Here is a 53,563-nt window from a genome sequence, read left to right on the forward strand (position 1 = left end):
GGAAGTTCCCATTGACCAAAACCTCAACTGGACTCACAGCATAAATATAGCAACTACAAAACCAGGTCAGAGGCTGTGCAACTAACTCACTTTCTGACTTCCAAAAACCTGTCTATCCTCTACAAGGCACAAGCCAGAGGTGTGATGGAATACTCCCCACTTGCCTGGATGGGTGCAGCTCCAATAACACTCAAGAAGTTTGACACAATCCAGGACAAAGCAGCCGCTTGATTGGCACCACATCCACAAACATCCACTCCCTCCAGCGCCAACACTCAGTAGCAGAAGTGCGTACCATCTACAAAATGGACTGCAGAAATTCACCAACGATCCTCAGACAGAACCTTCCAAACCTGAAACCACTTTCATTTAGCAGGATAAGGGCAGCCAGTACATGGGAACACCATCCCCTGCAAGTTCCACTCCAAGCCACTCACCATCCTGACTTGGAAACATATTGCCAATCCTGGAATTTTGTCCCTAAGGGCATTGTGGGTCTACCTACAGCACAAGGACTGTAGCGGTTCAAGAAGGCAGCTCACCATCACCTTCTCAAGGGGCAACTAGGGATGGGCAATAAACACTGGCTAGAAACTCCCATGTCCCATGAATGAATATTAAAACAACCTGAATGTCTATTTAGCTTTATTTATTGGATGAAAAAATATATATTCTTGTCCTACTACCTGGCAATAAGTTGGAAAGTTTTACATTCTTATAGTGCCTTTCCTGACATGAGAACTTTACAAAGGCCTTTGCAGCCAATGAGGTACATTTGAAATGTCATCACTGTTGCAATGTAGGAAACCAGGCACAGCAAGCTCCCACAAACTGTCACATCATAATCAGTTCAGCTGCTTCTTATTCACAGAATTATGGTGCAGTAGGAGGCCATTCAGCCCTTTATGTCTGCACTGGCACTAATCTCCTGCCTTTCCTACTCTCCAACACAATCTCTCACTGTACTAGCAGAGACTAGGACCTGAGGGCACAGCCTCAGAGTGAAGGGACCACCCTTTAGAACTGAGATGAGGAGGAATTTCTTCAGCCAGAGGGTGGGGACTCTGCAGAGATAGATAGGGGCTTCTTGATTAGTAAGGGGGTCAAGGAAAACAGGGAGAAGGCAGGAGAATGGGGTTGAGAAACCTAGCAGCCATGATTGAATAGTGGAGCAGTCTTGATGGGCCGAATGGCCCAATCCTGCTCCTATATCTTTTGGTCCTTCCCTATGTTCCTGAACGTAATTTCTGTCCAAAAACCACCCAATGCCTCCCCCCTCTCCCCACCCCACCTTGACTGCCCCAGTTGAACCTGTCCCCACCACACTTCCAGGCAGACTAACTGGATACAGGAGCCATTCCTCCCCTCACCCTTGCTTCATTTGGGCATCCCTTTCAACCTCTGCCCCTTGATATGTGACTTCCTCCCTCCCCACTTTACAAAGTGCCTCCTCATGGGTTCTGTTCACTCTGAGAGCTGACTCTGAGGGAGCTGGATCAGTGTCAGGGACTCTCCATGTGTAAATAAAGGGGGGACTTGGTGACAGGATACCAGCCCCTGTGAAGTTATTTCAGGGTCCACCAGCTCACATATTACAACACATTCACCTGGTCTGACATCTCTAACCTTAATTACTTAGTTCTTTGATTTTTGAAATTACATCCTGGCCCTTTTGTTTTCTTTGCCTGTTAGTATTTTCCCTATTTATGTTCAATCTGAAAGCAACCCATAACAAAAAAGAAAAAAATAATACAAAGTGCCTCCTGCTCCCCTTTCCAGAGAAACACCTCGGAACCTGTTTGGAGGGGGCTGTGCTGTCAGAGGGGCAGACTGGGATAGGGAAGGGGGTAATTTTATGGTGTTTTTGTGGGATGGAGGTTGGGGAGGGAGGCTGCATCTTAATCCCCACCCCCTCGGGCACAGATCCCACGCTTTTACCAGAAGTTCAGCAAAGGATTGAAATCGTTCATCACGTGATAAGCGAAAAGGGAAGTTGCTAAATCTCATTCTTTCCAGACATTTCAAGCTGACTCCATTGAGTTTGTGGTCATTTCAGGCCGGGGCAGTTTTTTTTTTAGTTCCCTGAACAGTGAGCACCATGAGATCCGGACGGAGCAGTCTATAACCTGGTGCTGACATTGAACAGTGCGGAGCTCCCAGTGTGAAGATCGGCGCAGATGTGGTGGTTTCAGATCGGGACCTGCTGCCTGCCTGTCGCCCTGGTCATCTGGTCCTGTGCTGCCTTTGTCATCTCGTTCCTGATCGCGGTACTGAGCCGGCATGTGCCTCCCCTAGTGCCCTTCATCAGGTCAGTGAGCAGCTCCCTCTCACGGGGAACACCCTGGGGATGGGGGCAACAAACCTCCCTCCGAACCCCCTCCAGCTCCCCGAAAGGAGGGGCACAAGTGGATGGTGGCGGGGCGGGGGGCAAGGATCTCATCTGGAAAGTGAAAGTGCTGCAGAAACTCAGCAGCCAGGCAAGCATCTTTGGAGAGGGAGAGGAACTGAGTAAACGTTTCAAGTTCAACAATCCTTCTTTAGAACTCTGCTTTCTCTCTCCACGCCTGCGGAGTTTCTCCAGCAACTTCTGTTCGTTGTTCAAGTCGATCTGAATCAACTTGCTTCAACTCCCAGTTTCCCGGAGCCCAGTTTTATTCTCTCTCTCTCTCTGTCTGTCTGCACTGACTCCACCTCACAGCCCCGTCCAGCAGCCGATTGTCAAAGTTTCACTTTCCCAAACGACCCAGCCCCTCGTCTTCCCTTCCTCCTGCGGATTAACGCCTTCTTTGGAAATATTCTCCAGAGAAATCAACTCGAAAAGTTTCCACTTTTTAAACTTCAATTAAAATAAACTCCATCTGACCAGCCGCTTTGTGGAGCGGGTTTCCTGCTCACAGATTTTCCCCTTCCCTGATCACAAATAATCCTCTAACCTGAGGTTTCGTTTCCGAGTTGAAATTTATACGGGGTTTCAGACAAAGGTGTAACCTGGGTCATGCTGACTGACAGGACTTAGAGTGAGCCACGGACCCTTCAGAACTGAGATGAAGAGGTATTTCTTCAGCCAGAGGGTGGGGACTCTGTGGAACTCATTGCAGAGGGCTGTGGAGGCCAGGTCAGTGAGTGTCTTTGAGACAGAGATAGATAGGTTCATGATTAGTGAGGGGCCCAAGGGTTAAGGGGAGAAGGCAGGAGAATGGGGTTGAGAAACATATCAGCCATAATGGAAAGGCAGAGCACTCAATGGGCTGAATGGCCTGAGTCTAAGGTCTTATTGTGCAGCAACTTCTCTCATTCAATTAAAGAATCAAGCCTCTCCCCCTCAGGTGAATCTCCCCTCCCTCAGTTCTTTACCCAAAGGCAGATCTGACCCAGCACTCAGTGATCTCTAGCAGGGACAGGTCTGGGAGGAAATGAGGACTGCAGAACAATGTGGTGCTAGAAACGCACAGCAGGTCAGGCAGCATCCAAGGGGTAGGAGAGTCAACATTTCGGGCAAGCTGGGAAGATGATAGGTGAATGCAGGTGGGGGGTGATGGTGATAGGTCAGACCAGAGGGTGGAGCGGAGAGGTGGGAAGGAAGATGGACAGAGGTCAGGTCTGACCCAGCACTGACCCTGACCTTGACCAGGGACAGGTCCTGAATCTGCCCCTAGAAGGAATGAGGATTGAATCCCATATTGATTCCAATTTGATTCAGACTGGCCAACTATCCCCCCTCCCCAGGAATGCAATGTGCTTTGACAATATGTAGCTTTATGTACATGTTGGCTGACCAGGTCTCCCTCCTGCTGTTACTGCTTGCTGCATTTGCTGGAAATGTTTGTAAGTTGATTCTCAACCTGTTTCTCCTCCTCACATCAAGTAAACCCAGAAAGGATATTCCTGATGACTGGGGAGTCCAGAACTGGGAGTCGCTGTCTAAGGCTATGGGGTTGGCCATTTAAGATAGAGATGAGGATAATGTCTTCAGCCAGAGAGTGGGGAGCCTGTAGAATTCTCTGCCACAAAAAGCAGATGAGATCAAATACACTGAATGTTTCCAAGAAGCTGTTAGAATCATAGAGTCATAGAGATGTACAGCATGGAAACAGACCCTTCGGTCCAATTTGTCCATGCCAACCAGACATCCCAACCCAATCAAGTCCCACCTGCTGGCTAGGGTTAAAGGGATCAAAGAGTTTGGTGAGAAAGCAGAAACAGGGGCACTGAGTTAGATGATATTGAATGGTGGGGCAGATTCGAAAGGCCGAATGGCCTACTCCAGTTCCTGTTTTCTATGAACATACTCTCCTTCCTGGAATGGGACTCAAGCCTAGAGATCCTGGCTCTCAGGCAGCAGCCCCACCCACTGGGCCACAAAACTCCCACCTAAACCATCCCACTGTCACTGTTCCAACAAGGGCATAATAGTTTCACATTTCTCCTTTCCTTGCATCAACAGTGTTTGGAGATGAGGGTTATCTGGTCAGTTGAAATGGCTGTTTCTCTATACCACAGCAGCATTTGATGTAAAGGGAGACTAAAACCCTTCAGTCAGGGCTTCATAAAGTGGGGGTCAGACTCAAAGTGGGGCCAGGAGTTGAAGTTGTGGGGGTGTTGTGTTTTGAGTCAACAATGGCTCTTTAACAACCTTCTTTCTCCCAGCTGAATAGGATTACTCTTCTCCTATCACCACCTGTGGGGGGTTCATGACTGTTCACAAATCTCCCAGCGAGGGTCACAATGGGAGACAGTTGGTGGAAGCACTGGCTTAATGCTAATATCAGTGGCTGAGGAATCCAGAAACCGCGTTAATTCTCTGGTGAAATGAGTTCAAACCCCCCCACAGCAGCCACTGGAGTTTAAATTCAATTAAAAACAAATCTGGAGTTGAAAATTAATCAGCAGTGGTGACCGTAGATTAGTATAAAAATGAGTACAGTTCCCCAATTGACCTTTCATATTCTTACTTGGTCTGGTCCATATCTGCCTCTTGGGTGGATACATTAGGAACATTAACACCTTTAATGGTATAACAAGTGACTCAAGGAGCATAATCAGACAAAACATTGACTCAGGCAGAGGGTATTAGGACAGAATTTAATCTGATTAAAGCTTTTCATTTTGAGGAAGTGACACTTCAAATGTTGAAATATAGACATCACATTGCAGTGAATTTCCAGAAAATCTGTGCCACATCTTCACATGAGATAGTGTGATTAAAACCAAAACTGATGGGCTTTCAAAGTTCGACTTGTTTTTACTGAAGTAGGGCCAGACTGACCCAAATCTGTCGTTGAGTGGAATTTTTGAGACCGTGTGTTGGAGGCTGCGGTTTGTTCTCAACCCATTATCAGAAACCCCAATGCAACAGTGACCTGATTCAGGAGACACTAGACTCATGAAGGGAGCAGGAGGGGGAAGGCAGTAGTTTGTTTGGAGGAATGACCCCACAGTATGGGTCGCACATCATAGGTGCTAGTTCGTGCTAACAAGTGCAAAGTAAGAAATCAATGGTATGTTGAGACAGTGGATGGTGTGGAAATACATAAAGATTAAATGAAAAGGTATTGGGAGTCAAGGCAGACATTGTCATTGAAAAAGTGATGACAGTTCTTTAATCAGTGCAATCCCACGGTACAGCCCAGCTGTGGCTCAGAATCCTCCACATTAATCCTCTCCAGTTGCCTTCAGTAAGTTCCTATTCTAATTGATTTCACCAACCTCTTAGACATTATGTTCCAGATCTTCACAATAATCCATTTGAAGAAATGTCTCCTCATTCTCCCCATTTTCCCAATTATTTGGAATCTATGAATTTGACAGATATAGAACATTGTGTGAGAATGTTAATAAACTTGTGCAGTTTAACAGGAAGAATAGAAAAGCAGCATATTATTGAAATGGGGAGATACTGTAGCACTGTGATGTACAGAGGGATCTGGTAATCTGCCTGATGGGTTGATCCTCATGGTTCACTGTGCTGATCCATGTGTGGGTTCCCCAAGACACACAGAAGTGATCTCCATTTGTGTCCAGTTCTATGACAGGCTCTGCCCTGCATGGATTTGTCAAATGACTGTGTGTTCTACAGCCAACAGTTCTAAATGAGTGTTCCACATACACTCAGTAAGACCATAAAACAACTGCATATTGAGAGCAATGGCATGTCTGTGTCCAGTTTGGATCCTGCAGCTTATTTATCAACATACCACCCAAAAAAACCATTGACATCTGTATTCTGTCACCATATCATGGCTATCTGCACAACTGGTCTCTGAAATTATGTTCATCAAACTTGTGAACTTACCAACTCCTGCAGTTGAGCTCAGTTTCGATGACACCATCATTGGGACACCCGCACCAATTAACCCCACCGCCCCGTGGCTTAACATTTCAACTCCCCCTCCCACTCTGCCAAGGACATGCAGGTCCTGGGCCTCCTCCATCGCCACTCCCTTACCACCCAATGCCTGGAGGAAGAAAGCCTCATCTTCCACCTCTGAATCCTCCAACCCCATGGCATCAATATGGACTTCACCAATTTCCTCATTTCCCCTCACCCCACCTTCCTGATGAAGGGCTTTTGCCGAAACATTGATTTTCCTGCTTCTCTGATGCTGCCTGACCTGCTGTGCTTTTCCAGCACCTCAATCTTGACCTTGATCTCCAGCATCTGCAGTCCTCACTTATGCATAATGTAGACATTGGAATTACTACGTTCCCACACACTACAAATCATATTGGCCACCATGTGAATAGGGCCCTAGCCCTGTGCTCACTGAGGTATAGCTCGTCAAAGCAATCCTGCCTGATGACAGATAGCTGATTAAATCATCACACATTGTACATTGTGAGTTAGTGAACCTTCTCTGACTGCTGCCAATACAATTACATCCTTATGGCTGATCATCCAACTCAGTCACCTGTTTCTGTTTAAGATGTAAATGGGATTAGAATAATTTGATGTTTGTTGGTTATCGTATTTATGGTGGGCTGAAGGGCTCGTTTCTGTGACTCTATACAGTTGCTTCATAATCATTTTTAAATATTTTCTTGCAGTGATACTGGGACCCAGCCTCCAGAAAGATGCATATTTGGGTTAATGATCAACTTCTCTGCTTTTTTGGGTAAGTACAAGATTGTCACTTTGTTTTTCCAGCATGATCTGATTTCGAATTGTACTGCCCAGCTAAATGTGGGTCTTGTGTTGGATTCCCTCCGTTTTCTGTAAATGTATAGTGTTTGCAATGTGGGAAAGATGTTTACAATTAAACTGCACATCTATAACAGGAAAATCCACAGGGTTTGCTATAAAGGTAAGACAACCACCCAGTCTGCAAACACAACAGAGAGAAATGGGGGACTGTAACCACAGCTTCTGTAACCCACAGTAAACAGAGTCTCGAGCAGAAAAACCAGCTGCCTTCGTACACACAATCTTCCTCCTTTGTCATCTCCCTCCCTCTACTTTCTTTTATCCCTTGTGTGTTTCTGTAACTATCCGTTAAATATATCCATGTTCCGGGTTGAATTCCCGCCTCAGGTGACTCTCTGTATGGAGTTTGCACGTTCTCCCTGTGTCTGCGTGGGTTTCCTCCGGGTGCTCCGGTTTCCTCCCACAGTCTCTGGGTGGGTTGCGCTTCGGCGGGTCGGTGTGGACTTGTTGGCCAAAGGGCCTGTTTCCACACTGTAATCTAATCTAATCTAATAGTGGGTGGCATGGTGGCACAGTGACACAGTGGTTAGCACTGCTACCTCTCAGTGCCAGAGAACTGGGTTCAATTCCCACCTCAGGCAACTGACTGTGTGGAGTTTGCATGTTCTCCCCATGTCTGCGTGGGTTTGCTCCGGTTTCCTCCCACAGTCCAAAGATGTGCAGGTCAGGTGAATTGCCCATAGTGTTAGGTGTAGGGGTGTGGGTGGGTTGCAGGTCGGTGTGGACTTGTTGGGCCGAAGGGCCTGTTTCCACACTGTAAGTAATCTAATCTAATCTAATCCATTTACTGGGAAGCAAAAATAAAGAGTTGAATCTTACCAAATTTTGGAAAAGTTTTCATTGAGTTTGATGGAGCTTTCTCTCCCATGTGCTCTGTGAGCTTTCCTACACTACTGTCTCAAACTCACTTGATGTATCCTGCCCCATGGTGCCTATCACCTGATACTCTGATTCTCCCACTCTCTGTAGCCTCAACTACTTGTCAGTGTGAGGGTACACTGGCATTCCTGAAGCCAATGCCAACTTTAACCCCCAGCCGTGTACCCAGTCAAGTATTGACAGTCTGGATGTTGTGACAGAGCAACGGCAAACCAATGCTGCTCATGGCACAGAGGCGATATGGCTGACACATCCTTGCACATATAGCTGCACATTCCCACAACGATGGCTGTTTAAGTGGCAGATCGCACCATTCAGTGGGCCTTAGCTACATCCCAACTTGCTCACCTCTCTCTCAGTCAGAGCTACACTTCCCTGAATGTAGCCCAGCATCTCATCAGAGCTGAGTTTAGAGTCATCACTTACAGGGAAACTTTCAAAAGATTAACTTGTTCTTACAAACATGAAAAGAAACAGGAATCAATAAGAAGCTCCTTTTGCCTCAGCAGTGTTACAGAATTGAAACCGTGGTGCTGGAAAAGCACAGCCAGCCAGGCAGCATCTGAGGAGCAGGAGAGCCGCCACATTCCTGATGAAGAGCTTATGCCTGAAAGGTCAACTCTCCTGCTCCTTTGATGCTGCCTGATCTACTGTGCTTTTCCAGCAACACACTCTCGATTCTGACTCTCCAGCATTTGCAGTCCTCACTCTCTCATAGTGTTACAGTCAGTGATTGGTCATTGCACACCGCTGTCATCTGCTGGAACTGGGTGCTAGTCAGGTCTGGCCTGGCTTGTAGTGCCCACCATTGCTGCACTCGGTCATGGAGAGGGTGCTGTCCTCCTGCTCAATGTTCTCCTCCTCCTTCTCAGAAGACTGCTGCCACTTCCTCAACATCCATCACATTCCCTCTTTTCTTGCTGCATTGGTGTAGGGCACAGCAAAGGGAGGAGAATGTGGCACACTCCGTCTGGATTGTGTTGTGTGTCCCCTCGCATCCCCTCCCAACCAGACCGGCCTAAACAGGGGAACCTCACTTTCAGGCTGTCTACCACCTGCTGCACCTCGGCCCTGCTGGAGGAATGGGCAGCAGAGTATCTACCATCGGCCTCTGTCAGGAATCTGTGTAACAGAGCTATCAGCCATGGTTACAAATGACAGCCCTTGTCCCCCTGTAACCAGCCTTGTCAGGTATCTGGTCCCTGAAATGCAGCAGGAACATGGGTTTGTAAAACAGTGAACTGTGGATGCTGGAAATTTGAAACAAAAACAGAAATTGTTGGAGAAAATCAGTCTGGCAGCATCTGTGGAGAGAGAAATAGAGTTATCAGAATGCATTCTCCAGGATGTAGGGATCATGGATGCTCCTGGGTACCTGGTGCAGATTTCTAAGCAGCAGCATTGATGATCAGAGATGACTTGCACATTGATAGAATATTTTCCTTGTGATCTGGCCCTCTCAGTGTGTTATGTGTACAGTCTATAGTGCCCTGCACCCAGGACTATGCTTCTGCATTTATTCCACAGACTGCAGTACCCACTGCATCTTGGGGAAATGATGTGGTCTGGCACTGATGACTTTGGTATCAGCCTTGGTACATTTGTAGTTGGATGCCTGAGAGATCCCACATTGCTTCTCCAATGGCTTCCTTGAATGAACCAGTCACATGAAAGTTCAACCTGGCTGTCACCTGATGGCCAGTCTCGGATCTGAACCCGGAAGCTGGCATCGTTGAGTCACAGTGTCCTGGAATATTCCCAGCCTTCAAAGTATCACAGTAACACCTCCTGCTATGGCTGGGTCTGTCCTTCACATTTGTCACAGCCCTGTGTAGGGAGCAGAAGACACATAACAGGACCTGAGTAATGAGAGCAGTCAGCATTCACACCCCTCACAAATGAAAGTTCAATGTAATCCCCCAGACTGTAATGACATTCTGTCAAGGAGGGTCATGTATAAGCTCCTCGTTATTCTGAAGAATGTATCACTGGCCATGAGGCAAATAAATGGCAGCAGAGTGTAAGTGCCACTTGAGCACTGATCCCTTCTCCTCCCAGCTCTATCTCACCCACCAAAGGCTCAATTGTATATAAGGGAGTCTTGCATTAGACTCACAGTTCAGGTGGAGAGGGGATCAGCTCCCCATGAGTGCTAGGAGCTGTGTGTATTATGATCCACTGGTGCCTCTTTGAGGGTGGCCTGTGATAACTTCAACGTGAGTTTTTTTTAATATTTAGATTCCCTACAGTGTGGAAACAGGCCCTTCGGCCCAACAAGTCCACACCAACCCTCTGAAGAGTAACTCACCCAGACCCATTCCCCTGTGTTTACCCTTGAGGTACCTACCCTACACATCCCTGAACACTTTTGGCAATTTAGTCAAAAGTGAGGACTGCAGATGCTGGAGATTAGAGTCGAGAGTGTGGTGCTAGAAAAGCACAGCTGGTCAGGCAGCATTCGAGGAGCAGGAGAATCTTCTGTGTGGTGTGCTTTTCCAGCACCACACTCTCGACTATGAGCAATTTAGTGTGGCCAATTCACATGACCTACACATCTTTGGAATGTGGAAGGAAGCCCACACAGGCATGGGGAGAATGTGTAACTCCACACGGTCAGTCACCCAAGGCTGGAATCAAACCTGGGTCCCTGGCGCTGTGAGGCAGCAGTGCTAACCACTGAGCCACTGTGCCACCCACCATGTCTTTCTGAAATTTGCAAGGTCCAAAAACATAGACAAGGTCACTTAGAACCAGCATTCACACCCCACGCCCTGGTGTATGGCATCCTTTTCACATGATGGCATTGCCAATGTGCTCAGCTTGCCCTCTGTATTGCTTAATTGATGCAAACTGCCCATTGAAAGGACTCTCATTGCACAGAGGTGAGGTCCATATTTTTGGCCATCAGCAGAACATTACCTGGGTCTTGGGATTAATTGTTTAGATCAGAGCAGTGCTGGAAAAGCTCAGCAGGTCAGGCAGCATCTGAGGAGCAGGAAAATCGACGTTTCGGGCAGATTGGGATTAATAGAATGCGACAGTGACATAATGATAGACCATTCACACCCAGAATCTGCTGGTCCGGTTTAAAATTGAAACAAACATCTCGTATCTTTTTGTTAGCAATAGCCACATTCTTTATGACCCCAATTTCCCTCTTTCTCTGTCCGTCTTTATCTGCCTCAGGCCCACCCCGACTAACCCCTTTGCTGAGGTCTAATTATTCCCCATCCTGTATCGCTGCTTCAGACAGGAGAGGGGCAGCTTTCCCAGGGGGCTTTGCGACTTTGGAACTCGCTGGCTCACAAGGCACTGGAGGCGAGATTATTGAATATTTTTACGACTGATCGAGATAGATAAATTCTTGATCGGCAGGGAATTGAGGATTATTGGCAATAGGTGGAAATGTGAAATGTGGAGCAGAAACAGATCAGCCATGACCTTAGTCATAGAGATGTACAGCATGGAAACAGACCCTTCGGTCTAACCCGTCCATGCCGACCAGATATCCCAACCCAATCTAGTCCCATATCCCTCCAACCCCTTCCTATTCATACACCCATCCAAATGCCTCTTAAATGTTGCAATTGTACCAGCCTCCACCACTTCTACTGGCAGCTCATTCCATACACGTACCACTTTGACTTTTTTGAACAGTAGGGCAGACTTGATGGGCTGAATGCCCTGCTCCTGCTCCTCATTTGTGTGAACTCAGATCCTTAAAGTGGCCTTCAGTCCCCAAGTTGCTGGACCACAGATTCAAGATTAGAGTGGTGATGGAAAAGCACAGCAGGTCAGGCAGCAGGAGAATTGACGTTTTGGGCAAAAGCCCTTCATCAGGAATAGAGGCAGGGAGCCTTGGGGGTGGAGAGATAAATGAGAGGAAGGTGGGGCTGGGGAGAAGATAGATAAGAGTGCAATAGGTGGATGGAGATGGGGGTGAAGGTGATAGTCGGGAGAGAAGGGAGGAGTGCAATAGGTGGATGGAGATGGGGGTGAAGGTGATAGGTCGGAGAGAAGGGAGGACAGACTGATGTACTTGAAATCCTGAGCAAGTGCATATTTTGGCGCCAAAATCTCAATTCCCTGTGGTCGTAATTCTTAACTGAAGCATTTCCGTCCAGCGCCCCGTGCTATGAAATATGTGTTTCTGTCTCTTTCTCTCTAAATCTGAAAATCATCCGACTTATCACCACAGTGTCTGCTCATCAGCTGATTAGTGTTTCTTGCATCATTTCCTCAGGTTTGGTGGTTATGTACATTCGATACAAGCTGTTAAAGACCTTGAACGAGAGGACTCAAATCATCAATCTCAGGCTAAACACTGCTGCACTAATATGTGGTGCACTTGGCTGCCTTGGAATGTGCATTGTTGCAAATTTTCAGGTATGTTATAGTCTGCAACATCAGGGTCCGTGGTTGTGTCAGTACCTAATGCAGGGAGGACATTGGGTAGAAGGTCAACTTCTGCCCTCATTCCCAGTGCCAACTCTTCTTGCATCAAGAAAGGAAGGAGGAGCAACAGCAAGGGAGGAAGGAATAAAGGAGAGAAATGTGCAGCCAATTTGTGCATATCAAACTCACTGTGATAGTTGCCAGATGATCTGTTCCAGAGATGATGGTTTAGGGATAAATATTGAAAAGAATATCCTGGGAGAACTTCCGTGCTGTTTTACAAAGTCCAAGTCCACCTGAGAATGCAGGTAGGATTTAATGTCTCACCTCAAAGAAAGGAGAGTGACACAGTGGTTAGCATTACTTGCCTCACAGCGCTAGGAACCTGGGTTCGATTCCACCATTGGGCAACTGTCTGTGTGAAGTTTGCATGTTTTCCCTGTGTCTGTGTGGGTTTCCTCCCACAGCCTGAAGATGTGCAGGTTAGGTGGATTGGCCATGGGAAATGCAGGGTCAGAGGGGAAGATGTTCTTGGTGGTGGGGTCTAGTTAGAGTTGGCAGAAGTGTTTAAGGATAATGTGTTGGATGCAGAGACTGGTGGATGGTACGTGAGGACAAGGGGGACTCTGTCTTTATTGTGTTTGGGGGGTTGCTCTGGGTGTGCCGGTTTCCTCCCACAATCCAAAGATATGCAGATTGGGTGAATTGGCCATTGTTCAGGGATATGTAGGTTTGATGCATTAGTCAGGGGTAAACATAGACCAATAGGTTTGGGGAATGGGTCTGGGTGGGTTACTGTTCGGAGGGTTGGTGTGGACTTGTTGGGCCAAAGGGCCTGTTTCCACACTGTAGGGATTATATGATCTATGATCTAATAGAATCTTGTAGCACAGATAGAGGCCATTTGACCCATTGTTGCTGTGCTAACTCTTTATAAGAGCTAACTAATTATCCAAATCATCATTTCTCTTTCTGTAACCCCGCATGTTTTTCTTTATCAAGTATTGTTCCAATTCCCTTTTGACCATTCCTGTTGAATCTGCTTCCACTGCCCTTTCAGACAGCACCATCCAAATTACAACTATTCACTGTGTAAAAAAAAAACAATCCTCCTCAGCTCACCTTTGGCTCTTTTGTCCATTGCCTTGGGGTTTGTACCATCAAGTTACCAAATCACCTTATCATTCTGATCAAATAATCTGGTTTCATCAATTCAGAACTTTCAATTTCTCGTCAACTCACTTTTTAATCTTTTGTCTTGTGTTTAGGAAACGGCGTTGAGAATCGTTCATGACATTGGGGCGCTGCTGGCGTTTGTCATGGGGACCGTGTACCTTATTCTGCAGAGTTACATTTCCTTCAAAATGATGCCTTGCCATCACACCTTTTTGGTTTGTGGCTTTAGGATAATGCTGTCCACAGTTTCTGCTGTAGCCACTGTCCCGAGTATCCTTTCTGTGGAGTGGGAGTGGGGGGGGGGGGGGGGTCATCATATTGAACTGGTCTTATCAGTGGCATTGAAATACAATGGGAGCCATTCCAATTTTGTGCATTGGTGTAAGAAGAGTAAACATGAATTTAGAGTCAGATTTTCGTGGATGCATGCAACATATGATGCTTTTGGAAAAGATATAAATAAGAAATTCCAACAATCCCTGACTGTTTTTCCCGTGTAACTCAGCATGATGTGGAGGTGCCGGTGTTGAACTGGGGTGGACAAGGTCAGAAATCACACAACACCAGGTTATAGCCCAACAGGTTTATTTTTAATCATAGTCACTTCGAAAGCTTGTGATTTCAAACAAATCTGTTGCACTATAACCTGGTGTCCTATTACTCAGCAATTTTCAATTATTGATTACAATCCCCTTTTACAAGTCACTGTCGAATCTGATTCCACAGTAGCAAGTTGCAAACCGTGGCTATGTTTAAAACTTCTTCTCTGGATTGTTTGTCAGTTATCCCAAACCTGTATTTTTTGTTACTGACTCTCCCTCCAATGAAACAGTTCTCATTATTTACTATTCTTTGACTGGTTCTATTAAATCTGACCTGTCTGGTCATTAACAGTCAGGAGACATGCCAACTCTGCCAGCATGTCTAATATTGCTTCTGCCCTATCACATAAAGTCATAATGACCTGTAGATTGTGCATATTGTTGAGTCTTGTTGCATTAACTTACAGATACTTACTGGGAAATACTTGCAGATTTTTTAACTGGTTTAACTTTTCCTCTTTATTCATGTGAGTGTTACAGATAGGGCTAGCATTTATTGCCCATCCCTAATTACCTTTGACCATATTGTTGAGGGTCTGGAGTTACATATAGGTCAGACCAAGTGAAGATGACAGTTTCCTTCCCTAAAGGTCATTAGTAAACTCTGTTTATTTTGTAATATGCAATGAGTGCTCCAAGATCACCATCACTGAGACTGGATTCATATTCCTGATTTATTAATTGAATTTAAGTTCCATGGTGGCATTTGAACCAAACTCCCAGAGATCCTCCTGGGCCTCCAAATCATTAGTTCAGTGACATTATTACTCCACAGTCATCTCCCAGCAGATTTGTGATATTCATTACAGACGTTACATTAAAGGCAACAAGAATCTCAGATTGTACTGAGAATGGGAAGCTAGTCACAAGAAAGATTAGTATATTTATTCTGAAGTTTGCTGACGGTTAGATTTGGTGTGGCTGTTTGCATCTTGTCCATCTCCTTTGTCTTTCTACTCTTTGGTGTTGGTCAGAGTTCAACTTGCTTATTATTTCCTCTTTGTTATTCACCAATCATGTTGCACAGATGCGTTTTTTTCATAGAATTACAACAGTGTGAAAGCAGGCCATTCAGTCTATCAAGTCCACACCAACCCTCTGAAGAGGATCCCACCCAGATGCATACCCCTCCTCCACTCTATCCCTGTAACTCCACATTTCCCAAGGCTAATCCACCTAGTCTGCACACCCCTGAACACTATGGGTAATTTAGCCAATTCATCTTAACCTGCACAGCTTTGGACTGTGGGAGGAAACCGGAGCACCTGGAGGAAATCCACGCAGATACAGGGAGAATATGCAAACTCCACACAGATAGTCGCCTGAGGGTGGAATTGAAATTGGGTCCCTGAAGCTGCGAGGCAGCAGCGCTAACCACTGAGTCACCCTGCTCTCAACACAGGTAGCATTTTCCAAGCTACCCAACGTGACTCTCAGATTCCATTCCATCCCCTGGGCTCTTGCAATCACTGAATAGAAAGGAATGGTAGTTATCTTTTCCCAAGGATGGGGGATTTAAAGACCAGGGTGAGAAGAGAGAGATTTTAAAAAGACATAAGAGGCAAATTTGTTTTTACAAAGAGCGTGGCTCACACATGGAATGAACTTCCTGAGGAAGTGATAGATATAGGTACAGTTACAACATTTAAAAGACAGTTAGATAAGGACATGAATAGGAAAGACTTGGAGGTATGTGGGTCAGGAGGTGGGACTAGTTTAGTTTAGGATCATGTTCGGCATGGACTGGTTGGACTGAAGGATCTGTTTCCTTGCTGTATGACTCTGTGACTGAGATTTGACAACATTGCTATGTGGTCTGGTGTCACATTTAGACTAGACTGGATAAGGGCAACTGTGATCCTGCCCTAAATGATATTTGTGAATCTCATGATTCAGCTACAGTCAAAGTAATTACATGGGCATCATTAGGGAGTTTACATGGGCATCATTAGGGAGTTTACATGGGCATCGTTAGAGAGCTTACATGGGCATCATTTAGGGAGTTTACATGGGCATCATTAGAGAGCTTACATGGGCATCATTAGGGAGTTTACATGGGCATCATTAGGGAGTTTACATGGGCATCATTAGAGAGCTTACATGGGCATCATTTAGGGAGTTTACATGGGCATCATTAGAGAGTTTACATGGGCATCATTAGGGAGTTTACATGGGCATCATTAGAGAGTTTACATGGGCATCATTAGGGCTAGTTTATGGCCTTTAATTCCAGATTTTTAATTGAATAAAAATTTCACCGTCCGTCATAGTCGGATTCGAATCTATGCCCCCAAGATGCAGGGACACAGAACCTAGATTACAGGCATAGTGATATTATCACTCAACCCTGCAGTGGCTGTACAGGTCAATGGTTAAGCCACTGTTGGACTATTGCGTGCAATTCTGGTCTCCTTCCTATCAGAAAGATATTGTGAAATTTGAAAGGGTTCAGAAAAGATTTACAAGGATATTGCCAGTGTTCGACGATTTGAGCTATAGGGAGAGGCTGAACAGGCTGGGGCTGTTTTCCTTGGAGCGTCGGAGGCTGAGGGGTGACCTCATAGAGGTTTACAAAATTATGAGGGGCATGGATAGGATAAATAGGCGAAGTCTTTTCCCAGGGGTTGGGGAGGGCAGGTGGGACTAGATTGGGTTGGGATATCTGATCAGCATGGACGGGTTGGACCGAAGGGTCTTTTCCATGCTGTACATCTTTATGACTCTAGCTTTGGTTTGGGAATTTACTCAGTGGGTGGCAGGGTGGCTCAGTGGCTAGCACTGCTGCCTCACAGTGTTAGGGTCCTAGGTTTGATCCCACCTTTGGGTGACTGTGTGGAGTTTGCATGTTATCCCTGAATCTGTATGGGTTTCCTCCCACAGTCCAAAGATGTGCAGGTTAGGTGAATTGGCCATGAAAATGCAGGATTGGGATTGGATCAGGGTAGAATGTGCTTCAGAGGGTCGGTGCTGACTTAATGGGCTGAATGGCCTGCTTCCACACTGCAGGGATTCTATGATTCACTGGAAACATTGCATACACCAGGGGCCACATTCTGAGGGTATGAACTCCAGGGAGCAGCATCCTAGGAGACTTATTGGTGAAGACGAATAATTTCTTTTGTAGAAACCAACAGCAGATTCCTGGATTACTTTGGAATATACAGAACAGCAGAAAAACAATGATTAATCTCAGGAAGATAACTGATTAATGGAAATCTACAAATCCACTCCTTGAGTACTACACATTCTGGAGTAGTCAGAGTTTTCTGAACCTTTTGTGCTCTCATAAGTATTGAGAACTGTCTCTGACTTACTTTCACATTAAGTGGAAACACCCCGTGCTACGTGACCAATAATATTTAGCAAAATGTCTTTGAAATACCACAGTCAAAGCTGATGATTCACAATCATTTCCTGTGGGTGAAATGAGACAGTCCAGAGCTTGTCAAAGGATTCAGTTTTCAAACTGAAAGGGAGTGTGTTGCTGTACTGTTAATCATTTAAAGCAGTAAAGTGACAACTCACTAACTTTACGCCAAATAAAAATATTATCAGGGAATGTTCTAGAAGCTAAGAACTGTGGAGGAGGAGATAGATTTAGCGGACTGAATACAAAAATCACGAACATTTGTCAACAGATAAAAAGCATTGTTAGAAAGGTTAATTTTGTTTTCATCTGTGGGATGTGAGTATTGCTAACTGGACCAGTATTTATTGCCTGTCCCTAGTTGCCCCTTGAGAAGGTGGGGGTGAGCTGCCTTCTTGAACCACTGCAGTCCATGTGCTGTAGGTAGACCCACAATGCCCTTAGGGAGGGAATTCCATGATTTTGACCCAATGACACTAAAAAAAATGGCGGTATATATCCGAGTCAGGATGGTGAATGGCTTGGAGGGGAACTTCAGGGAGTGGTGCTGTCATGTATCTGTTGCTCTTTTCCTTCTAGATGAAAGTGGTCATGGGTTTGGAAGGTGCTGTCTGAGGATCCTTGGTGAATTTCTGCAGCGCATCTGATCGATGGTTCACACTGCTGCTACTGAGCATTGGTGGTGGAGCAAGTTGATGTTTGTGAATGTGGTGCCAATCAAGGACTGCTTTGGCCTGGATGGTGTCAAGCTTCTTGAGTGTTGTTGGGGCTGCACTCATCCAGGCAAGTGGGGAATATTCCATCACACTCCTGACATGGGCCATGTAGATGGTGGAGGCTTTGAGGAGTCAGGAGGTGAGTTACTTGCCGCAGTGTTCCTAGCCTCTGACCTGCCCTTGTAGTCACTGTGTTTATGTGGCAAGTGCAATTGAGTTTCTAGTTCACGATAACTCCTACAGTGTTGATAGTAGGGGGATTCAGTGATGGTAACACTGTGGTTAGATTGTATCTTATTGGTGATGGTCACAGCCTGGTATTTGTGTGGTGCGAATGTTACTTGCCACGTGTTGGCCCCAGGAGGAGGAAGTGAGGACTGTAGATGCTGGAGATCAGAGTTGATAGTGTGTTGCTGGAAAAGCACAGCAGGTCAGGCAGCATCTGAGGAGCAGGAGAATTGATGTTTTGGGCATAAGCCCTTCATCAGGAATCTTCCAGCTTTTCCAGCACCATGCACTTAACCCACGTATCGGCCCAAGCCCGGATATTGTCAAAATCTTGTTGCACTTCAACATGGACTGCTTCAGTATCTGAGGAGTCGCGAACAGTACTAAACATTGTGCAAAAATCGGTGAACATCCCCACTTCTGTCCTTATGATGGAGGGAAGGTCATTGATGAAGCAGCTGAAGATAGTTGGGACTAGAACGCTACCCTGAGGAATTCCTGCAGAGATGTCCTGGCTCTGAGATGCCTGACTTCCAACAACCACAACGGTCTTCCTGTGTGTCAGGTATGACTCCAACCAGAACAAAGTGAGGACTGCAGATGCTGGAGATCAGAGTTGAGAGTGTGTTGCTGGAAAAGCACAGCAGGTCAGGTAGCATCCGAGGAGCAGGAGAATCAATGTTTCACAGCATTGGCCTGATGTGCTTTTCCAGCACCAAACTCATGACTCTAACCAGCACAGAGATTGCACCTGATTCCCATTGATTCCAGTCTAGCTAGTGCTCCTTGATGCCGCACTCGGTCGAATACAGCCTTGATGTCAAGGGCTGTCCCCCTCCCCTCCCCTCTGGAATCCAGCTCTTTTGTCCATGTTTGGAATGAGGTCAGGAGCTGAGTGTCCCTGGTGGAACCCAAACTGGGCATCACTGAGCAGGTCATTGCTGAGCAGGTGCTGCTTGATAGCACTGTTGGTGACACCTTCCATCACTTTACTGATGATTGAAAGTTGATCTATGGGGTGGAAATTGCCCAGATTGGATCTGTCCTGCTTTTTATGTAAAGGGCATACCCGGGCAATTTTACACATTGTCGGGTAGATGCCAGTGTTGTAACTGTACTGGAAGAGATTGACTAGGGGAGCAGCAAGATCTGGAGCACATGTCTTCAGTGCTATTGCCAGAATGTTGTCAGGGTCCATAGCCTTTGCAATATCCAGTGCCTCCAACTGATTCTCCATATCAGGTGGAGTGAATTGAATTGGCTGAAGACTGATATCTGTAAAGCTGGGGACTACTGCAGGAGGATCAGTCACTCGGCACTTCTGGCTGAAGATAGTTGCAAATGCTTCTGCTTTATCTCATGCACTGATGTGCTGAGCTCCTCTATGATTGAGGATTGGGATATCTCCTCCTCCAGTGAGTCCTTTACCACCATTCACAAGTAGATGTGGCAGGTCGGCAGAGCTTAGATCTAACCTATTGGCTGTGAGATCGCTTAGCTTTGTCTACCTCTTGCTGCTTATGCTGTTTGGCAAGCATGTAGTCCTGTTCGGTAGCTTCAGCAGATTGACAAGTCATTGTCAGGTATGCCTGGTGCTACTCCTGGCATGCCCTCCTGCACTGTCCATTGAACATAATGGAATGAAGGCCTTTATTTCAAAGGATCTGAACTACAAAGGGGTGGGGTTAGATATTAGTTGACTAGAGGATCTGGTCAAACCCACAATAACTGAATTCAGAATGGAAGGAAATGCATAGTCTGCAAAGTTGGGAGATTCAACCAGATGAACACAGAAACAGGAGTAGGCCATTCAGCCCATTGAGCCTGCCCTGCCATTCAACATGATCATGTTTGATCAAACACTTTGATGTCTTTTACTATCACGATAACCCTATATATCACTGGTGAACAAAAATCAATCAATCTCTACAATAAACTTCTACAGCCCTCTGTAATAGAGAATTCAGAAAGTTCACAACTGTCTAAGTCAGAGAATGAGTAGCCTGTTGAACAGCTGGAGATCTTTAATGAGGCAACTTCTTCAGGCCCTGTCATTGTTTGGTAAGTCCTGTCTTGTCTTGTATCTATGTGTTGGAGAATGCGTGGGCGGCACGGTGGCTCAGTGGTTAGCACTGCTGCCTTACAGCACCAGGGACCCGGGTTTGATTTCCAGCTCGCGCAACTGTCTGTGCGGAGTTTGCACGTTCTCCCCGTGTCTGAGTGGGTTTCCTCCGGGTGCTCCGGTTTCCTCCCACAGTCCAAAGATGTGCAGGTCAGGTGCATCAGCCATGCTAAATTGTCCATAGTGTTAGGTGGATTAATCATGGGTAAATGTAGGGGAATGGCTGGGTTGCTCTTCGGAGGGTCGGTGTGGACTTGTTGGGCCGAAGGGCCTGTTTCCATACTGTAGGGAATCTAATCTAATTGTGGACTCCTGTCCTCTCCTCTGTGATTAACACTATCTGCCAGTCTCAGAAACTTGGAAGCATTCTCATGTGGTGCAGCCCATCGTTATTAGGAGCTCTCTCCAGGGGGTTCTTGGAGAAACAGAGCAGATCAGTAAAGCATTCATTCGGCATCATGAAGATCAAGCAGGGGGAAAGCATTGAGTGGATATTAGGCTATTGAAACTGTGCTTACAATTCTACCATTAGATTTCACAGCCAAAACTTCCTAAATAATCAGGCTCAGTAAAATACTGGAACCGTTGTCAATCTGTTCCTGTGCTGTACTGCTCTATGTTCTATTTCCCAGACCGTGGCTCAGTCTCTTATAGTCTGCTGCAGGAAGTTACAAAACAGAAACCTGAAATGAATACCCTGCATTTGAGCATCTGTCAGTGTCCCAATGTCTTTCACAATCATTTTCACTGCAGTTGTGTTGGCAACACATGAGCTATCTTGCAAGCAGAATTGAATTGAATTTATTGTCACGTGTACCGAGGCACAGTGAAAAGCTTTATCTTGCGAGAAATACAGGCAAATCACAGAGTTAAGTAGCATAGATAGTAAATAATAGGTAAACAGCAGCAAAAACATAAACCGGTACAGGTAAATGGAAGCAGCAAGGAGGTGAGCAGCACAATATTCCTTCTCTTAGTGGTTTTGGTTTTAGAAGCAGTGTTCACCAGGGGCGCTGGGAGGAATGTCTGGTCTTCAAACCTTCACGTCCACTTGAACAGACAGATTGGATCTAGCTTCATGTCTCATTCAAAGAAAGAAGGATTTGCATTTCTCCAGTACTTATCCCAGCCTTGGCACATCCCAGAAGCCAGTCGAGTGATTTTCCTTTGAGGGGCAGCCCCTGTTCTAATGCAGGAAATGTAGCAGCCAAATGCATGCTGCAAACTCCCTCAATAACCACCTCATCATCTCCAGTACAGTTTGGTTGTGGAACAAAGGTAAAACTGCACAACCTTTTAAAGAAATAGTGCCATGGGATTTTTGCATTCATGTTTATTGACTGTCCAAACTGAAAAGTGGGTGTCGCTGCTAGGGTGGCATTCCTTCAGCTCAGTGCGGGAGAGTTTGTCACAATATCTCCTCAAAACGGCTTTTGAACCACAACCTTCTGCTCTCAATATGCAAATGATCCCAATCACGCCAAGTCTGCTTCAGCTCAGAGCTTTCTTCAGTTCTGTGCAGTCGTTCAGACTTGAAGCCTTTTGTCCCGTACATCCAGAAATATTGGAACTTTCTACACATGCAACTGAATGTTTTTTTAACATCAGCAAACCATCTGTGTTTTTTTTCCACATATTAGCCATTGTCAGTAAGCTTGAAGCTTTTGGGTTAAGTCACTGATATATGACAGATATGTCCTTCTGACTGGATGTTTTGAGTAATGGGTGTGAGCAGACACGTTGCTGTCAATTCTCTCAAAATAGCTGACACTGAATCATGACAGATTAATTATTAGACATTGTACATTGTATTAAACATCAAAACTAGCAGCAGGACTCCCTTCAAGCCTGATCCACCATTCAATATGGTCATGGCCAATCCTCTATTTCAATGACATATGCCTACTTTCTCTAGACCCTTCAATCCCTTTCAAATATAGCAATGTATCTCTCCCTTTCTTGAATGTGTTTAGTGACTTGCCCTCCACACATTTCTGTGGGAGTGAATTCCACCGGATCACTATCCTTTGATAGAAGAAATTCCCTTATCTCAGTCCTGAATGGCCTACCCTGTAGCCTGAGATTCTGTCTCTGATTCTCGAATTCCCACCTTGAGGAAACATCTTCCATGCATGTAGTCTATCCAGCCCTGTTAGAATGTTGAACATTTCAATCAGAATCTCCCCTCCCCTGCCAACCCTAACGCTAACCCAGATGTGACCTTGGTGTCGAACTCAGATTGTAAGACAATTCCTGTGGCAATGCAGCCCTCGCTCTGTCCCACATGCTAAGCTTCGGTCAGCTGTCTCCACTTGGGCTGGTATTGGTGCTTCTCCCATTATAGGGAGCATCCAACCCTGGATCCCAAGCCCTCTGCTTCAGAGGCCTTGTTGGGATAGGCTGGAGATTCATCCTCAATCATTGAGTGTGGGAGCCTTTAGTGAAGGCTGGAACTGGGCGGCTTTTAGATCTGAGCTTGTCTTTATCCACTGATGCTCCTGAATCTACAAACAAGTGTCTCAGCAAAGAGTTGTTGAGCCTCTAGCTGCCCCCTTCAATTGTTTGGAACATGAGTCATGTAAGGAATCCAGTCCAGCCAGTTCGGTCAAACCTTCCACTATAGTGTACCTGAGGTATCTTCTTTATTTCCCCTTTCCCTCTTCTCCCCCTCTGCCATTGACGATAGAGCCTCCTCCAAGTCTACTTGGGACGGCAAGGTGGCTCAGTGGTTAGCACGGCTGCCTCACAGCACCAGGGTCCCAGGTTTGATTCTAGTGTCGGGTGACTGTCTGTGTGGAGTTTGCACATTCTCCCTGTGTCTGCGTGGGTTTCCTCTGGGTGCTCTAGTTTTTTCCTACAATCCAAAGATGTGCAGCTGAGGTGGATTGGCCATGCTGGATTGCCCAAAGTGTTCAGAGATGTGTAGGTTAGATGCATTAGTCAGGGATAAATGTAGAGTAATAGGGAAACAGATCTGGTTGGGTTACTCTTCGGAGGGTCAGTGTGGACTTGCTGGGCTGAAGGGCCAGTTTCCATGCCGTAGGAATTCTAATTGTACTACATTTTCCAAACTTCTGCCCTTACACCTCGTTGTCCCTCCCAGAATCATGATCAGTTTCTGCTTACCCTCACCTTCCCACCCACCAGCCTCTCTGTTCAACTGATCATTGTTCACGAGCTCCAACTTGAGGCATCACCAAATCCATCGTCCCCTCCCCTTTCAGCATTCTAAGGGACCATTCCCATAACTTGGTCCGCTCCTCAGTTAACCCTACTACCCCAACCCTTCCCAGGGTACCTTTCCACGAGCACACAGGAGACGTAATTCCTGCCCTTCCACCTTCTCTCTCCTCGCTGTGCAATACACTTTCTCCTGGCATCTTCCTTTCAATCCACTCTGCATTGTTCACTGTCTACAATGTGGTATCCTCGTCATTGGAGAGACAAACACAAGTTGGGTGTCCACTGCTGAACAGCTCCATTCAGTCTGCAAGCATGATCCCAAATTTCTGTTGACCTGTCATTTTAATTCTCCAAAGTGCTGTGGCACTGACATCACTCTCCTCAGCCTAAACACTTGAGGTACAATAGCTCATCTTTCGACACAACAATAAAACTCTGGCAATTTCCGACAATGAACTCCACCTCCATTTTGTTTCCATTTCTTTAGAAATGTTGTGTTTTTTCCTTCCTGTGAGCAGTTCATCTGGTGTAGACACATCTTCGCTTGTACCACCACCATTCTCTTTGGCCTTGGAGGACCAACCTTTCCGTTATTCAGTTTTCCTATCTCCTGTTTTATTACACACTTTTTGTCATTGTCCCTTCCGGCCCTTGTTCAAGACCAATGACATTTCTAACAGTTCTCAGCTCTGGCGTAAGGTCACATACCAGGAAGGTAAACCCTGTTCCTTTCTCTCCAGATGCTGCCAGACTTGCTGAGTATTTCTCACACTTTCTGTTTTATTTCAGATTTCCAGCATCTGCAGTATTGTATTCTGCTTTCTGAGGAGAAGGTTCCGTTTTGAAATTGAGGAATGATCAGGCTTCACTATTGCATATTTTACAGTGTGTCTGCAGGGTCTAACCCATGGTTGCGGGCTTTCAACACTTGACAGAAACCGTGTTGATTTTCCTTGACCTCTTCCTTTTCCAGTGATTGTCTGTTACTTCCTCAGCAACAATTCAACTCTGGATTTGACACCAGAAGACCAGGTAACATCATGGCTGTTTGTCAACCAAAACATCTTTTCACTTCCTTTCCATTGCATTTGATCCCTTTAATTATTTTTGGACAGCCATAGTCTCATAGTAACTTAAAGGGGCTGACCTGCGTGTGGGAATGTGTGAGTAGCTGCGCAGTTCCGGAAGAGGGAGCACAGAGTGAGAGCTTTATACATTTATACAGTACAACCTCGGTTATCCAAACATCGACGATCCAAACTTTGGATTATCCGAACAAGACCCCAAGGTTCCGATGCTAGGGCTACTCCCCGTGCCAGTCAGATCAGTTATCCGAACATTCGATTATCCGAACAAAATAATGCCTGCCCATGTCGTTCAGATAATCAAGGTTGTACTGTACATGGACAGTGACTGAGTAGAGCACATTACGCACCTGTCAGGGTCACTCTCCAATTTTTACCCGACTGATTTTGAGAATCAGACAAATCCAAAGCCAGCACACCCTATCAGATGTTTTTTAGAGTGTATGGGTGATTTGTTTAAAGGTGTGGTACCTCCACGTTTGTTCACACAGTGGCATATGCACTATAACTTAAGGGAAACTGTATTGTATCTGCATGGCTATGGGACAGTCCAGCTTTGAGGGAAAACTATTTAAAACAGACAAATGATCACAGGCTGCACTGTGCTCTAATACTGAATAACCACTTGGTGGGTAAGTTATTAAAAGCAGCCAAACACATGGGCACAATTTTAAACAGAAACTCAGCAGGTCTGGCAGCATCTGAGAAGAGAGTTTCTTTTTTGAGTCCAGTGTGACTTTTTTTTGGAATTTCTCTGAAGAAAGTATATCAGACTCAACACGCTCGATCTGTTTCTCTCTCTGCAGACTTGCTGAGTTTTTGCATGGTTCCCTGTTGTTTGTTTCAGATTTCGGACATCTGCAGTATCTGCAGCTTTTATTTGGGCACAACCTTAAGACTCATCACTTGGACACCCCCTCAGTTTCAGTTGATGTGCTGAATAAGGGCAGTTGACTGAATTCTGCCTGTCGGGAAATTGAAAAAATAAGAGGCAGTGTTGATTTTACCCAACACCACCCCCAAGCCTGTGATTAAACCAATGAGTAAATTGGATGTGTGTAACATTGGCTTCCCACATATGTTACCAGTTGGAGGGTGAGATTAACATTGGACATATCCTGTTTGAGTCAGGGCCATGTGTATAGCGTAAGTAGTTGAATCAGGGTTGTGCATCTTCTCGTTACAAAATCCTACTATCTCAGTCTCCTTTCCCCTACAGAAGGGTTTTAGGGGTTGCAAGACAAAATTTTAGGGTTGTGAACTCTGAAGCAGGAATGGCTACCTGCGGGTACTGATTGAATGCTAACAGCTGTGACGCCCCTTTAAGAAATTGCCATTTTAAAATGGTTGGTGTGGGCTCGCTGGCCAGATTCCTGATTTGAAAACACAGTGAAAATGTCAGTGCTTTTTGTTTTGAAAATCCTGCAGTTTAAATAGACTCCTGTTCTCACACCTCTCTGACTGTCCACACTCTGGGGACAAGCCAAAATAGGGCCATAATAGGATAAAGTTTGGGATGGACTGCTGAATGAACATAAATCACACTGCTAAAGTTACTTACGAGCTTCAAACATGGGTTACTGCTAATTTAGAATTCTGTGCACAATTAGAAACCACAAACATTAATTGCTTATAAAGATTGTGGTCCAATTTGTGCACACAAACATTTCCATTCTGATGTCAAGCCTGGAATATGCACAGAACCCTGAGAGTGCAATAGCAGGCCAATCTGCCCATCCTGTCCATACCGCCCCTCTGAACAGCATCCCACCCCCTTTCACTCTGAATCTCCCATGGCCAACCCACCTAGCCTGCATTTCCCTGGCCACATGAGCCAGAGTTTACTCCAACATGGGCTTCAACTTACTTGAAAATTGTATTCAAAGAAAAAGATTTTGCAAAATCAGAAACTGACTGACTGAAAATTTCTAAATTGGTCTCTGCACGAGGGCCAATAGTTACAGAAAATGTTTCACCTTCACACAACAAAACCTCAACAGGAGACCATGAGTATTGGGACTTGGGGAGGGATGCAGTGGGATCAGGGGAAGCTGGGAAGCATTGGGATTTGGCTGGGGAAAGGACAAGAGGGAGATGAACAAATAGAGAGACTGGAATTTGGGAGGAAGGAGAAGCTACATGAATTGTGCTGACCTTTGCCATTTAGAAAATGTTTAAATCTTAGTATTTGCTGATGAAAAGAATTTATTGGAACACTATTAAAATTATATTTTGCCTGAAAAAAATCTGAGTTAATCAAACTGATACATTACAAAGAAGCACATGTTGGAAAGCAATTATGAACTGAAAGGTAAACTTGGTGTTGGGTATACGACCATAAGGGGCAGACACACTTGAGGTACAGAGGAGCCATTAACTGAGTGACTGCTGGAACCATTTTGAGGGCTGAATGGCCTCCTCCTATTATAATGATAAAAGTACATCACTTTGATAATACCCAGAAGTGATTTGGGTGAGGGGTTCCTCCAACCAGTGAATCTTCAGCATCCTTTTATTAAACTTGGCCATGAGATGTGGCAGTCACTAGTGAGACCAACATTTGTTACACATTGTTCAAAGGAGAGCCTGGGCTGTGGGTCTGGAGTCACATGTAGGCCAGACTTCCTCTGTAAAGGGCATTTAGGGTTCAGATGGGTTTTTACAATTGACATATTCCATTGGGCTAGCTACTTTTTTTAAATCCAAATTTGCCCTGGTGGGATTTGAACCCATGCCCCTAGAACATTAACCTGGCTCTCTGAGTTACTAGTGCAGTGGTACTGCTACTATGCCATCACCACCTCCACTCTGGTTAGAACTTGTACTGGGGGTCACCTACAGCTTTAACCTCAATGACTGAAAATTGTGTTCCTTATTTGCAGCCAGCCTGTTATTTTCTGATCTGAGTTGGAGCTAAAGGGAAAAAACTGAAGACTAAAACATGTCAATGATGTGGAGCAGCCGGTGTTGGGCTGGGACAGACAAAGTTAGAAATTACACAACACCGGGTTTATTTGGAGGTACTAGCTATCAGAGCACTGCTCCTTCATGGTGAAGGAACAGTGCTCTGAAAGCCGGTGCTTCCAAATAAACCTATTGGATTATAACCTGGTGCTGTGTGATTTTAAACTTAATGCATATCAAGCGTGACCTCCTGGCTGCTGTCCCTCAGATCTGTTTGAATTATGTTTTAGTTGCAGATTGTAGTTAAATCATTTTCTTCAATATGTTGCTCTCCCTTTCCTAGGGCTATGGTTATCATGCGGCCAGTGCAGTGTGTGAGTGGCTGGTTGCATTCAGCTTTAATTTCTTCTTCCTAACTTACATCAAGGAGTTTCAGGTAAGAATTAGTTTGAAATATTCACGAATAATGTTGTTTCATGTTGCAGTTAAACTTCCATACACCGGTGTCCACATTTCAAAAGCATCTCATTATCTGTAAAGTGCATTTGGACAATAGTGAAAGGCAAATCTGTTCTTTTAGTGTCTCTCCAACAGCACTCAAAGTTCAACACAATTTGGAGCAAAGCAACCCCTCCTGATGGACACCTGAGACCACTGTGACACAATGCAGAGATCATAAAGCTCTAGTAACAATAATGCATTTGATCCATTGACCCTGTTTACCTGCACATCTCCAATAACCCTCAACTTCCTTACTGATAAAAAGTCCAACCTGGCCTTGAATGTAATCAATGATCCCGCCTCCAGTGCTCTCTGGGGAAGACAGTTCTGAAGGCTAGGTATTCTCAGAGAAGAAAATTTTCCTTATCGCCACATTAAATGAGACTCAATATATAATTCAGACCCCCCCACCAGGAGATCTAGATTTCCTCCAGAGGGGAAACATCTTCTCAGCCTCCAGCCATTCAAGCTCCTGCAAAATCTTAAATATCTCATTAAGTACATCTCTCAAACTTCTAAGCTCCAATGAATAATGACTCAACCTGCTCAACTTTCCCTCATAAGACAACTCCTTCATCCCAGAAATCAATGGAGTGAACCTTCTTTGATTTGCTGACGATGCAAGTCCATCCCTCCTTAAGTCAGTAGACCAGAACTGTATACAGTAATCCAAGTGGAGTCTCACCAATGTCCCGCACAGTCGTATAGCAAAACCTTTGCAAATGATTCCCTTGCAAAAAAAGGGCAACAGGCCATTGCCTTCCTAATTACTTGCTGAATCTGCATGCTAACTTTACATCACTCATGTAACAGAACATGTATCACAGCATATGCAGTCTGTCTTCATTTAAATGATATTCTGCTTTGCTATTCTCCCTACCAAAGTATACAACCTCATATCTTCGTACATTATAATCCACCTGACAAATTTTACCGATTTACTTAACCAATCTTATAACCTTTTGTAGATTCCCTATATCCTTCGTGACAGCTTGCAACATCTGGAAGATGAAGTGCAGCAACTCTCCAGGCTTCCTTTGATAGTACAATAGATCACATTCCCCTCCAAACCACACATTAACGTGACTTGGAACCAGACCTCTGGCGGTCTATCTATGCCTCAGGGACAGCCATGCAGCTCAGCACCACCTCCTCAAGGGCAGTTAGGGATGGGCAATGCCCACATCACATGAACAAATAAGGAGTGGTACTTGACCAGGTCGGTTCCTCCAAGCTGTGCCACTGGATTACCAGAATAAATGTTGCTGGGCATCTCGGACTGGGCTCCCAAGTTTTCATCAATACTTCCCCTCCAAACTTTTCATATAAACACATTCCCTTTATAATAAGTGGAAAGTCTCAGCCCTTCCCCTCTCCCATCCCAATCTCATGGAATTCTCATTACTTCACTCCTTACACCAAAGCCAACTTGTTTGTTTCCTCATTCTTTGCTGTTCAAGCATTCCTGTGCACCCAACTGTTACTGAGCTAGGAAATAATTAGTCCAGAAACTACATTAAAAATTCTTAAATTGAGAGATATAGAAGGGAACATACTCTCCCCACTTATTACCCTGCTGTTCCCCTCTGGAGATAACCGTGGTGGATTTATAGCTTGCTTGTCTTTAGATGTGGCACCCCCATTGTGTTGCCCATCCCTGGCTTAATCTCCAGAATTGATGGTTTCTCTTGGAATCACTGAGAGTGCTTGGATAACAGTCCTAAAGTCTGTTTAGTTTAACAGTTAACATTAACCAGGGCAGAGACCTTTGTGATTGGGTCATGATCAGATTGAGGTTGGGAACAGGAACCTAAGCCATTAGCAGGGGCCTGTGATTTCCATCCCTGGCACAGGCATTAGACAAGTTGGCGTGGGAAACTGAGTCACATAACGGAAAAGAGGCCTGAACTTTTATAATCTCAGCATATCCCAGAGTGTTTCACAGCCGATGAAGTCTTTTGAAATGTAGTTACCACTGCAATGAAGGAAGCATAGTAGCCAATTAATGCATAGCAAGCTCCCACGAAGGAGATAATTACCAGTAAATTTATTTTGGTGATGTTGAGAGAGATCCATTACAATTCTCTTCGTTAAAGGAATGATCCAGTTGGATTTTCACAACAACTTCACAGTCACTTGTAATGGCAAGAGACAAGAATTCTGAAAGATTAAATCCACATTTATAAACTGTCTTGGTGGGATTTGAACTGGATTTATAGTCAAGCATCTCCTGTACCGTTATGACTAACAGATGAATACTGTTGAAGGAAAGATAAGTGAAAAGATGACCAAAAGCTTGGTCAAAGAGTGAGGTTTAAGTTGGGACTTAAAAGAGCTTTGGGGGTTGGGTAGAGGGGTGGAGATATTTAGAAAGGGAATTCCAAAGGTTAGGCTAGGCAGCTGATTGTGAGTCAAAAAGTGTGGTGCTGGAAGAGCACAGCCGGTCAGGCAGTATCCGAGGAGCAGGAGAGTCGACGTTTTGGGCATAAGCCCTTCATCAGGAGTGATGAATGATAGGCAGCTGATTGTGGTGGGGGAGTTAGGAATAGAGATGTGCAAGAAGCTGCAAGTGAGAGATAGAAAAGCAAATAAGTTTGATAGGGCCAAACAGCAGGAGTCTCAAACTCCACCTTAAAGATTAACCTCCATCCACAAATCTGCACCCAGCTGACAGTCCCACCATATTAACATGTATATTGACTAATGATACACCTTTCATGTCACTTGCTATAAAGTACTTTAAGCCAATCAGTTACCTTTAGAAATATAGATGTTGGCCTTATAGGAGACATAGCAATGTGTACACAGCAAGTTCTCCCAAATAGCTAAGAGGCAATGAACAGGAAATCAGCTTTAGAGATATAGCCTGAAGGTTAAACATTGGAGAAATCCTCTGCTGTTGGAATAGTGCTGTGCAATCTTCCACATTTATCTAAGAAAGCAGGCAGGGCTTGCTTTGAGTCTCATCTCAAAGATATCATCTATGGGTGCAGCCCTCATTCAGTACTGCACCCAGAGTGTCAGCCGAGATACAGGCTCAGGCTGCAGGGGCAGGGTGTAAATTCCACTGTCCTCTGCCTCAGAGGCGAGGCTGCTTCTATTAAGTGCAGGGGTGGCCAGGGTGGGGAGGAGGTGGTGGGGGTGGGGAGATGGTGGTAAATGTTCTGCCAGCCTTTTTAAAAAACATTTCTAAGTTGTGATATTGATCAACAGCCTGTGCTGTTAGCTGTGAGCTTGCTGGGTATAGAAGATGCTTGTGTGAACCACTGAGAGTCAATTTCTTTTTTCTTCAACAGACATTCACTGTAAGGGTAAAGGTCGTGTTACTTCAAGACTCTCAGAATGAATGATAAAATATTTCCCAAAAGAGCACTGCTCTCTCATATTCAGGAAACATTTACCGGTCTAGGGAAAGTGAAGGCACCCATCAATATCCTTGCGTTTCCTTTTTAATAGTTTCTATGTTATTCCATTATAAGCCACTCATATGTAATACTTCTTACAACAGTAACTTGCATTTATATTGCGCCTTTTAAAGTAGTGAAACATTGAGAGGTCCTTCACAGGAATGTTATCAGGAACTGAGTGAAAGCAGGAGACCTTGGGGAGGTGACCCCCAGTACACTTAATGCAGAGGTTTATGAATGGAATTCCAGAGTTTGCATCTTAAGATATCTGAGAGGTGAAGGGTATTCCAGCATCACCCAACCCAGTGCAAATATAACTCCGACTGTGAACTTCCTCAAGATGTTTCACTATTTTAAACTTGCTTTGCATATCATTATTCCTTCAAAAGTAATCTAGCTAGCTTCTGAATCATGATCAGTCAATCTGCATCAACCCATTGGTAGAATAACAACCAGAATCCAAAAGACCTAGCCTTAAGATTGTTTAAATACCACAAACAGAAACCGATTGGATCTTAAGTTCACTGAGCATTCGAGCAGCTAATGTAAGATGGTTGTTCTGCAGTTGCAGTCACCTCCTTGACCTTTGTCCTTTTCCTGTCACATTGTGACGTTATAGTACTGACTGGAAAAGTTCAGCACTCAAACTGCAAAGAGCAAGATTCACACTTGTACCTCAAATGTGAAAGCACAGCTGCTGTCCTCAGAGTACTTGAAGCATGACATTTAAGACTCTGTTTACAACAACTTTTCTTGTGCCTTTAACATTGCTAAATATTCCCAAGGTACTTGATCTAACACACACTACAAAAGGATTTGAGTTCAGAAGTAGGACTGCCTTACTGAGTTATACTGTGACCTTGGTGAGATCACATTATTATGTGTGGTTTTAGTGTCGCTACCTAAGAAAGTCAGAAATCACATGACACCAGGTTATAGTCCAAGAGGTTTATTTGAAATCACAAGCTTTTGAAGCAGGGCTCCGAAAGCTTGTGATTTCAAATAAACTTGTTGGACTATAACTTGGTGTCGCGTGACTTTTGACTTTGTCCGTCCAAGTCATGGCTACCGAAGAGAGAATATATTTGCCATTGAGGAAGTGCAGTGGAGGTTCACTAGGCTAATGTTGGGGATAGCAAGACTGCCTTATGAGGAGATTGGTTCAACAGGGCCTGTATACATTTTTAGATTTTAAAGTCATCAGGAATATTGGAAGAAAGTGGGAATACGGCATTGAGGTAGGAGAATCATCCATGATTATATTGAAGGGAGGAGCAGGTTGAAAGACCCTACTCTTGCCTCTGGCACGGTGGCTCAGTGGTTAGCACTGCTGCCTCACAGAGCTAAGGAGCCAGGTTCAATTCCAGCCTTGGGTGACTGTCTGTGTGGAGTTTTAACATTCTCCCTGTGTATGTGTGGGTTTCTACCTGGTGCTCCAATTTCCTCCCACAGACCAACAATGTGCAGGTTAGGGCAGATTGGCCATGCTATAATTGTCCATAATGTGTAGGTTTGGTGCATTAGTCAGGGGTAAATGTAGAGGAATGGGTCTGGGTGGGTTACCCTTCAGAGGGTCAGTGTGAACTTGTTGGGCTGAAGGGCCTGTTTTCACACTGTAGGGATTCTATGAAGATTTTATGTTTTTCACACATTTGAGAAAACGTTAGGGGGAGATCTTCAGATAGTTAAAGGTGTAATTTTTAAGGAACACCCTGGAGGAGGAGAAGGACATGGAGAGGCTTAAGGAAGGAATGCCAGAGCTCAAGTTCTAAACACTGAGCACCTGATTAAAATTAAGCACGTGCAGAAGGCCAGGACTGAAGGAGCACAGAGATTTCAGAGGCTGGGGAAATCTCATTGAAAGGAAAAGGCAAGACCATGGAGGAATGAGAAGTTTATTTTACTTATTCTCTCACGGGATGTTGGTGTTGCTGGCTGGGCCAGCATTTATTGCCCATCCCTAATCGCTCAGAGGGCAGTTATGTCTCAACTACATTGCTGTGGGTCTGGAGTCACATGTAGGCCAAACCAGGTAAGGATGGCAGTTTCTTTCCCGGAAGGGCATTAATGAGTCGGATGGGTTTTTCCCGACAATTAGTAATGGTTTCATGGTCACCATTGGACTCTTAATTCCAGATTTACTTGAATTCAAATTCCACCATCTGCCAAAGCAAGATTTGAACCCAGGTCCAGTTAACATTAGCTAGGAGGGTTATGGGAGCGATTGGAACATAGTGCGAGTTTGAATACAGGTAGCAAGGTTAGGATAAGCTGAGGTTTAAGGAGGGTGAAAAGGGGGGAGGTTGGCCAGTGGAACATTGAGATGGTCAAGTCCAAACAGAATGTGGGTTTCAGCAGCAGTCAGACTCACTTCATTCACAACAGCAAGAACTGCTGAGCTGGAACACTAACCCTGTCGGACAAAGGCATGCTTACACTATGAAAAATGGCAAAGAGAGCTACCTCTCACCCTCAAACTCATTTTCTTGTAGATAAATCACAATTAATTGGATTAGTTTTGATGCTGGGTCATTCTAATAAATTCAAGTCAAAATATATTGTGGGTCAGGTGGTAATGAATGACTGTTTTGGCCAAACATTCCTCCCGATAATTTATGTATTTTGTGTGCAAATTATACACTTTTCAAATTGATGAAGGCATTAAGATACTGTTCATTAATTGAGAGAAGTTAAACAGAGGTCTATTTTTTGTTCTGAACAAAACGTTTTACTACAGTTTTTGATACAATATATTTTAATAATAAAGAATATTTTAACAAATTACGTTAGTTGTTTTGATTCTTTGATCACTCCACTCTCCCTTTTGACTCCCCCCCCTGAACATTTCTTGAAGCATAAATCATTTCTGTGCCCAGGTGTCCCCATGTTTCTTTGACAATGCTTTCAAGTTATACTGTGCCTTTAGTGTTACACACGAACAGTTTAAGACCGAGTGCAATGCTGAACAAAGCCACATCGGGAGTTATTAGGTTAGATGACCAAAGCCTTTGTCAAGAGGTAAGTGTTAAACCATGTCGGAGAAGGAAAGGTGAGTTGAAGGCCCAGGCAGCTGAAGGCACTGCTACCAAATGGAAGAGGTACTAAAATCTGGGCCACACTGAAGCCAGACTAACAGTACAGAGAGCTTGAGGCTAAAGGGGTAGATGCGGAAGGGTGAGGCCATGCAGGGATTTGAAAACAAGATGATGATTTTGAAATAACACTTTTTTTAAAGATGGTAGCAGAGTGAGAGTCCTCAGTCAGAGCCTGTCCGCTCCATTTGATCCTTTTCATGTTTTGTTCCCTTTTTCTTCTTACTTCCCCTCCTTGAGCTTTGAATGAAGTCGTTGTGGACTCCGAGGGTCAAGGTGAAGGTCTGGCTTGGAAGGACTGTTACTCTAAAGTTACTTCATTTTCTAATTTATTCTTATGATTTTGTACTTACATACCTAATACGGTGTGAAATCTGTAATGGCAGACTTCCTTTTTCTATCTTTTTGCCTAAGAATCTGTATCTAAGATGGCGCCTTAAACTTGTAAACTTTACACTGTGCTCATTCGAATACACATGATAGGACAGAGTGAGGACTGCAGATGCTGGAGATCAGAGTCGAGAGTGTGGTGCTGGAAAACAACAGCAGGTCAGCCCCCCAAAATTCCTGATGATGGGCTTATGCTCGAAATGTCGATTCTTCTGCTCCTCAGATGCTGCCTGACCTGCTGTGCTTTTCCAGCACCACACTCTCGCCTCCAGCCTTTGATAGGGTGCCACACAGGAGGATCTTAAATAAGGTAAGGGCCCATGGTTTTGTGGGCAAGGTATTGTCATGGATAAAGGATTGGTTGACTGGGAGAAGGCAGAGAATAGGGATAAAGGGGTCTTTCTCAGGATTGCAGGGAGTTCCAGTGGAGTTCCACAGGGATCCATGTTGGGACCACAACTATTCACATTATTTATTAATGATCTGGATGAAGGAATTGAGAGTATTGTTGCTAAGTTTGCAGATGACAGAAAGATAGATAGACGGACAGGTATTGAGGAAGCAGGGAACCTGCAGAGAGAATTGGACAGGCTAAGAGTGCAGGCAAAGTAGTGGCAGATTGAATTTACAATGTGGGAAAGTGTGAGATTATGCACTTTGGTGGGAAGAATAGAGGCACAGATTTTCTAAAAGTAGAAGGCTTTAAAAATCTGAAGCACAAAGGGCCTTGGGAGTTCAGCTCAGGATTCTCAAGGTTAACATGCAGGTTCAGTTGGCAACTAGGAAGGTAAATGCAATGTGAACATTCATTTCAAGAGGGCGAGAATACAAGCAAAGATGTACTGCTGAGGCTGTATAAGGCTCGAGTCTGACCAAAATTTGGAATATTATGAGCACTTTTTGGACCCATAACTAAGGATGGATGTGCTGGGGTTGCAGAAGACCAAAGGAGAATGATCCCAGAATGTTCCCAGGACTCTGGGTCTGTACTTGATAGAGTTTAGAAGGATGATTGAAACTTCCAAAATACTGAGAGGACTGGATAGTGGACAAGAAAATGTTTCCACTAGTAGGAGAGACTAAGAACCAAGGGCACAGGGTTAGATTGAAGGGACGACCTTTTAGAAGTGAGATGAGGAGGAATTTCTTCAGTCAGTGGGTGGTGTATATGTGGAACTCATTGCCCGAGAGGGCTGTGAAGGCCAAGTCATTTGAGTGTTAAAGACAGAGATAGAGAGGTTCTTGACCAAGGGTTACAGGGAGAAGGCAGGAGAATGGGGTTGAGAAACATATCAGCCATGATCAAATCGTGGAGCAGATTCGATGGGCTGCATGACCTAATTCTGCTCCTAAACCTCATGGTCATTGTATTATAAACAATTCCTTTCTTTGCCTCTCTTTTTAAAATCTCTTTCAGCACTATCTCTGTGTATTTTATTCACTCCTTCCTTGTCATCAGCATAAATACCACTCGTTCTGAGAGGGTGTGGTCACCTCTAAGGGATTGTGCAGATGGTGGTCTTTCCATTCAGCTGCTGGCCTTGTCTTTTTGGGCAGTGGAAGTTTCAGATTGGAAGGTGCTGCTGGTGGACCCTTAGTGAGACACTGCAATGCATGTTGCAGATGGTACACACTACTGTGCCTATACCAGTGATTAAGGAAGTGAATATGGAAGTGGTGGACCTGGTGCCAGTCAAGCAGGCTTGTTCTGGATAGTGGTAAGTTTCTTGAGTGTTGTTGGAGCCATACCCATCCAAGCAAGTGGGAAGTATTCCATCACATTCCTAACTTGTGCCTTGTCAATGGTGGACAGGCTTTGGGGGAATCCAGTGACTTGCTCCTCCTGCAGACTCATTCTCAATGTGTGAAGACACCCCGATCCCTCTGTGCTGCAGAGTTTTGCAATCTCTCACTATTCAAATAACAAGCTCTGCCAGAGCTATGATCTACTGGGTGTCACTGCTTGGCTCAGCATTTACTAGGAGAAAGTGAGGTCTGCAGATGCTGGAGATCAAAGTTGAAACTTTATTGCTGGAACAGCACAGCAGGTCATGCCAGAGCTATGATCTACTGGGTGTCACTGCTTGGCTCAGCATTTACTACCCAACTGCCCTTGAGAAGGTGGGGGTGAGCTGCCTTCTTGAACCACTGCAGTCCATGTGCTGTAGGTTGACCCCCAATGCCCTTAGGGAGGGAATTCCAGGATTTTAACCCAGTGACAATGAAGGAATGGCAATATATTTCCAAGTTAGGATGGTGAGTGGCTTGGAGGGGAACTTTCAGGGGGTGCTGTATCTCCTATCCTTGTTCTTCTAGATGGAAGTGGTCATGGGTTTGGACGGTGTTGTCTCAAGATCTTTGGTGAATTTCTGCAGTGCAAATACTAGGGTTACTTAGCGTTGGTGTTGGAGGGAGTGGATGTTTGTGGATGTGGTGTCAATTAAGTGAGCTGCTTTGTTCAGGATGGTGGTAAGATTCTTGAGTTATTGGAGCTGCACCCACCCAGGTGAGTGGGGAGTATTCCATCACATTCCTGACTTGTGCCTTGTAGACGGTGGAGACAGAAGGTGAATTACTCCCCACAGAATTCCTGAATGTGATTACTAATTTTGTCCTGAATTCTCTACGGAAAGCTGATAGGGGAGGGGAGGGAAATATATCCTTGGTGCTGGGGTCTGTTTGGAGGTGGCGGAAGTGACGGCGGATGATGCGCTGTACATGGAGATTGGTGGGGTGGTAGGTGAGGACCAGTGGGGTCAGCATTTACTACCCATCCCAACTGCCCTTGAGAAGGTGGGGGTGAGCTGCCTTCTTGAACCACTGCAGTCCATGTGCTGCAGGTTGACCCCCAATGCCCTTAGGGAGGGAATTCCAGGATTTTAACCCAGTGACAGTGAAGGAATGGCAATATATTTCCAAGTTAGGATGGTGAGTGGCTTGGAGGGGAACGTTCAGGGGGTGCTGTATCTCCTATCCTTGTTCTTCTAGATGGAAGTGGTCATGGGTTTGGACGGTGTTGTCTCAAGATCTTTGGTGAATTTCTGCAGTGCAATTACTAGGGTTACTTAGCGTTGGTGTTGGAGGGAGTGGATGTTTGTGGATGTGGTGCCAATTAAGTGGGCTGCTTTGTTCAGGATGGTGGTAAGATTCTTGAGTTATTGGAGCTGCACCCACCCAGGTGAGTGGGGAGTATTCCATCACATTCCTGACTTGTGCCTTGTAGACGGTGGAGACAGAAGGTGAATTACTCCCCACAGAATTCCTGAATGTGATTACTAATTTTGTCCTGAATTATAATTTCCTGACCACTGGAGTTAAACTGACTGACCTGGTGGTGCTGGGCTTATCTTTGCACCCTTTAACAAGGGTATTATATTTGCAGTTCTCCAATCCTATGGCACCATCCTAGAGACAAAGCATGGCTGAAAAATATTGCCTCTGCAATTTCCACTCACTTCTCAGTCTTGCAAGATTATCTCTCTGATCCTGATCCTTTATCTACTATAAATACAGGCATCAGTGCCAAACAGTGTGGTGCTGGAAAAGCACAGCAGGTCAGGCAGCATCCAGGGAGCAGGAGAGTCAATGTTTCGAGCATGAACCTTTCATCAGGAATTCCTGATAAAGGGCTTATGCCTGAAACATCGACGTTCCTGCTCCTTGGATGCTGCCTGACCTGCTGTGCTTTTCCAGCATCACACTGTTTGTCAATGATCTCCTGTACCTGCAGTCTGCACTTTCTCCCTGCAAATACTGTACAGACAGCCTGTCCGATACCACTTTCTTATAGATTCTAAACCTTTCAGGCAAAACTGAACGAGCTGTGGATGTTGCAAATTAGAAACACAAACAGAAATTTCTGGAGAAACTCAGCAGGTCTGGCAGCATCTGTGGAGAGAAATCAGAGTTAACCTTTTGGGTTCATAGGCATCACAGAGACTTGGTTACAGGGGGGTCAGGACTGGCAGTTAAACCTCCATGGTTTTTCAACTTATCGAAAAGACAGAGAGGTGTCCTATGTCTTATGGTCTTATGGTCTTATGGGTCTGGTGACCCTTCCTCAGAACTGACTTGCTTAGCTTCTCCAGCAATTTCTGTTGGTGTTTCTAATCCCTCTGGTGTCTGAATTACAATTACTTTCAACATAGCTTTTAAACTACTTTTTCATGAATAAAGACTGATACAAAATAGGAGAAAGTTACGTTTAGTTCTTTGGGGGACTCCAGGAATAATGGTGTGAGCAGGAAGAGCAGCCATCGCAAGCAGTGCTCTGGGAAATGATTAAATGGATAAGAATGGAATGCCATCCCATTTGGTAGACAATGCAGAGGGTTTGGAGGAGGACTGTCTGGTCAACTGTGTAAAAGGCTGCAGGCAACTTCAGGAGGAGAAAAAGGGAAGGTTTACCTTTTTAAGAGTCATGCAGGATGTCACGACTTGGGATATGAATGGACGTAAGTGTTAAAAATCACACAACACCAGGTTACAGTCCAACAGGTACCTGTTGGATTGTAGCCTGGTATTGTGTGATTTTTAACTTTGTACGCCCCAGTCCAACACCGGCATCTCCACATCATGACAAACTGTTAGTTCCCCTCAACAAAGACAGCAGCGCCCTCAATTGGTTTAAAGATTAAATTGCAATGATGTGATGCAAAACCATTTGACTTTTTTTAATATTTACAATTCTCTGTGCCCATTAATGGATGGCAATGCTGTAAACACAAGGAGGTGGGGTGATGAATCTACCTCAAATTCCCAGTGTAAATTTATTCTTGGGAGCAACCAGAGAAAAATCAACCCGTGCATTAAAATCAACACCTCCCAACCCGTGCTGAAATGGAAGGACATGTCAAGGTGCTGCTCCTCCAGAACCAGGTGAATTCTCACCTGTTCTTGTTGCTCAGAGACAGAAGACCATTTTGTGTTCCTGCCTTACAGGCTGAACTGACTCTGGCTTAACACTCTGGCCTGCACTGGAAAATTGCTGAAACATCTTTTTGATGCTAAGAGTTTTGAAATATTTCTGCAAACACTCATTTATTTTGTTGTTATTTTAGTAAATCACAATCACCTCATTTGGTGAATTCTCTTAGACTGAAAGACCCCTGAAACAGTAAACGAGAAATCAGTGTTTTGGAGTTCGACAGCTGAGCTGACAGGACACGATGTTTTAATAGAAAACTGTGTGTGTGTGTGTGTGTGTGTGTGTGTGTGTGTGTGAGAGAGACACCACAGTCAGAATGTATATTCCAAGACCTCAAGTCATCTCAAAATATTTGATAGTCAAAAACTATTCAAGCATAGACAGTGTTATAATGTGGGCAAAGGGCATCAAATTTGCACAGTCTAAGAACACATAAACTGCAATTGGATAAATTATAAGATAATTTGTTTTAAAGGGGCCAGTTAGCTCAGTTAGTTACAGAGTTGGCTTGTGGATCAGATTGACAGCAACTGTAAGGGATTTAATCCGTATCCTGATTAAGGCAGACTTAGGTACTGTTTCCATGCTCTGCTCGGTAACATAAGGATTTTGTTTCGCTGTGGTTTGGAGAATAATCACCCAAGATCTATCCAATCTCCTCTGCACCTCTTCCAATGCTTCCATGTTCCTTCCTATAATGCGGCAACCAGAATTGTATGCAATTGTGTGCAGCCACACTAATGTTTTGTACAGCTTCAACATGACTTCATGGCTCCGAAACTTAATCCCTCTACCAATAAAAGCTAACACACACTGTATGCCTTCTTAATGACCCTATCAACCTGGGTGGCAGCTTTCAGAAATCTATGTATGTGTATACCAAGATCTCTCTGCTCATCCACACGACCAAGAATCTTACCATTAGCCCAGTACTCTATATTCCTGTTACTCCTTCCAAAGTGAATCAACTCATACTTTTCCACATTAAACTCCATTTGCCACCTCTCAGCCCAGCTCTGCAGCATACCTATGTCCCTCTGTAATCTGTAACCTTCCACACTGTCCACAACTCCCCCGACCTTAGTGTCATCTGCAAATTTACTAACCCATCCGTCTACACCCTCATCCAGGTCATTTATAAAAATCACAAACAGTAGTGGTCCCAAAACAGATCCTTGTGGTCCATCATTAGTAACTGAACTCCAGGATAAACATTTCCCATCAACCACCACCCTCTGACCTCTTACAAATAGCCAATTTCTGATCCAAACTGCTAAATCACCTTCAGTTCCATGCCTCTGTATTTTCTGCAATAGCCTACCATAGGGAACCTTATCAAACGCTTCACTAAAATCCATATACACCACATTAACCACTTTACCCTCATCCACCTGTTTCATCACCTTCTCAAAGAACTCAGTAAGGCTTGTGAGGCACGACCTACCCTTCACAAAACCGTGTTGACTATTCTTAATCAAATTATTCCTAGACGATTATAAATCCTATATCTGACATTCCTTTCCAACACTTTACCCACAACCAAAGTAAGGCTCACCAGTCTATAATTATCAGGGTTGCCTCTCCTCCCCTTCTTGAACAAGGGGACAACATTTGCTAATCTCCAGTTTTCTGGCAATATTTCAGAGGACAGGCACTTCTGGTGGTTTTGGCATTAGCTTAATTAATTGGCCACCAGTCCAGTGAATTCTTGTGTATTGCAATCTAGGAAAAATACCATCCCCTAGAAAAAATTGAAGCAAGTAAGCCAGAGTCAATTTAGCCCATAAGGCGGGAGCACAAACTTTCTTAAAGTTAGCACCTAATTAGGCAATCTCACCCACAGTTAAGGATCACAAGACAGGAAGAGGCACTTATCATTCCTGGTATAATGCAGAATCTGGAAGAGATCCCTAACACTTAATATCAGATTATATTCTGATGTCTTAACCTTAAGTGAGTTGCAATTTCTTCTCTATTGGCATCTTGGTCATCCCCAAGCCAAACGTCTGACAACTTATTTCAAACACAAAAAAATCACTACTTCCACAAACAACAAACCCTGCTTTCACTCCTACCTCAGCTCAGTTGTTGCTCAATGTTTCATCAATGCCATCCACTCCTTTGGACTCTATTCTTACAATTCTCTCCTGGCCTGCTTCTTGTCCTTCACACTGAGAACTTCAATGCAGCCAAAACTCAGCTGCCCATATTTTAGAATCCCTACAGTATGGAGACAGGCCATTTGGCCCAACAAGTCCACATGAACTCTCTGAAGAGCATGTCACGCAGACCCATCCCTGTGACTCTGCATTTTCCATGGCTAACTCACCTAACCTACACATCCCTGGACACTATGGGCAATTTAGCATGGCCAATCCACCAAACCTGCACATCTTTGGACTGTTGGAGGAATCTGGAGCTCCTGGCAGAAACCCATGCAGACGCAGGGAGAATGCACAAATTCCACACAGATAGCCACCCAAGGGTGGGATTGCACCCCGGTCCCTGGCATTGTGAGACAGCAGTGCTAACCACTGAGACACTGTGCTGCCCTTAAGTCGCATTAATATAAAACAAAGAGCTATGGATGTTGGAAGTCTGAAACAAACAAAAACAGAAGTTGCTGAAGAAACTCAGAACTGGCCGCATCTATGAAGAAAAATCAGACAATGTTTCAAGTCCAGTGACGTATTTTATTCTGAAGAAGGGTCACTGGACTCAATGGAGGAGAAAGTGAGGACTGCAGATGCTGGAGATCAGAGCTGAAAATGTGTTGCTGGAAAAGCGCAGCAGGTCAGGCAGCATCCAAGGAGCAGGAGAATCGACGTTTCGGGCATAAGCCCTTCTCACTGGACTCAATGCGTGGTCCATTTTCTCTCCAAAGATGCTGCCAGTTCTGCTGAGTTTCTCCAGCTATTTCTATTTGTTTCAGATCTCCAGCATCCGCAGTGTTTTTTGTTTTATATTAATGCCCATCCCACACCCTATTCTAATCAACCTACATTGGCTCCTGGTCTCTCAATGCCTCAAATTTAGTGTTTAAGTCCCTTGCACAATGATAACAGTGAGTAATGACAAAAATTACTATCACGTTTCAAACCCCACAAACAGCACAAAACTGCAGGCAGTCCTGAGGGAGTGCTACATCATGGAATGTTACATGTTTTGGTTGAGGGATTCAACTAAGACCCTGTCTGCTCTCTTAGGGAGATGTCAAAGATCCTATGGTCCTACTTCAGGGAACAGAAGGAGGGAGTATCCTGCCTCATCATGGTCACTTAATATCCCACTTTCAACATCACTAAAATATGAGGGTTGTCCATTATCACAATGCAGTTTGTGGATAAAGTCTGAAGTTACATGACACCAGGTGATAGTCCAACAGGTTTATTTGAGATCACAAGCTTCTAGAGTGCTCTCCCCTCGTCAGGTAAAGTCACCTGACAAATCATGGCTGTCATCGACAGTTTGTGGATGGATGTGCAGACTGCAGTGTCTACACTTCAAAAAGTACTTTGTCAGGTGTAAAAGTGATTTGAAGCTTCTTGAGGTCATGCAAGGTGCTACATAAATGCAAGGCAGCACAGCACCACCTTCGCAAAGACAACAAAGACAGGCAATAAATGCTGCTTCAGCCAGTGACACCAGTGTCCCATGACTGAATAAAAAAGTGCCACATTTACTACTGTCTGGGAAAAGATCTGCCCAATGTCCAACCTAGTCCTGCCTTTATTTAACTTGCAAATGTGAACCAAATCTTCTAGGGTCAGTCTCAGAGAAATTATTTCTCCATGTGAACATAATTTAGTTTGTTGATTATTTTACATATCTTGATCAAAACCCCATAGTCTGCACTTCTCTGATGTACACAGATTCATCTCAGGAAGTCAACTGATTGAGCAATTCTCTCAGTCTCTACCTGCTAGTCAAACAGGCTCATTTTTGTCAGGCAGATCTGGTAAAGGCCACTAGAGAGAGCACTACACTGCAGCTGGACTGTACTGCTCTGAGAAAGGATATTTTGCTGGTCAATTGCTCCCGATCTGTTCATCAGATTTCTAATCTTTAAAGAACAGAAACTGACTCGTTAAGCCTGCCGTAATAAAAGTTCAATTTCCATCTGACTTCTCTGTCGGCTTTCAAGACTTGTTGAGCACAAAATCCCGACAACGTTCACCAGGTGCCCTTCAAGAGACGTGCAGTGAAATGGTTTCATATTCTGAAAAGGAAAAGCTACTGAGATAAGGTTGGAAGGTCAGCTGTGCAATTGGCACAGGCATCAGAATGTCTCTCTGATATCCCAATGCTATCTATCATTCTCCATCATCTGCTCTCATCAATGCCCATGCTCCGATCTGCAACTTGTATTGATAAGCACTTTTTTAACATAATGAAACTTCCCAAATCTTCACAAGTGCAATATCAATTTTGACCAAGTCCTGTAAGAAGTTATAAAGGGCTGATTACCAAAAGGTTTGGCCAAACTGGTAGACTGAAAGGAGATTCCTAAACAAGGAGACAGACACAGAGGTTCAGGGGAGGAACTCTCGTGTTTAGTGTTCTGCTACCTATGGTGGGCAGCAATGCCAGACAAATTACCCTATTTATTCAATCTCGCTTTCACATTGACATTTACAGCAAAGGAGGAGGCCATTTGGTTCATCATGTCTGTGCGGGTCAACAAAAATCTGACTACACTAATCTGGTGTCTGTTTTCCAGCTGTTGGGCCAAAGCACTGGCAGCTACGGGAACACAGTGAACATCTAAACATTACTAAAATGTTTCTGGCTCAGCTATCCTCTTTGGGAAAAGATCTGTCCAATATCTCAACTGTTCCAAACTCTCATCATACTCAGTGAAAACAAATTCTCAACTCTCCTCTTAGCCTTCTCTCTCTTTCCTTAAATCTATGCCCTCGGGTTATTAGCCTTTCTACTGAGGCAAAAGGTGCCTTACAACCACGATACATCCCTCATAATTTTATACACCACTGGAAGACTCCTCTACAAACTTCGCTGCTCAAAGGTAAACAACCCCAGCCTGTCCACTCAACCCTCATTGCTCAGATCCTGCAGCCCAGGCAAATCTCATCTGTACTCGGGATCATGATGACATAAGGAGGGAAGATGTGTTGGGTAGGCTAAAGGATATTAAGGTGAACAAATCCCCAGGACCGGATGGGATTTATCCCGGATTGCTGAGGGAGGCGAGAGAGGAAATAGCTGAGGCCCTGATAGGTATCTTTGTAGCATCCTCAAACACAGGTGAGGTCCGGAGGACTGGAGGGTAGCTCATGTTGTCCCCCTGTACAAGAAGGGTAGCAGGGATATTCCAGGTAACCACAGACCAGTGAGCCTGACGTCAGTGGTGGGAAAGTTGTGGAGAAGGTACTGAGGGATAAAGTCTATTCATATTTGGAAAAGAATGGGCTTATCAATGATAGGCAACATGGTTTTGTGTGGGATAGATCGTGCCGTACTGTTGCCGTACCAACTTAATAGTGTTCTTTGAGGAAATGACCAAGTTGATAGATGAAGGAAGAGCTGTAGATGTCATATACATGAACTTTAGTAAGGCGTTTGACAAGGTTCCCCATGGTAAACTAATAGAGAAAGTGAAGTCACATGGTATGCAGGGTGTTCTAGCTAGGTGGATAAAAAAAACTGATTGATCTACAGGAGACAGACGGTAGTAGTTGAAGGGAGTTTCTTGAAATGGAGAAAGGTGTCCAGTGGTACTCCACAGGGGTCAGTGCTGGGACCACTGTTGTTTGTGATATACATAAATGATCTGGAAAAGGACATTGTTGGTCTGATCAGTAAGTTTGCAGATGACACGAAGATTGGTGGAGTAGCAGAAAGCATAAGGGTCTGTCAGAGAATACAGGAGGATATAGATAGACTGGAGAGTTGGGCAGAAAAGTGGCAGAGTTCAATCCAGACAAATGTGAGGTGATGCATTTTGGGAAGTCTAATTCTAGAGCAAGCTATACTGTAAATGGAACAGCCTTGGGAAAAGTTGATGGGCAGAGAGATCTGAGAGTTCAGGTCCATTGTGCCCTGAAGGTGGCTGCACAGGTGGATAGAGTGGTCAAGCATAGAAGTGGTATGCTTGCCTTCATCGGACGGGGTATTAAGTACAAGAGCTGGCAGGTCATGTTAAAATTGTACAAGACTTTGGTTCGGCCGCATTTAGAATAATGTGTACAGTTCTGGTCGCTACATTACCAAAAGGATGTGGATGCTTTGGAGAGGATGTAGAGAAGGTTCACGAGGATATTGCCTGGTATGGAAGGTGCTAGCTATGAAGAGAGATTGAGTAGGTTAGGATTGTTTTCATTAGAAAAAAAGGAGATTGAGGGGGGACCTGATTGAGGTTTACAAAATCATGAAGGGTATAGACAGGGTGGATAGAGTTAAGTTTTTTTCTCAGGGTGAGGGATTCAATAATGAGAGGTCGCGCATTCAAGGTGAGAGGTTTAAGGGAGATATACGTGGCAAGTACTTCACACAGAGGGTGGTAGGTGCCTGGAACGCGCTGTCAGCAGAGGTAGGCACATTCGATTCAGTTAAGGTGCGTCTGGACAGATGCATTAGTAGGTGGGGAGCAGAGGGACACAGATGCTTCGGAAATGGGCGACAGGTTTAGACAGTAGATTTGTATCGGCTCAGTCTTGGAGGGCCGAAGAGCTTGTTCCTGGGCTGTAAATTTTCTGCTCGTACACTCTTGATGCAATCACATCCTTTCCATAATGTGACCAGAACTGCACGTTCCAGGTGTGGCCTAACCAACACTTTGTACAGATTCAACACAACCTTCTTGCTCTTGTATTCAATGGCTAAGCCAACAAAAGCAAGTACCCCATATGTCGTCTTAACCACTTTCTCCCCTGCACAGTTCTGTGGATGTGCAAACTAAGGTCCTTCTGAACTTAGGTGCTTTCCACGGTCCTACCATCCACAGTGCCATTTTTCTGTTTCTTATGACATTTTTTTGCTGTTGGTGCACAAATCTCAAACCTACTCACCTCAATATCACTCCTGGCTCAAAATGTCATCTCTGGCCTGCATTTATTCCCCATATACCTCATGTGGATAAATTTGTGCACCTTGGAATAAATGGATATTTGATCAGTTGGTTCACAAATAAATTAATCTGCTAGTGTTCCTTCGATGCAAATACTGAAAAGAACAGGGCAAGCTAGGGTAAGCCTCAACCTACAAAAAACATCAACACTGCAGAGAGCAAGTTTATTTAAAAGCAGAGCCAGACGATGGTTTTCCTAAGTAAACAAGAATTAGTAATTTTCTGTATTTAACAGTTTGGTCCCTCACCACACCCCCTATATTTATTCTGGATAAGGAACAGATTTGGCTTGCAGCTCTTGCTTGCTGAAGTCAGGCACCAGGTGACAAACTTCTAATCACTTGTCTCATCCATAATGATTAATTTCTTGCTGCAGCAAAGGTTAAGGGAAATGGGATTCTGTGCAGGACTCACATCAACACTGAGCCTCAGAGAAGCACTGATGAAACCAGAGGGAGCTGTCTCAAGCAAAGTGATTACAAAACAATCAAGGCAATGGGTATGCCACAAAACATTTAAACAGAAAGCATTTGAAAAACATTTTATTTTTATTTTTGAACAAAGGACCCAGGGTATTGATCTTTTGAAAGAAAAGTAGTTAGAAGTTAGGTCTTTATGACAGATTTATGACACAATGAAGAAAACTATAAATTTTGTATACTTAACTTCGAGAAATAAAGCAAAGAGCATCACAATTCCTAGGAGGTTTGACCCAAAGACAAAATGACAGTTATCAAACCTCCCATATACCTATGATATTTCCATGTGCACGTTTCTTTCCTCATAAATTTTGTAAATAAAGTTTATGGAATGGGTGAGCAACAATACATACAACAGCACAGCAACACAGCAAATACTGAAGATCAACATAGGCAGGCTGAATGTGTTAAAGGAATCAGGTATCGAACTGCAAGACTATGTAACCTCCTGACACCTTTGGCACACAACTTCAACTCACTGCACAATGCACATGAACAATAAAGATCAGACGTTTTAGTATCTGAGCTTGACATATTGAGATACAGCGCACATCACGATTATTACTTCATTTTCAGCAGTACAAACAAATACTGAATTATTAATGAAGGAAAAGTTTTGGAGATTACAGACCTGAGCATTGACAAAACAAACATCATTTTTAGGTTTCTTATTCGACTCGAACTGAAGTAATGTGAGATCATATTAAGCTGAAGAGAAACCTAGTTTATCTGCAGGGGTTCCAAAACTGATCTGAACTCGTGGCTGTGGATCACAGACCTGCCTGGTTAAACTGCAGTAGTTTTGCAAGGATATCTGTTGCACAGGGTAGATACTCCAACTAACGCTAGAAAGGCTTGCTCAACATTTCAGCTGTCCCAACATCACAGTTCCTCTCGTAACGTCATCAACGTTAACAATTCCAGTGCAACTTAGATTCTTTTGAGCAACTTCATGCACAAATTAAATGCTGTGCACCAATATAAAAGGTTGCAGGAAAATGCAAGGAGACTGCTTCAAGTGAGCAAGTGTACTTGCATTTATATAGTGCCTTGCATGATCTCAGGTAATTCCAATGCACTTTACAGCCAATGAAGAACTTTCAAAGTGTTGACATTGTTGGAACTTAGGATGTTTGTGCTCTTCAGAAAAACACACATGTATTAGGAAGGTTCCTGGATTACTTAGGAAGTGTATTCGTTGGCTTGCTCAAATCATGTGCTGTTGATGTTCATGCGACAGGTACAAGAGCCTCAGCAAAAAGAAATTCTAGCAACGTTTGAGTCATCTCCTGGGCCAGTCTGGGATCCAGCCTCTCACTCCAAGCTACTGCTGTCACAATCCAACCAATTTTTCACCTACAATTACAACAAACAAACATCCAACTGGTACTTGATTCGGTGAATAAAATAACTCAATACTTGAAATTGCATTGGAAAGATAAATTTACGGAAGGCTAAGATATATAAGCCCTTTACTGGCAGTAAAATGCTTTCAATATCCTGAGGGTGGGAAATGTACTATATAAATGTAAGTTCTTTCTCTTCGTTACTAATATACTTGACAAGAAACGTAGCTCAATTGGTGATGGAACTGGAAAAGGTCCAACACCCCAGCTAAGTGCTATACATTAATAGCATGGGTTTTGAAGGTAGGATTACAAACAATGCAGTATTATCCAACTCTTACTCCCGTCAAGTACAACTTGCTGCCCTATGCTTGCGATGGGTAGATTTACTCCATTATATCGCTGTAGTGCCATCATGGACTAGGTGGTGTGATTACAACATGAAAATTGATGTTGCACTTCCCATTATTAGTGTTGAGGGCAGAATGCCAGCCCCTAAGGTGGGCACTGAATTATTTTTAGACTTTGTCCCACCTTTTCATCTGAAGGTTAAATGGTCTGGACTCAGTATCTGCAATGACGAGGTTCACGAATGTTTCAGTGTTTAAACAAACAAGGAGGCTCCCCTGGGAAATTCAGGGCTGCTCAGGATAGTTTATCTTGGATGGGATGATAAAATACCGAGCTTCTCAATGCTGTTTGTGTCCAAGAACAAAGAAGAACTAAGATTTGAAAATGTTACTGCTCAATAATTATTCAATATTAACAGGTCTATAAATTTTGAAGCAATTGTGAGTTATGATGTTGTCTTAAAATTAGCTTCTCAGTTTCGATGAAGGTTACGCACTCTTCAGCACAAGTCCCTGCAGTAGCAATGTCCATCAGACCTTGCATCAGCTTTAAAGAATGGTACTAACTCCGAATACATGGGGAGGATGGAGTGCTGCAGCTGGAGTAACCTCTCAGGATCAATACCAGGAGGTAAACATCTGACACACCCTGTCAAATTCAGACTCTCAGCCTGAAAATGACAATGACTATCAGGGAGGAACAGAGGTGTGAAGACAAATAATTCTCACCTAACAGCAGATAGCCAAACATCAAGCTCCTAAAACCAGCGGAATAGTTACAATGAAGCACTGTGGGGGAAGTGTTCTTGTTTGTGACTCAGCCAAGTCAACAGTAAACATAATAGGTAATCATTTACAATCTCTTCAGTTCTGTACAAGTCTACTCTTCACAGATCAGGTTTTACTCATTAGGTGACAGCTTCTCTTTATGTGGGAACAGAACAGCACATGAACAATCCGTTCATAATTTTTCCAAGATAAGGCTGAACAAATTCTACACGGTGCCTGGTATATAAAATATGGAAATAACATTATCTCATATTCATTTGCATTTAGCACCTTGATGACAATCCCAATTTGTTCACCCACATCGTTGACAGTACATCTAAATACATAGAAAAGAAATTATAACTTCATGCACAAATAAAAGTGCAGCTTGGCATTCAAATGATCATAAAACTTACAAGCTATCGACAGACCTGTGGCAGAGACTTGGTTTAAGACTGAGTGGTGTGTTCACGTACAGTGATGGAGGCGGCTTCATACTGACACAATCCTTTTGCATTGTTTAACCATCAAAAAAAGATCAATGCCCCTCGATATTACAGACAGTATTCCATAATCTCTAGTTTGAGAATTGAAATATGTCTGTTTGAGAATTGAAGTCTGTTTTCAATCACTGAATGAAGATTCGCTGCCTGAGCTGTCTCCTTCGTCTTCTTTAACTCCATCGGGAACTGGGGCATCTGGAGTCCTGCACAAGGAGAAACAGTAATATGTGGGATAATCAAAGAGCATAATCTTAAAGGAATCAGCACAGTGAAGTTGCAGCACTGATTCATGATGGAAAAAAACAAGCTATTGCAAATAAAAAACAGAAGCTTTGTCAACTGCAATTTAACTTAAACAAATATTCTCATTTAACAGTGATGCATGACCACTGGAATACTTCAGTGAAGGAGCCTATATATTGAAGTAAGAAGTAGGTTTTGCTGGGATAGTCTAGGATGTGGAAAGATGTTGTGAAACTTAAAAGGGTTCAGAAAAGATTTACAAGGATGTTGCCAGGGTTGGAGGATTTGAGCTATAGGGAGAGGCTGAACAGGCTGGGGCTGTTTTCCCTGGAGCGTCGGAGGCTGAGGGGTGACCTTATAGAGGTTTACAAAATTATGAAGGGCATGGATAGGATAAATAGACAAAGTCTTTTCCCTGGGGTGGGAGAGTCCAGAACTAGAGGGCATAGGTTTAGGGTGAGAGGGGAAAGATATAAAAGGAACCTAAGGAGCAACGTTTTCATGCAGAGGGTGGTACGTGTATGGAATGAGCTGCCAGAGGATGTGGTGGAGGCTGGTACAATTGCAACATTTAAAAGGCATCTGGATGGGTATATGAATGGGAAGGGTTTGGAGGGATATGGGCTGGGTGCTGGCAGGTGGGACTATATTGGGTTGGGATATCTGGTCGGCATGGACAGGTTGGACCGAAGGGTCTGTTTCCGTGCCGTACATCTCTATGACACATACAGGGAACTGCAGTAGTTCAGTGGTTAACAATCCTAACTTTGACCGAGCAGGTTTAAGTCCTCCTCGTGGGTAGTTCTGAACATGAGTCACAATGGACTTGAAATGTTAATTCTGTTTCTCTCTCCTCAGACGCTGCCAGACCTGATGAAGTTCTCCAATATTCTCTGTTTTTATTCCATTCCAGGACTTATTGGCTTTGAAAGAATTTTGATACTGCTACAGGAAAGCCAATCAGCAGTTTTAAGAAAGCATCTCATTATCACCATAGTAAGAGATGAAGCTACCTAGGAGTGTAAAAATAGATAGCAAGAGTTTCTTCAGTTATTTAAAAAGGAAAACTGTAAGTAAAGTGAATGCAGGTCCACTAGCGAGCTAAGGCTATTGGGGTGGGTTTAAACTAATCCAGCAGGGGATGGGAACCACAATTGTAGTTCGAGTACAGAAAAGGTCTAACCAAAAAAAAAAGGTTCTGTACGCCAGATTGGTAAGGTAACGAGTTTATTTTTTATTCCTTATTTTTTCAACAGTCTCTTTGGGAATTTAGAATAGTGGGACTGGAAAGGAGGGCAGTGGAATGTTCCTCCTGCAGAATGCTGACTACATTCGGGGAGTGCACCCAATTCCAGCTCCTCGAAAACCGCATTAGGGAACTGGAGCTGGAGCTGGAGGAACTTCGGATCATTCAGGAGGCAGAGGGGGTTATCGAGAGGAGTTACAGGGAGGTAGTCACTCCTAAGGTACAAGAAAAAGGGTTACAGTCTGGGGACGGAAAGGGAACTAGCAGGCAGTGCAGGGAAACCCTGTGGCCATTTCCCTAAACAATAAGTATACCGTTTTGGATACTGTTGTGGGGGGAGGGGATGACTTACCAGGGGAAAGCAGTGGGGCACAGGGCTCTGGCACAGAGTCTGTCCCTGCTGCTCAGAAGGGAAGGGGGAAGAGGAGCAGAGCAGTAGTCATTGGGAACTCCATAGTTAGGGGGACAGATAGGAGGTTCTGTGGGAGACTCACGGTTGGTGTGTTGCCTCCCAGGTGCCAGGGTTCATGATGTCTCTGATTGTGTTTTTGGGATCCTTAAGGGGGAGGGGGAGCAGCCCCAAGTCATGGTCCACATAGGCACCAACGACATGGGTAGGAAGAGAGATGGGGATTTAAGGCAGAAATTCAGGAGCTAGGATGGAAGCTTAGAGCTAGGATGAACAGAGTTGTTGTCTCTGGTTTGTTGCCCGTGCCACGTGCTAGTGAGGCAAGGAATAGGGAGAGAGAGGAGTTGGACACGTGGCTACAGGTTGGTGCAGGAGGGAGGGTTTTGGATTCTTGGATAATTGGGGCTCTTTCTCGGGTAGGTGGGACCTCTACAAGCAGGATGGTCTTCATCTGAACCAGAGGGGTACCAATATCCTGGGGGGGAAATTCGCTCAGGCTATTGGGGTGGGTTAAAACCAATCCAGCAGGGGGATGGGAACCAAAATTGTAGTTCGAGTATAGAAAAGGTTGAGACTAGGGAGGTCCGAAATCAGGTTTCAGGGACACAAGATGGCACTGGCAAGCAAGAAGTTGGTTTGAAGTGTGTCTACTTCAACGCCAGGAGCATCCACCACACTCATCATCGCCACACTCACAGGAATCCGATTCACGAGAGAAGAAGAAAAGGATAGCCAACTCCCATTCCTAGACGTGATGGTACAGAGAACACCAGACGGAGAATTCACTACAAGAGTATACAGGAAAGCCACACACACAGACCAAGTCCTAAACTATGAAAGTAACCACCCCATCACACACAAACGAAACAGCATCAGGACACTATTCAAAAGGGCCACAACACACTGCAATGCACCAGAACTGCAAAAAGAAGAAGAAGAACACCTATACAAGGTATT

The 53,563-nt window shown here is 44.4% G+C and overlaps 2 protein-coding genes across 4 annotated transcripts in view; one reads left to right on the forward strand and one right to left on the reverse strand.

Annotated features, from left to right (window-relative positions):
• Positions 1-1,323: 1,323 nt before the first annotated feature.
• dram1 (DNA-damage regulated autophagy modulator 1) lies at positions 1,324-32,745 on the forward strand. Of its 3 annotated transcripts, none has more exons than XM_043708749.1 (7): positions 1,324-2,308; positions 7,045-7,112; positions 12,324-12,466; positions 13,744-13,921; positions 24,843-24,901; positions 28,202-28,294; positions 29,328-30,800. In XM_043708749.1, exons 1-7 carry the CDS (start codon positions 2,178-2,180, stop codon positions 29,409-29,411), a joined length of 756 nt encoding a protein of 251 aa, XP_043564684.1. In that variant the 5' UTR covers positions 1,324-2,177; the 3' UTR covers positions 29,412-30,800. The 3 variants fall into 3 exon arrangements, with proteins under 3 accessions (XP_043564684.1, XP_043564683.1, XP_043564685.1); XM_043708750.1 differs by lacking the exon at positions 29,328-30,800 and adding an exon at positions 31,656-32,745 and having other exon boundaries at positions 1,338-2,308; XM_043708748.1 differs by having other exon boundaries at positions 28,202-29,417.
• Positions 32,746-47,791: 15,046 nt separating this feature from the next.
• The window catches only part of washc3 (WASH complex subunit 3), a 49,357-nt gene continuing 43,585 nt past the window's right edge, over positions 47,792-53,563 (reverse strand). The window contains exon 7 of the mRNA XM_043708751.1: positions 47,792-50,911. Within this exon, the coding sequence (XP_043564686.1) occupies positions 50,830-50,911 (82 nt within the window). The 3' untranslated portion in view covers positions 47,792-50,829. The remainder of the gene's footprint in view (positions 50,912-53,563) is intronic.

Source organism: Chiloscyllium plagiosum, chromosome 19 (genome assembly GCF_004010195.1).
Source record: "Chiloscyllium plagiosum isolate BGI_BamShark_2017 chromosome 19, ASM401019v2, whole genome shotgun sequence".
Taxonomy (NCBI): Eukaryota; Metazoa; Chordata; class Chondrichthyes; order Orectolobiformes; family Hemiscylliidae; genus Chiloscyllium; species Chiloscyllium plagiosum.

Excerpts from the sequence above, each read along its gene's own strand:
- dram1 (XM_043708748.1), top strand. The coding sequence starts at position 2,178 with ATGTGGTGGTTTCAGATCGGGACCTGCTGCCTGCCTGTCGCCCTGGTC. Across the intron at positions 12,467-13,743 it reads GCATTGTTGCAAATTTTCAG|GAAACGGCGTTGAGAATCGT; the intron begins GTATGTTATAGT and ends TCTTGTGTTTAG. Across the intron at positions 24,902-28,201 it reads ATTTGACACCAGAAGACCAG|GGCTATGGTTATCATGCGGC; the intron begins GTAACATCATGG and ends TCCCTTTCCTAG.